The sequence below is a fragment of the Diospyros lotus genome, chromosome 12, assembly GCF_014633365.1.
Source record: "Diospyros lotus cultivar Yz01 chromosome 12, ASM1463336v1, whole genome shotgun sequence".
In the NCBI taxonomy this organism is placed as follows: domain Eukaryota; kingdom Viridiplantae; phylum Streptophyta; class Magnoliopsida; order Ericales; family Ebenaceae; genus Diospyros; species Diospyros lotus.
This window is the reverse complement of record NC_068349.1, coordinates 17,303,621-17,375,709: the sequence shown is the minus strand read 5'-3', so window position 1 is coordinate 17,375,709 and position 72,089 is coordinate 17,303,621. Positions and strand designations below refer to the sequence as shown.

At 35.9% G+C, this 72,089-nt stretch overlaps 1 long non-coding RNA gene across 1 annotated transcript; it reads right to left on the bottom strand.

The window, feature by feature from the left end:
- Positions 1–32,489: 32,489 nt before the first annotated feature.
- On the bottom strand, positions 32,490–64,067 carry LOC127814047 (uncharacterized). Its single transcript, XR_008026260.1, has 2 exons — positions 63,743–64,067; positions 32,490–32,763 (listed from the first exon to the last, which is right to left on the bottom strand). It is a non-coding gene; the product is annotated as an uncharacterized LOC127814047 (long non-coding RNA).
- Positions 64,068–72,089: the final 8,022 nt, after the last annotated feature.

Below are 72,089 nucleotides of genomic sequence, written 5' to 3'. Positions count from 1 at the left end.
AATAGAATATATAATTAATGAGGATGTGATGTGAAACAAATGTGGGATATCTAATAATGATGGTTGTTACGGACTGGCGTGGGACCAAGATCAGGTCGAGATTGGGTCATGGGCCGAGATGTGGCCAAAATTGGGCTTTGAGCCAAGATGGAGTTGGGTTGGGCTAGACTTAATTTGGGCTAGTACGATCCACTTTGTTTGTTTGTGTTGTAACGTGTGTGCATGAATCAGAAGCACCCAAAGTAAAGATGTGCAATTAGTTATAACCGATTTGAATCGATCAAAAATTACTAACCGAACCGAATCGACCGAATCATCTAAACTAACTGAAATAATCGAAATCGAACTAACCGAATTTTGAGTCATTGTAACCTAATCGAACTGAACCTAATAAAAGAGAGCTGATTTGTCGATTCGGTTCGATTTTTTGGTTAATAATACCAAAAAAATCGAACCGAATAATTGAAATTCTTGAAAAAAATAACTAAACCGAACCAAATAACCAAAATTCTTGAAAAAAAAATAATCGAATTGAACCGAGACTAATAACCGAACCGAATTAAATAATCGAAAATCTTGAAGGAAATAACCGAATCGAACCACTATCAGTAAAAAATTGAACCGAACCGACAAAACTTGTCGATTCAGCTCAATTAATTCAATTTATCCGAACTTTTGCTCACCCCTAACCCAGAGAGAGGCTCGTTCATTTAGGTTAGAGATCAGCATCGAGGGATGTATATTTTAAAAATAAATAGTGATATTAAATTGTAGTGATAAATTTTAAAAATATTAAAATATAAATTATTGTCATTCATTAATGTATATTTACATTTAATTATTTATTAATTTGTGACCAAATAAATCCCGTAAAACAATTGCTTTATAACTCTTCCTTGCATCACATGCAGCTTTTGTGTAAAACTAAAGGGTAAGAAGACTCCAAAGTTAAACCGGAAGGCATAGATTTGGAATATGCAAGCACTCAGAGAAGTCATTCACCCCTTTGGAATCAAAGAACACCCATATCTCAACGGTGAAGTCAGCAACCCTACACCAACAGAAGTGACATGAAATGTTGTTAAAAAAACAAACATGAATTGAATAGAGTGAAAAGAGAAAGTGACAGCTGAAGAATTATTAAAAAAAATTTGGAGAGTAAGAGTGAATCTTAATCATTAGAATATAATGAAGAAAAAGAGAACTCTTCCACTGAAGAATAAGAAGAAGAAGACCATTGGTCCAAATGAAATCAAAGACTACCCACATCTCAATGGTGAGGTCTACCACCATCCCTGCAAAACTCTCATTGAATATTTGGCAATAACAATCATGAATCGGAGATGGCCAAACAAAAAATGACGAATGAAGAATCATCAAAAGAATTCGAAAAATATAAAGAATCTGAATTATCAGTGTATAATGAAGAGCAAGGATACTCTGCAATTGAAGAAGAGGGAGCCACGAGACCAAAACCCACACCTAGTAAGCTACCGGACGAGATGAAATTTAAAACCACTATTATCTCTAAACGATAATTGAATATGGAAAGTTTGACGTGCAGTGGGCGAAGGCTCATTAACAATTCTCACCTAGGCCATGGTAGATAAGGAGAAGGCCAATTAAAAAAGGAAAAGCCCAATTAAGGGACCTAGAAGGCCGATTCCTCAGTTGATGAGACTCCAAAAGACCTCTCTGTGTCCGCCTCACAAACAAAGGAGTGCGATTTTGTTCACCCCAACGAGATGAACATAACCCCATCAAAAAAACTAATGGGCCTCTTCTCTTTTTTCTCTTCTTTTTTTTTTTTTTTTTCCCTTTTCTTCTTTTTTTCCAACAAGTCTCTTGTCGTTGCACTGCCTCTCATGCGCCAACCACTGCTGCATCCTTCCTTGCAGATCGGGCGTGAAAGGGAGGATGCAGTAGCGAGGCGAGACTATAGCAACGAGGATATAGTGGCATTGAGGTTGGCAAAAAAAAAGGCAGAGAGATCCAAGGAAGGGGAGAGAAAGAAACGAGATGGGTTTCTTGAGAGAGAGAGACCCCCCAAAATGACTTTTTTACCCTTCCCCAAACTAACGGGAGGTTAGTTCACCCTTGTTAGACGGGGGTGAACAAAATTGCACTCTAAACAAAGAGTCGGGGAACCTCTCGGTCTCCTGCAGAGACACATTCTTCGTTGTATTTTTGTATAAAAGCACAATACTATCTTTGTCTCTAATAAAACTTAAAAAGACCAAAATGCCACTCCTAAGTTGGCATGCCTCCCTATGAATTAGGGGACATTCCATTTTATAGTAAATACTCGAAGGTCTAACTTAACTGAAATTGATTGGAAGCAATTTCTTGAACTAATCATTTTTAGAAATCAAACAGAGAGAGAGAGAGAGAGAGAGAGAGGGAGAAATAGAAAAGAAAAAGAAAAAGAAGAAGAAACAACAATGAAGAAGACAAAGTAATAACAAAAAAGACAAAGACCATTCTCCCATAGGGTTTTTGGGAGTAGCTTCCAACCAACAATTTTTAATTTTAATTTAATTAGGATTTATTTTTACTTAATCAATGTTTAATTGCAATAATTTAGGTTAATTTAACAGGATTGTCTTCCCCAAAAAACTAAACTATAACGGCTTGACTTCTGGAGCCCCCGCTAACATAGAGGATCCATGAGAGGGTCATCAATAAGATGATATAAAACAATTCTCACCAACCACCCAGCAAAAAAAACAATAACACACGGCATTTCATAGCCATCCGTACATATAGCCAACCTCATAGTTACGCAAATTAGGTCCCTACGCAACCACATACAACATATATATGACAATCTGGGACTATATAACACCTATCATTCTCAAAGACAAAAGTTTATCAATCTGACAAAACAAAAACTACTCCCAAGACCTTATCTTCAGGAGAGCTCTGCATATAATACTAAGATCCAAAGGTCAAGTCCCAACACCACTGAGCAAACCTGCCAACTTAGGCATCCCCTTTACTTAGAATGATGGAAAGTAATGGTAAGTCACAAAACTCAACAAGTATATACAAGAAACAAAGGCTAGTAAGGCTTTGGGAGAATATCCTAGTACAAATTGTACACCACGTACCCAAGACATAAGCATCCACAACATGAATCACATAACAAAGAAAAATCGCTTAAATAAGCATGCACATAATGGTCCTTGGGGCCCACATAGAAGATACTGGCACCCAAGTCCCTAACAAACCTATCACTACCATGAACTGATAAGCATAAATACTCTATGCTACAGCACTAAATCCCTTACTATGAACACCAACCTCAATCAACACCACCTTCATCGTAGTCCTAAGCTTCTCTGAGTCAGTCTTCTTGCCCGTGAATTATATGCGCAGAACCTCATATCAAATCAAGTCTTTCCTTGGGCCCTTTCCCAAACTAATCTAAAATTAAGTCTTCCCTCGAGCTTCCCCCGAGCTAGTCTTAAAACCTAGCCAAAGCTCCCCCGGGTCGATACTCCCGTCACCTAGCCAGGTAAGGTTCTCCCGTTCGACGTAAAAGTATTAATAGCAATAATAGTAACCGCGCGCAATGGAACCATGCAATGCACAAATAAGAATGCAATGATATAGTAAACATAAATGTGATATGAAGGCCCCCATAAGCCATGCATCAGGCCATACTTCGCTCACATAGTAATAAACATTCAATACAATGCTCATGTAAGACACACCCTAAGATATCTGTGCCCAAGCACTCACAGAATATGGTCCCAATTGATGCAATTCCCAATTCCCGACACATACTGTCATCATTTGACTGTAATTAAATAAACATTAAATTCACATACAAGAGACCCAAGACCCACAACCATCAGCATTCATCCATCTGGAACCTAACCCAACCAAGTGCAACACCATTCCCAAGGAAACAGGGCAATACAAATCTCCATGATGGTTAGAAGTAAATATCGCAAGGAATCTTCTATTTAACTTAAGACCACCGTCAACAATTCAACCAACAACTCACAAATTTAATATTTAGAACTGAACTAAGGTAAGAGAAAGGATAAAGTAAACAAAACGACAAGGATTTGCACAGAGATTAAAGAGTATGCAAAGAGGGTTTGGAACTTGTCTCTAGATAGTCGATTCTTGTTTTTCTTGCATTCCTATTGCAAGGTATTATATTTACAAAAAATAGTGAGACTACGATCCAAAATAATTAAATCTAATCGTGTAAAATTTATAATTTAACCATACCGAATGTTTAATAATTTTTTCCACTTACTTGGTTGTCTTGAACTCCAAATAAACCAAAATTTCCTTCAATTTTTCCCAATTTTCTTACTGTTGCTCGAGCTTCCTTCTTCCCATCTTTCCAAATTTCTTCATTTTGTTTCACGCTCTGATTATGCCCGAATTGGTTTAAAATGGCCAAAAATGAACTATTAAAATGCGGCCACATGGCACCACTTGTGACCACGCATGGCTGCCATTGCCTTGGGCCTAAATGACGTCATTTTGGCTCTTTCTTGGTTGAATAAATTGGCCATTTTTCCTCTCGCGACCACCACCTTCATGCACGTGCACGACCACTTGCTCTAACCGCCTCATCACATATATAATGCTCACAATTAATTTTAAGGTGATCCCGAGCCCATTTTCAGAATTTACGCTTAGACCCTAGAATTTCTAGAATCTAGCACACACACCCCATTTAATAATTACATTTATATCCCAATTTTATCAAATATTTGTCAATTTTCTTAAAATAATATAAATTAATATATTTTCCTTAAATTTATAATTATTTGATAATCACCTCAAATACTGAAACTAATGATTATTATTTATTTTCAAAATTCTAAAATGTTACACTAAACCATAAGGATTTCTAAAAGTATTTTAAACCACAAAAAATGTCTCAATCAATAATCCAAACCACATAAGTTTGGGTGCATTTTACCCTTATTTTTTCTTATCTTGTCATGTTCTTTTTGCGTTCATTAGAATATTCAATCAATTTTCACTTTAATTTTTTTGTAAAGCTTTCTTCCCAAAATTAATTAATGACAACGCATCCCATGCCATCAAATATTATCCAATTTGAAGTTTTGCTACAATAAGCCTGGATACATGTATTTTTGTTGTTACGTTAATAATTTGTTCTTGTTTGTTAATATGAGTTTGATGTTTTGTTTAAGTATAGTGTGTTTTCAATTATTGGGGTTTTGCGACTTCAGCTTAACTAATTTCATATGGTGTAAATTAATAATGAATTTTAATTTATTTTTTTTTTTTTGTAATGGCTTTTCATTTAAACTTTCTTTTTGTTTATAACATAATCTCTAAATATTATTTAATCTAATTTTATATATAAAAAAATACAGTACAATTCAAGCATTTAACTGATCATACTGTATTTATTATTTATTTGCATTACACTACTAGATTAATTTATAATCAAATATATGCTATATAACTATTCCTTATTCTTGGTATATAACTTCTTCCTTTTGCCCTTGTAGCTTTTGGAATCTATCCACCGATCTTTGTCACCTCTGCCCTAGCTTGTAGGTAGGGGCAAATTTAGAAAACAGATGAGCAATGGGTTGCGTGGGGTGAGTAGAAGACTGAGACGATTGAGACCAACACGGGTTAAAGTCTAATCTAACTTCTCTCAAATTTCTCTTTACTTCTAGAGTGTTCAAGTACCAATTCATATCTAAAAATTAGATTGTACTGAATTAAAATTGTCAATCTAATTCAAGATCAAGTACACCCTCGTTTGATGTTTGATGTTTGATGTTTGATCTTTGATCGATGTAGAATTTGGAAGAATTTAATTTTCACCTCCATACTTGGTCCAAGGTTGAAAATCAAATTCTTCATATAATAATATATTATGTTTATAATATTATTAAACTCAAAATTTAAATTTATTTTGTGAAAATATATACATTAAAATTATAAAATTATGTTGATTTTACTTTTGGACCCTTGTATGTGTATGTTTATATATATATATATATATATATTCACAGTTTTTTTTAAATTCATTTTAAAAATAAAAGAAAAAATAGAATAAATCAATTAAGCATGAAGCGATTCAATCCCCTTTTAATCAATTTGGTTATAATCTCTTATTATTTGATCTCAATGTAGCCTAGTTTAGAGGCGATTGAGTTTGATCAGACCAATTGAATATCGTTGTTTGCTTGTTAGCTTGTAAAATTAAGAAAAAATAATGTATTGATGGGTTCAGGTCTAAGTTTTTAAATTTTATTATTTTTAAAAAATATAAAAAATTGATTCAGTTGCTTATTTCTAGTTTTAAAAATAAGAAAAATGCTTTTAAAATTTTATAATTTTTATTTTTAATCAAAAGGAAAATTTGGAAAATCATAACTAAAATAAGAATAAAAAAAAGTTGACAAGACGCGAGTTGTCCATTCTTCACGTTGTAGCCACGTGGCACCATATCTGATGTCACAACTTGCATTTAAATTGTGTAACGTCTGCGGAGGCTGCACAACCAACAGACAGAACGAGTGGGGCCCATCTTACCTGGTGTGACGAGTGATTTTATCGGGATATGTTATGCCTAAATACAAGTTTAACAAATAATTATCATAAATTAATATAATACATATAAATTTATAATAATTTTATATAAATGTATAATATTTTTTTTAAGTTTAATAATAATGAATAAATTATTATTAATTTTAACTAAGATTATTTTAAATTTGAATAAAATCATTATAAATTTGTATAACACATTAATTTATGAAAATTATTTATTAAATTTATTTTTATAATTAATTAATAAAAATAACTCTTATCATTTATTATTATTCTTGAGTTATTATGATATGAACTCAAGAATAATAATAGTCGATAGAGTTGTTTTTATAATTAATCAATAAAATTTTAAAAACTCATAATGGTAGGTACTCTTACCCAAACATACCATAAAAAGATAAATGTTATATCACAAATAAATTTGACAAATACCTCTACATTATACCATAAATATTCATACATTATACAATTGACATCTTTATCTTATACTATAAATACTAGTAAGTTATACCATGAATATTATTATATTATACTATAGGTACACTAATGTTATATTGTGGATACAGTTATGTTATATCATTAGTAAATTAATATTATACCACGAATATTCTTATATTATAGCACAAATATATATCAAAGTTATACCATAGATATTCTTACGATATACCATAAATACACCGATGTGATACCATGTTATACATTGAGTAGCCTTACATTTTGTATAGATGTCCTTATGTTATACCATGAATACTCAAATGTCAAACTATGGGTTCCCCTATGTTATACCATGAATATTCCTCATGTTATACTATAGATAACCTAATATTGTACCACAACTACCTCTATTTTATACCATTTGTTGTGGCATATCCCATTAGGAGAGTCTTCTCGAAGTAGCTAGTGCATATGCGTCACTCCAAAGGAAATACTTCATTCAGCAAAGAGACCTTCCTAGGGTCAAAGCTTATCTCTCTTAGGGAGTTATTTGTCACTCACCATTTACCTAGAACCAACTTCTTGAATTTGCATTCTAAAGTGTTGACTTCTTTTTTGAAAAGTCAAATGTTCTTTAAGTTTTGTTTGAATTTTTAAATGTTTCGAAAGAAACAGTCGACTTGTTTATGCATTTGTCAATAGTTTCTATTTTGACATTTTCAAAACGACTAGTTTTCTAGCATTTAATACAAGCAACGGTCATTTATTTCAAGTTTAATTGCTTTGACCAACCAAAAAACTAGCAAGAGGAGAGGCTAATGAACAAGTGCAAGTGCTCAAGCTAGTCTTTCCATTACTCAAGTGTTTTTAAGCTTTCATCTTTTATATATTCAAAGGCAAAGTGTAATATTTGTTTTAGCCTTCGAATCTTCATCTTTAAGTTTCATTGTAACTAAGAGAGCTATCCCTTAGATTCTTTATTGATTGTAAGTTACTATTTTATTACCTAACTTGTAAACTAAAGGGCGGGTTATTGGTAGGAGGACTTGTATTTCTTAGCATTAAACTTAGAGGGCCTATCAGTTTTGATAAGAAATTATAGTGGATACAAATCTCCAACAGATTAGTCGGAGAAGTAGATGTAGGATGGTGTCGAACCATTATACATTGTGAGCCTCATTTATTTTTATTGCTGTTTTATTCTGCATTCTTTATCGTCTCAAACTCTTAGCTATTTTGTTGCATTATACCCTCATTTAACTTTAAAGTTTCAAGAGTTCAAATTTTTAAAGACACCCAATTCTAAAGAGTTCAAATGTAACACCCCTTTCTCCTAGAACTGCCCGAGAAGAGGTGCTACGAGAAAATAAAATAAAACTAACTGATAAACTGAAATCTGATACCATAAATGAATATGTCAATCAACTAAAATAAAATTCTGAGTCAACATAAACTGAAAATCATAAATTTTGTCTAAGGGACAATCCCTCAACTAAAATATAAAATAACCCTAACTGAGAAGACACTATAAATTGACAATCTTTTAGACCTTGAACGGCTCCACGTACACATACTATTGACCACTACTGCTAGGCCCCACATTTGGTACTCCCCTGCTAGGACCTAGAATGGTAAAGAGAACAAGGTGAGCTACAAAGCTCAGCAAGTAATAAACTAGAAAGAATAACTGAAGCTGAATTGAGAAATATAGATACTCATAAAGATTATAACCATCCTTGTACTGAGAGATATAAGAATCATTGTAGGGTTGCACTTACAAAATGTAATGCACATAAACTGTAAAATAAATGCAGGTATGCAACTTTGGCTCATAGGCCCACATAACTATAGTACATACCTGACTGATCTGAAACTAGCCCTTTGGTCAACATCAGGCGAGCAACTTATATACTAAGTTATAACTAAAACTATTTACTAGTGGGATCCCCACGAACAAGCTGCCTGGCGCGCATAATGCAATGCTCATATAAATGTTAGCACACGATATGTAGTGCTCCATATAAAGTCATGCTCAATGCTCATACCATAATATATGCACATAATCTCACAGAAAAATGATGATCATGTCATAATTAATTGTTAACCATGGTATATGATTTTTATCAGCTATATTGAAATATAAAGATTCTACAATTTCTGAGTATGGGCATGGCATATTAGATTTTATTATATCTTGGCATAAAAATTCAATATTTGAAGAATTGAATATTTATATTAAATTAATGATTTGTATTAAAGATTTATTGGAAGTCATTCGGATGTCTCAAGAGAGTCATTCGAATGTAAGGAAGGTCATTTGAATATAAGGCATAACACTAGAGATGTATTCGAATGGAATATGGGTCATTTGGATGCCATATGATACTATTCAAATGTCAGCTGAAGCATAAGGGAGCAATTTGAATGAAGCAGCAGCCCATTCGAATGAAAAAAAATGGACTACACCAAGGTCATTCGAATGATAGATGATATATAACAAAGGCTATTCAGATCTTTCAAAGATTCATTCGAATGAATCACAAATTCATTCAAATGAATTTGACAATTTTTTAACATTTGAACGGGCAGAATGCAACTCATTCAAATGCAATAGTACCCCATTCGAATGAATGAATGGAATACACACAGGTCATTCAAATGACAGAGAAATTCATTCGAATGCTAGACTATACAAAGCAAAATCTTACTCAAATTTTCAAGGACTCATTCGAATGACAAAAAAACTCATTCGAATGACACACTCAAAACTTCAAAAACACATACGAATGATATGATAAAACTAAGAACTCATTCGGATACTACTGGATTCATTCGAATGACAAAGAGGCTCATTCTAATGACTGGAAACTCATACGAAACAAAGCTTACAATAACAGATACCGTATCTTGAATAAAAAACTTAACATTACTACACCATTCCAAAAGAAATCTTGGGAGAACAATCCCAATCGATATAGAATTACATCAGGATGGATCAATCAATAGTTTCTGAAAGAAAACCCTGAAAGAATTATGCATATTTTATCATCACTCACTGGATACTAATACCACATGAATATATATATACATATATATGTATGAACAAACTGTCTGATTAAACTGGGAACCAAAACAAAGAGTCTTGGTATTCTGATATCACTGAAAATATGGATCTTGAATTAAAAGATTACAAGAAGGCTACTTGCTCATGACTTTACTGAATACGTGTATATATATAAATATGAAAATGTATCTACTAACTGATATTGATAATACTTGAATACTAGTACAAAAATTTGGAATAAACTGAGAACGATTAATATCATACTCCTATAAGAAAGGATTACAAGGAGAAGAAACTTGCCTTATGATCGATCGGATCAAACGCTACTGTTGTGCCATAGAAAATAGGTTCAGAAAAAATAAAATTTTTAAAGAAAAAATAAAAACGCTCACGGTAGTGTGCCACAAGCCTATTTGCGGCAAGGGCTTTGCAATAGTGTGCCACGAGCCCCCTTTGCAGCAGTAGCTTTGCGGAAGTGTGCCGCGAGCCCTCTTGTGGTGAAGGCAAAACTTTACGGGGAGACCTTGTGGCGGAGGTAAAACCTTGCAGCGAGACCTTGTGGCAAAGGCAAAACCTCGCGGCGAGACCTTGTAGCAAAGGCAAAACCTTGAGGCGAGACCTTGTAGCGAAGGCAAAACCTCGCGGTGAGACCTTGTGGCGGAGGTAAAACCTTGAGGCGAGATCTTGTGGCGGAGGTAAAATCTTGCGGCGAGACTTTGTGGCAAAGGAAAAACCTTGCGGCGAGATCTTGTGGCGAAGGCAAAACCTTGTGGCGAAGCCAAGACCTTGCGGTGAGACCTTATGGCAAAGGCAAAACCTAACGACAAGTCTTGTGGCAAGACCTTGCATCAAAGACTTGATTGTAGTCACACGCCTCGAACATGGTTCATTCAACAAACGACACGTGTCAGCACCAAGCACGCTTGAGAATCGTGCCTTATAAATATCTAGCTATAGGACATTAATAGGGACTTTCAACTTCGGTAAAACTTGTCACTTTGAATATATTTTTACTATTTTCGTGAATAGTCATTGGGATTCGGGACTAACTTAGGCATCGGAGGGTCTTCGCGGGGGAGATTCCTACGAGCCTTTTAACCCATTTTCTCAGCATTAATAGGGTCAAATCCTCGCGGTGAACCTAGTGGCGAAGAAAAAGTCTTGCGGCGAAACTAGCGGCGAAGGAAAAGTCTTGCAGCGAACCTAGTGGCAAAACCTTGTGGCGAAACTAATGGCAAAACCTTGTGGCAAAGCTAGTGGAGAAGTCTTGTGGCAAACCTTGTGGCGAAGCTAGAGGTAAAACCTGTGGCGAAGCTAGAGGCAAAACCTGTGGCAAAGCTGGTGGCAAAACTTAGCGACGAATCTAGTGGTAAAACCTTGTGGCAAAGCTAGTGGCAAAACCTTGTGGCGAAGCTAGAGGCAAAGCTAGTGGCAAAACCTTGTGACGAATCCTTGCGGCGAGCACCCTAGTGGCAAATTCCCTTGAGGCGACATCTTTTACGGCAACCTAATCTCACCCGACAACAAGCTCGAGTGGACCCCACATCACAAATTTTAATCGTTGTATTTTGGCAACAACAGCTACTGATGAAAATCTAAGACTGCTACAACTGATGAACTCTCTGTTCTTGGCTTACTGCTCCTTCACGGGGTGAAGAGAAACTATGGCTAATGGATCTATATATACAATGGAGAGGCAGCCCTAAAGCCCACATCTCTTTGTCCTTATATAAATAGGAGACTTCTCAATCTTTCTCCTTCTCACGTATGAACTCCCAATCTCTTAATAATTCTAATTAAATAATTAAATTCTAATAACAAATTCTTAAATGACCATCATATCCTTGCATCTAATTCTCACAACAATTAACTATAATTAAATGCTATTCTTTTCCTTTAAAATCTAAATTATCATATTAAAATAATTAATTGGCAAAATCTCTTAAACACTAATTAAATAGGGAATTAAATAATTTCTAGACCCTCTAATGGGTCGTTACATCAAATTTTTAAAGACACCTAATTCACTCCCGTGGGGTGTGGGGTGATTCAAGTGTGCTTTAACTCAATACAAGTGTCTACCCAAAACATCTTTTCTACTCGAAACATTAGCTCTCTCATAGACTCGTTCCCTTTAGAGGACCGCCCTTTCTCCCATAGCAATCTCTTTCTTCTCGAAGGACCTTTCCTCTCGGAGCCATCCATTTGCTCTCGGTGGACCCATCCATCAAAGCTATACCTTCATCCTAGAAGACCTTTTCTCTTGGAGCCATCCGTTTTCTCTCGGTGGACCCATATACTCAGAGCCTTACCTTCCTCCCAGAGCAACGTTTTTCCTCCAGGATGGCCAATACTCCTGAAGCAGTTTCCTTCTCATGGGGTGTCCTTCCTCCTAGAGCAGTTTTGTTCCTCTCAAAGGACCTACCCTCCTGAAACCTAATTGTAAGCACTCCCGCCCAGATATCCCAACCACCCGAACTACCCAAACGGAAGCACCTACGGAAGAAGAAGGAATGGAACACAAGACATGAACTACCCTGGCATGCATACAAAAGAATTAGAACAACAGAAGCTAGGCTATACACATGCATGTATTACGGGTACTCCGCTAGCACAGCGGTCACACGATAACTAAATGAATACAGACTCCTGTGCTGCCATACATGAGACATGAGGAATGACCTGACACAGTAAAAAATAATAGAGAGTCAATCCCTCTCAAACATTAGAGTTGACTAGGGCTAACAAGGGAATGACAGGGACTGACGAAACTGCCTGTACACCATATCGACTCTGTCGCTAGATGCTGACTCCCTTGCCCTTGACCCACGCTGCCACTACCTGGAATGATGGAAAACAAGGTGAGTCGAGAGACTCAGCAAGCATAGTGAAAGGAAGGCTGAAGGCTGAACATATCCCGTCAACTCTCCCCAGAACACTAACCCCCAGGCACACACAAGCCATGAAACACCCAACACAGTATAAAAGAACAAATAAAAGCACGTATCGGTCATTGGGGCCAAGACAAGACACACGACACCCAAATCCCATACCAACATACCGCTGCCTTGAAAGGTAACATATATCTCCAACAAACTTGTGCGTGCCGCCCTAGGTCGGTGCTCTCTACACCTGTGTGCTCGCGTCGGTCCTCCCGACACCCGAGTTGTAGAATAACTGAGCCATAGGCTCATTCGGAATAGTCCTCCCGTCCGAGACCAGTGAACTGTTGGTAACCATGCACTGCACATAAAAATGTAATGGCGCAGTGAGCATCAACGTGATACACTGGTGTCCATACATCCAGGTATCAGGCCATGCTTCGCCCACACAGTAAACCGCACGCAATGCATATGCCCGTGCTAGATGCAATCTAACCACACTAGAATGTCCGTGCCCAAGCATACTCAATAAATGAATACCCCAACATGCATCCCGTACCCATGTGCATATCAAATTATGAATGGTAATATAACATATCAAATCATGTAGTAAATCACATAAACCACATAATGGTAGGGCTAGTTAGTAGTGTCCGACACCGATCAACGGTATGTGACTAGGAGTGTCCGCCCGACAGTCCACATCAGGGCCGTACGATAGTCTACTCCAATGTCACCCAACAGTCGACCCTTACCCCACTACTCAAAAGCTCTAGCCAACCCACACCCGAGAAATCCATAAATCAACTCGTACCTCTAAGAACCTAGTCCCCAAGTTGGGTTTGACATCATTCTGAAAGAAGTGAGGGCGGTACAAACCCCCATAGGCACACAACAAATAAAATCCCAACGAGTCTCATATTTAATTTAAATTAAATCATACTAATAAAACCTTCGTTTCGAATAATTAATATGCGTAACCAAAACGAATTAAAGAAAAGCATGGAGTTCACAAAATGGAAAGAGTTCACAAGGGTAAAAGTGAGCTTGCCTCTATTTAGCTGATTATAGCGTTTTCACGCTCGCACACCACCAAATTAATACACGTTGTAAATTAACATAAACTCCCCAAATTAACAAAATCGGACCCAAAATTAAATTCCAACCGTACAGAATGATTAATACATAATTTTATACTTACCTGACTAATTAAATTTGGATTAAACCTCATTTAATCTTGGATCCCCCCCCCCCAAATTCCCCATTTCTTCATCACGGCGTGCTGCTCCTTCTTTTTCAATTTTTCCTCTGATTTTGCTGCTTTAGAAACACTTGAAATGGGCTTAAAACGACAAAAAAATGGTGGCCAGAATGCGGCCACGTGGCAGCCTCTGGGCTGCGCTGGGAGGCCATCGCCTCAGGGTCGAAACGATGTCGTTTCGACCCTCCCCTGGCCAAATAAAATGGGCAAAAACCCCTAGCCTCGTGCTCGTCAATGCAAATTCGATCCCGCGTCCAGCCGCACACCGCCCTCGCGCGCGACCAACCAGCTCCAATTGCTCCCTCATACATATAATGCGCGCGATTATATTTAAGGGGACCCTCGATTCCTTTTTCAGAATTTGCATCAGCACCCATAACTTTTGAAATTCACACACACACCCCACGTTTAATTACACCAATACATCGAAACTTCTGGAAGTCCCACTTACACTCAAATTTATGAAAATTCACTAAATTAATTTATTTTTTTTATTTCCATAAATAATCTCAATTAAATTAAATAATTACCTTATTTATCCATTCTTTCTAAATAACATAAATAAACATTTTCTCTTAATTCCTCAAATATCCCATAATGACTTCAACCACCAAAATTAATAATCATTATTTATTTATCAAATTATCGAGATATTACAGTGATCATCCTTTTGAGGCACCTAACCTCCCATAGTGAGTGCGTGTCTCCAAGCACACGCAAAAAATAGGGATTGAAAGCCTAATTCTATGTTCTCATATTACAAATTTTAATTATTGTATTTTGATAACAACAATTAGATATCTCACAATTGTGTGTATTATGTGAATCTTATAGATGGTTATCAATTACAAATGTCTAATCTCAAGGGGTGGAGCACTAGATGCCTCGATGAGAATCCCTTAATTCTCGATCTTAATCGTTTTATTTAAAAAAATAAAAAAATAATGATTTACCAACTAATAACAAGTATGTAATTTTATTAACAATTACGTCAACAAAATCACAAAGTGAATTATAAATCACACGGTCAATTCTTTTAAGATAAAGAAAAGTTATTTTATATCCATTGTATATGTTTTTCCCATTAAATACTCATTGTATACCTAAATTTGAAAAAAAAATATTATATATTATTGTAAATGTATTTTGTTGCCCATGATGCAATAACAACAATGATCTTAATGACCTAAAGGTAAATGAGTTGAAGTTTGTATGTTAGTTATTAATTATTTATATTAATTCTTTTTCTTTCATTCTAGTTAATTTCGAACCCATTTTGAAAATAAATGACATTTAAAACACTACAAAAAAAACTTAATAAAACTACTGAACTCACAAACGAAGTTTCCAAACTTAGGACGAGAATTAGATGAAACTAGTCCTTAGATTGTTATATCATGTTATTTTGTTAATACGTTAGAATTAATTGATATTTAATAATATCACGATATGCTCATTATTTAAATTATTATTATGGGTGTGACTCATGACATGCGAGTGCAAGTTAAAAGATATATTTAACAATTAAAATTTAATTTTTATATGCAATATTTGTATAGAGATGAATTTGAATATAATAATATAATTGATTTCATATTAAATGTGAGTGATCATGAGTTTAATTAGATCTTATTCACACAATAAATTTTTATTTTATAAATAAAATATTAAAAATATCATTTTAATATAATTTAAAAGAAAATGTATTTATTAATATTGTTAATATTAATATTATTTCAATAAGTGAGTCAAAAACACATTTTATTAATATTATTTCATTAAACAAAAATTTAGTACTTATATATTAGATGTGCACTAAAATTAACTAAGCATATATATATATATATATATCAAATAAATACACAAAATATAACCGCAAACTTAGTAAAATGTTCAACTCATGCTCTATTTAAAAAAAAACAAAAAATTTTTGCTACAGACATCTCTTTTTGGGTCAAAACTCAATGTGTTAGTCATATATTATTCAATATTGTCTCCAAATCCCAAACATTAATAATAATAATAATAATAATAATAATAATAATAATAATAATAATAATAATAATAATAATAATAATAATTAGTGTTAAAAAATTAATTCAAATTTATAATAAAATATCTAATATCAAACATTTTTATTCCATAAAATTATGAAATTAAATTACTATTGTTTAATTTGATGGAAATAATTCTCAAAGAAGAAATCATTTTTGTCTTTGATTTCATTTATGACACAATAAAACTCAGAGACAAAAATTATTTTATGTCTCTAATTACGTGCAATAATTAGAGACAAAATAATATCCATCTTTAAAGACTTGCATAGTTAGAAACGAAAAGAATTATGTCTTTGATTTCATGTCTGACTCTTAGAGAGAGACTTGATTTGTCTTTGGAGTCAAAGATGAAATTAATTCCATTACTAAGTTCAGTGATAGAATCAGTTCCATCGCTGATTCCATCTTTGAACTCAGAGATGAAATATTTTCGTTGCTAATTCCGTCTTCGAATTGGAGGCAAAAAAATTTCTTCTCTAAATTCATCGCTAAATCTTTTTTTTGGTCATTATCAATTTCTATCTCAAAATTCGTCTTTATTATTGATGGAAATTAAGTCTGTTGATAATTTTTTTATTTTTATTTTTATAGTGTGCTAGAAAAGGGTGCGTATCATCTCTTGCTACTGGTACACCTCAATAGTCAAGTTAGAGATGGTCTGGAGCATATTATCAAGCTTATACTGAGACACAACTGCACTAAATGAATGAGCCATGTAATCAGGATAGGCTTTCCTTATCCCAAATATGCATCCCTTTTTATTCCGTTTTTTCAATCATATCCATATTGTGGGGTTATGGCAGTCCCGATTGACCCTAGTAGAGCCGGCCCAACAAAATTGGGAGCCTCAGGTGAAAGAATTTGTTAAGGTCTTCGAGTATTAATTGTTTTTATAAAAAATAAATAATATATTTTTTTACACAAATATTTTATTATTTTATTAAATAAAAAAAGAAAAAAATTAAAATTCAATCAACTACAAAATATAATAATCTCTTGATGATAATAAATTTTCAACTAAAATATAATGTCTCATAGACAAGAAAAAAAAGTCAAACAACTTACAACAATAAACAAAACTAATTTTTCTTGAAACTCTAAGAAGGTCAGTGCGAGTAAAAAATTATACATTCATGATTTTCTTATAGAAATAAGAAAAACAAACATTAAACTGATAACATTAAAAAGATAAAATTTATCAATAATGAGCAACTTTTTATTCTATAAATATGTGGGTTTTATGGGATATTGGGATTTGGGAACACTACAGCAACGGTTAAAAATTAAAAAAAGGTGAAGGAAAGTTAAAATTTTTTTATAATGTTTTGTATTTAATTTTTTTAATAAAATATTAATTATTAAAAAAATAAAAAAATATATACATAAATATTACAAAATTTTAAAATTTGGGGCCTTGTAATTTTGGGGGCCTAATGCCATGACATACATGGCTTAAGGGTTGGGTCGGCCCTGGACCCTGGTTTAGTTTGACCACCTAAAACTTGACCCATAATTGGTCTGAAGGGCTTAAGTTTTAGTGATGGCATTGCCCGTAATGCTTATAAGATTAAGTGGCTGCCTCGATTAAATGCCATGGCTTTTAGCTCGAGTGGTAAGCGCTTGGTTCATAGGGTTCTACTAGTATCATAATAGGTCGCGTGTTCGAGTCTGCGCGAATGCAATTCTAGGAGGGAGGGATTCTTGGGTTATGGCAATCCATGGTTGAGCTTGGTCTAGTTTAGCCAGCTAGAAATTGATCCAAAATTAGTTCAAAGGGCTCGAGCGCTGGTGATGGCACTGCCCGTAGCACTTATAGGTTTAAGTGGCTGCCTCGGTTTAAAGCCATGGCTTTTAGCTTGAGTAGTAAGCATTTGGGTTCTGGGGTTTTACTGGTATTAGAATGCTTGGGTCCTGGGGTACTTCATATAAGTGTTGTTCTTAGAGGTACTTCATAATTGACCTTGAGAACTCCCTTCTACACATGCATGGCTGCACTCTCACCCTGCAATTAAAACACAATAAAAAAAATCAGAATAAATTTTTTATATTTTTTTCTTTATTTTGGTGAGAGGTTTATACTTGCCAATGTATGAGTGCAGTTGTAGTCCAAATTTAAATTTATATTTTCTGGATGAGTCTAGGTCTTCCACTGAGAGATTTATTTATGGCAAAAGCAAAAGAATGTCACACACACGTTGGACGAATTGGCAACAAGATTTTTTTATGATTTTTTTAGATAACAGTTACTAGGAAATAAAGTAAGGCAGAAGTTGAAATAAATACTGAACGTGAGAATATGAAATTGAATATCATTTGAGTTAAGATAATTTCAGTACCAATCCGTTGATTCTCAAATTTTAGCATAAAAGATTAGCAACATTAATTTAATTTCAGATATGAGGGTTTATTATTAAATGCAATTAAAGATGATGATAGTTCTAATTTAAGCAATCCCCATACGTGATATGCGAGATTCTAGTTCAAGCACCATAAATCCGATTGCAATTAATACACGAAACAACTAAATTAATCATTCGAGTTTGGGTATGATAGCGTTTCCAGTTCTAATAACTCTCATACATGGCATGAAAGCTCTAAGTTAGGCTTACGCTCCAATCTAAACCTAGTGATTTCTCAATAATTAATACACACTCATACTGAAATTTAAATTAATATTACTCATTTAAAGCGCAACTTTCTTTGGGAATCATTGGCGTTGGACACTGTCCTTGCCTTAACCCAAGATTGGATTTAGCTACTTATATTCATTTGAAAGTTAATTGACAGGAATTTAAATGACGTAATTTAAATAACAGAATTTAAATGACAGGAATTAAAATAACAGAAACTAACCGGCCATTTAGGCGGTGGATAATAAAAAGATAAGAATTAAAATTGTAGAAATTTAAAGACAAAAATTAACCGGCCATTTAGGCGGTGGATAATAAAGTAACAATAAATGACATAAGAATTCAAGAGAAAAAAGTAAGATCACAAGAGAAAATAATAGAGAAAATAAGAGAGAACAAAAACAATTCTCAAAGAGAGAATTCTAAGAAAATAACTAAACTTTGATTCAAGAATAATAATCACTGTTGCAAATGCAATCAAGTGAGCTATTTATAGACCACAAGATGCAATACAAACCATATAATTTCAATTATTCAACTAAACATAATTATATCTAATGGGCACTCACACACTTAAAGTTAAATAGATTTTAGCTATAATACACACCTAAAGTTAAATGAATTTTAGTTAAAATACACACTTAATAAAGCACTCATAAAGTTAAATGGATTTTAGCTATAATACACACCTAATAAAGCACTCATAAAATAAATATTTAAAAATAAAAAATAAACTTTTACAATTGGGTTTTTGGTCTTCATTAGGATTAAAAAAATGATTGGGCTTTCTCCAAATGATGTCTTCCATAAGCTTGCTCAAGTTAGGCCTTAAACATGTGTTGGGCCTTGGGCCTTCAATTTAATGGGCATGTGTTGGGTTTTAATTCTTCATGGGTTGAGTTTGAATTCTTCATTCTTCAATCCAATTTGAGTCTCTAAGCCCACATTTTTCATGCCTACAAGCAATCAATTGAGTGTTATTAAATTATATATTATGTATATATTTATATGATATATTATATGGTATACTATATACTTATATATTATATAGATGCTCTATGCATGCATTCCATTGAATATATATATATTATGTTATAATATATATATATATATTACACATAACTATTCAATTAAACCAATTTAAAATCAAAATAGAGGTTATAATTATAACAAAATTTTACAAAATTAACCACTAATCAATGCACATGATGAGTCTCTCTTTTCTCGTCACTTATAAACTTATCCTAAAATAAGAAATTTAGATGCAAGTAAATCATGTGAAACAAAATTGAATTTCATATTATGATGACAATATAAATATTAAATTTTGTTTCAAGCTTTGTACTTACAACAATCTATGTAGCTTTTGAAGAGATCCAACCCTCCTTGTTCTTGTAATGTTTGATGTGTGTGAAAAGTTCAAAACTTTTTGGATCTCTATTCAACTCAACTCTCTACAAAAGACAAGAGCTGCACATTTCAATGGAGTTAAATATAGATATGCTCATGGGATGGAAATAAACTTAATACAATAATATGATTATTAATGATGAGTAAATAGCATGCCATTCTCTTTTTGTGCTTAGTCATAGATATGGAACCACATGTGTAGTGGGAAACCTTCTCTGAACATCTATTTTGGATATTCTAGTTACTCTTATGCAATCTTTTGAACTCTTTACTTTGATGCTTATTCCAAAACATATGCTTTAGAATAATAAAAACATAATCCAGTGAAATAAAACTAAAAGCAGGATATTAATCGAGTAATAGACTAAGTTAATCAATTAACATAAACATTATTTGAGTATAACTTTGTGTTAGTCAAATTATATCAAGAAAATTTAGTTTTAACTAACACTCAAACATTACTTGAGTACAACCTTGTGTTGATTGAGTAATTATATTAGAGAAAATCATTTTTAACTAATATTCAAACATTACTCAAGTAAATGAACATTCATTAATCGAGTAAAACACACATTACAAGAAAAATAATTTTTAGCGATGGAATTTAGTGACGGAATTATTTCGTCCCTAATTAGCGACAGATAGCAATAGATATTTCATCGCTAATATTTTTAAATATTTTTTTAATTTAGTGACCGAAAGACCCACCACTAAATAATTTTTAATATTTTTAATAAATTTAAAATTTTAGCGACAGAACAAATTCGTTGTTAAAAAAGAAAAAAAATTAAATTAAAAATGTAAAACTTTAGTAACACAACAAAATTCGTTGTTAAAAGTAAAAAAAATTAAATTAAAAATTTAAAACTGTAGCGACGGTACAAATCTATAGCTAAAGATGAAAAAAAATCAAATTAAAAATTTATTATTTAGCGACAGAACAAATCCTTCACTAAAAACTAAAAAAATTAAATTGAAAAATAAAAATTTAAATTTAAATTAAAAAGAAAATTAAATTAAAAAGAGAAAATTTAAAATTTTGACGACGAAACAAATTAGTCTCTAAAAAGAAAAAAATTAAATTAAAAATCAAAAGTTTAAATTAAAAAAATAATTTCACACTTAAAAAATTTAAAAAAATTAAATTAAATGGAGTTTATATTTAATGTGAAATTCACACTTTAATTTTACATTTTAACAACTAAATTTATATTTTTTACTCAATTTAACCAATCTAACCAAGAAGACCCATGGGCTATAGTAACCAACCAAAAGAAAATTCAAAACACGACAATGACAAAAAAATATTTAAATAATAACCCTAACGGGCTACAGGCTCCTGATAGATCGAACCCTTACATTAAAGGCTCGACTCAAAATAAAAGACTTTAAAATAACTAAAAGTTGTATTTAAACATAAAGAGAAAATTCAAATGGCAAAAAAATATAGTCAGTAGCAATAAAGCTGCTTGTTGCGACCGTCTTGTCGAGCTACCCTAAAAGCATATATTATAGGCTAAAATCAGAGCCCATACACAAATTCTATATTTGTTTCTTCAAACATAATTCATGCTATATTTGTTTCTTCAAACATAATTCAGGAGTTTACACATAAACTTAGTAATGTTACTGTAAATAATCTTTAACAAAATATTTATAAAAATTTAATGTGAAATTCATAAAATATTTAAATTAAATTTAAAATCTAATTTGATAACAAAAATTTTCATAGTTAAATGTAGAATTTATAAAAATTTCAATTAAATCTAAAATTAGTGACGAAAAAATTCATCGGTAAGTTGTAAAATTAATAAAATATGAAATTACAAATTAAAATCAAAATACGAATAGAATTTTTTGCTGCTAATATAATAATTTATAAACTTCTATTTGAATTAGTAATGAAATAAAATTAATAAAAATAAAAATAAAAATAAAAATAAAAATTAATATTCATTTCCCTCTACTAACATTAATATTAAAATTAATATTCATTAAATAAGTTTGAAAAATTTTAGAGTGTAAATATAATTTGTTAGAAAATACTATAAATATAATTTATGCACATTAAAAATCAATAAGGCTTCCAGAACAGCTAGCTTGCGCGCATATAAGTAATTGGCCTTTGGAGGTTAAGAGTTCAATTCTAAGGTGCATCGCTTGGGATTATCACTGGGATTATTATCCCTGCGTGGCCACACGACGCGTGAATGAGGGAAGGGCGGGCACATGTGAAGGTTGGCGCATGCGCAGGGAGCTTGGTATTTTGCAGGCATGCGTTAAATTCAGTGACAAAAATTCCATCGTTGAATTCAATGATGGGATTTTGACTGGTCGCTAATTTTGTAGGCGTGCACTAAATTCAGCGACATAATTGTTTTATGTCACTGAATTCTGTGACGAGATTTTGACCTGTCGCTAATTCAGCGATGGGGGTTATACCTATCGCTGACTCGGTCGCTAAAAATATCTATCGTTAAATACGTAGCTAAATTTTAGCGATGCCTTTTTTAAAGACAGAAATGTACTTGTCACTAAATTCGTCGCTAAAAAATTTAACGAAGGATTATGATGTTTTAGCGACTGAATTTTTTATTGCTAAAACGTTAATTTTTTGTTGTGACAGTACTAACAAACTTAATTGACTAAGAATCATTTAGTCAGGTATTATGTGTATCAGTCAAGTATCACTTCTCTATACCAAGAAGTTAATCGACTAAGATTTACTTCTCAATTGAGTAATATGTTTTTTAGTCAAGTAACATATTTGAATAATGGAGCAATATTCTTAAGTTGTAAAAGTACTCAAAAGTTAATCAACTAAGAGTTATTAAATTATATGAAACCCTTCTGCACTTAGGGTCATGTGCAACTTACCCCCCTGTGCTTTTGATTGTATCAAAAAACCCCCTTACACTTTCAAAATGTTGCAATCAGCCATAATTTGTTATTTTTTTACATAATTTTGTACAATAATCTACATACAAAATACATAATTCTACATATATAATTTCAATATATCAAAAAAATACAAAATTTTGCATTAATCCACCAATAAATTGCATAAAATTATGTAAAAAAATAATAAATTATGGCTGATTGCAACATTTTGAAAGTGCAGGGTTTTTTTTTGATACAATCGAAAGCACAGGGGGGTAAGTTGCACATGACCCTAAGTGCAAGGGGTTTCATATAATTTACCCTTCTTTAATTGAGTAACATATTGCTTAGTCGATTAACATATTTTTAATTAAGTAATTATTCTTAAACAAAAATGTGCTCAAAAGATTAATAGACTAAGAGTTATTCTTTAATCAAGTAATATCTTACTTAGTTGAGTAATATATTTTTAATCAAGTAATTATTGTTAAATAGAAATGTACTTAAGGAATTAATCGATTAAGAGTTATTATTTAATTGAGTTACATTTTGAATCAGAAAGGTAGTCAAAAAGTTAATCAAGTAAGAAATGTTTATAATTGAGTATTATTCTTTTCAGTTGAGTAACAAATCTAAATAGTCGAATGTATTTGATAATGTTAATCGAATAAGATTATTCAGTAATCGATTAATGAATCACTTAATTGACTAAATGTTAAAACCACTCGATTAACCTCTTATCTCACTTGAGAAATAGTCAATCTTACTCAACTAACACTTTCTGAAATTTGAAAAATATAGCTGTTAAGACTGCATTAAATGCAAACTATTCTACATTTTTAGACAATCTCATCTTTATTAAATGTTGTCTAAACATTCTTTCATTAAAATTGTATACATGTGAGCTTTAAATTAATTACTAACCATTGGGAAAGACAATAGAGGAATGTTCTTTGCAAGTTTACAAGTTAAAGGCCTTATCCCTGGGATAAATTGTCCAGAGCATTAAAGAAGGAAATGCATAAATACCTAGAGACTCAAGACACAAAAAAGAGAATGCTTATCTTAGAAAAAAAAACTAAAGTCTCAATCCAAAGAACTTCCTCAAGGTGTGAAAAAAAAAATTATTCTTTAAATCTAAATGAGAAGCCACATTCAGTCCAAAATTCCTTAGCTTTAGTTAGTGTTGTATTTGAAAAATCTCTTTGCTTACTTTGCTACAGGGTTAAGTACTTGATCCTCAAAAGCACAGATTGTAAAGATTCTAGTTCCATCCTATTAAAAGATGTGCAAGGGTTGTAGGTTAGTATGCTAAAAGCTACCTATAGTAAGTTGATTAAAATCCTTAACAAGGAGTTAAGGTAATGGAGTAGACAATTGGGGTTGAACCACTATAAATCACTATGTTCTGCATTCTTATTTTATTTACATTCAATTAAGTCTTGAATTTTGGGTGAGTTTAATTCACCCCCCTTTAAACTAGTTATCCTTTCACAACCACTTGGAATCTTGCCATTTTTCCTCCAATTTCTTCCTAATATCAATAGGAATAATCTCCTCTGTCATATCCATCTCTGACTTTTTTTATTGCATTTTTAAAGAATTACGAAATTGGATTGAATACAAAACACAATCAAACCATCAATCACAAATACGAACGCAAAATTTTACGTGAAAAACTCAAATCGAAAAAAGTCAAAGGCAGAAAGAACAAAATATGACTAAACAAATATTGTTAGTATAAAAGTGATATTGGCACCCTAAATTCCAATGAGTTGGGCATTTATTTATAGACATAAAATTATTTATAGATGTACACAAGAAATCATATCTTGATCAGGAGATGATTCATGAGAATATTACTCCATATGAGATAAATCCCAATCAAAATCGAATTTGGCAGCATCATAATTACAATCAAATTTGAAGTCATAATCACGGTCAAATTAGGAAACTAAATCACAGATGAATTAGGATTTTGAGTCACAATTATCACAAATCTCCTCCTTGACTCAAAATCCATAAACGAAATTATCTAGAATTCTTTTTTCCAACAAAATCATGGAGAATTAATCTCCTTGACGAATACCAACCAAATCTACACATTGCTCGAACTTTGCAATAGGTAGGGACTTGGCCAACATATTTGCAGGATTATCATGGGTGCTGATTTTTCTCATAGTAACTTCACCACGAGTAATAATATCCCGAATAAAATAATATTACACATGAATATGCTTCATTCTCTCGTGAAACATATGATCTTTAGTGAGGAAAATAACACTTTGACTGTCACAATATACTGTACTATCATGAAGATACTAATTTCACCAATCAACTATTTTTTCCAAATAACTTCTTTAACGGGTTTAGTAATTGCTATATATTTTGCTTGTGTAGTAGACATGGCAATGATGGACTGTAAGGTAGCCTTCCAACTAATAACACAACCACCAATAGTGAACATGTACCCAGTAAGCGATGTTCTCTTATTAGGATCACTTGCAAAATCAGAATCAACAAAACCTATAACTCAATTTCTAGAGTTTCCAAACTGTAAATAGGCATTAGCGATACCACACAAATATCAGAGAGTCCATTGGGTTTCCTTCCAATGTTCTTTATTAGGGTTAGCCGTATCTACTAAGCATGCTTACTGCTTGAGCCAAATTAGGGCGTGCACAAATTATAGCATACACGAGACAACCCACTGCATTAGAGTATGAAATTTTCTACATCTTGTCAATTTTAGCATCTGACTAAGGAGATAAACTCGATGAAAGCTTAAATTGTGCAGCTAACAGAGTACTTACAGGTTTAGCCTTTTTCATATTGAATGTTTCCATAACTTTTCTCAATGTATCCCTGTTAACTTAGATACAATTTACCTGCCTCATTGTCTCTTGAAATTTGCATTCCAAGTATCTTCTTTGTTGCTCCCAAATCTTTCATCTCAAATTCTTTATTGAGTTGAGCTTTCAATTTCATTATCTCATCTTTATCTTTTGATGTTACTAACATATCATCAACATATAGAAGCAGATATATAAAAGACATGTTCATGTTTCTTTTAAAATAAACACAATTGTTATAACTACATCTATTAGAACTGTGCTTAATCATAAAGGAATCAAACCTTTTATACCACTAGTGAGGAGACTGTTTTAGGCTATATAGAGACTTGTTTAATAAGCACACATGGTCTTCTTTTCCTAAAACTTCGAAACCCTCTGGTTGTTATATATAGATATCCTCATCAAGTTTCTCATGTAAGAACTTTGTCTTAACATCCAATTGTTCAAGTTCAAGATCTTGAATAGCCACAATACCAAGGAGTGCTAGAAGGAATCGTGTTTCACAATTTAGGAAAATACGTTTGTGAAGTCCACACCTAGAACTTGATAATACCCTTTCACTACAAGCCTAGCTTTGTACCTTGCTTTTTTAACTCATAGTGTACCTTCTTTCCTCCTAAATATCCATTTGCATTTAACTACTTTCTTATCCTTAGGTAGTTTCGTCAACTTTCAAGTATCTTTTTTATGTAAGGATTCCATCTATTCTTGTATTGCTGTAATCCATCTCTCAGATTCAACACAACTAACTATTTCAGAATAACTGGAAGGCTCTTCATTACAGTTAATATCTTCAGCCACACTCAAGGCATAGACAACAAGATCAGCTTCAACATACCTTTGAGGAGGTATGATATTTCTTCTGGGTTTATCCTTAGTAATACAATAAAATGATGGACCATCAATTTTTTCCCTAGCTTGACTTGGGGTTTGACTTAGTTTGAGATGATGACGATTCAAATATTTGACTCATATCGATTTCAAGCTCCACTTGAATATCAGAACACTAGTGACTTGTAGGGTTAGATACTTTTGTAGATGAACCATGAAACATAATAATTTCATCAAAAATAAAATTTCTGTTAATTACAACTTTAGACACTTCTAGATTCCATAACTTATAACCCTTAACACTAGATTGATAACCAAGGAATAGACACAATTTAGACCTTGGTTCTAATTTTTCATTATCAACATGAACAAATGCTGGACATTCAAAAATTTTCAAATCAGAATAATTTGCATGAGTACCTGACCATAACTATTTTGGAGTTTTCTTATCAGTAGCAAATGAAGGAGACTGATTAACTAGAAAGCATGTCATATTGGCAGCCTCGGTGCAAAAAGACTTAGATAAACTAGAATTAAACAGCATACATAGTACTTTTTCCATCAAGGTTCTGTTTATCCGCTCGATTACACCATTTTGTTGTGGCATACGTTGAACTGTTAAATACCTTAGAATTTATTTTTTCCTATAGAAATCACTAAATTCATGTGAACAAAATTTTAAACCATTATTAGTGCGGAGACGTTTAATCTGTCTTTCGGTTTGTTTCTCAATCATAGTCTTCCATTGCTTGAAAGTAGCAAAAACATCAGTTTTCTATTTCAAGAAGAACACCCAGACTTTCTTAGAAAAATCATCAATGAAAGTCAACATGTATCTGACATCACCTTCAGAAAGTACTTTGGTCGGACCCCAGAGATCCGAATAAACATAGTCCAGTATACCTTTGGTATTGTGAATGCCTTTATTAAATCTGACTCATTTTTGCTTATAATTGAAGAAGCAGTTCTCATATAACTCTAATTTTTCAGTACTTTACCCTTCAAGAAGTCATCTTTTACTCAATTTAGCCATACCTATTTCAGTCATATGTCTAAGACGCATATGCCATAATTGAGTGATATTGATATCTGATAAAGAAGAAGTAGAAACAAAAGCATCACTTATAACAGTAGAACCATGCAGGATATACTATTAACCATACTATTTTATACCTTTCATTACAACAAGAGCATCTTTACTGACCTTAATAACTCCACCTTCACCAATGAATTTGTACCCATTCAAATCAAGAGTACTCAATGAAATAAGATTTCTTTTGAGATCAGGAACATATTTGACATCAATTAAAGTTCGAACAATACCGCCAAACATCTTAATTTTAAATGTTCCAATTTTATAAGAAGATTTATTACCCATCAACACATCACCAGAAGTCAAAGTTTTATATGTCGAAAACGGATCCCTATTAGGAGACATATGAAATGTGCATGTTGTGTCGAGAATCTAATCTTCGCTAAGTGTAATCTCATTAGATACAACCATAAGTTCCCCATCATTACTGTTATCTTCAACATTGGTTTCATTGGAAGTTTCTAGTTGTTTCCCTTTCTAGTCAGATTCTTGTCTCTTAAGTTTATTCTATAGCTTGTAACATTTCTTGTTTATGTGTCATTTCTTTTTACAATAATTATAGGTTTTTTCTTTGTTTCTAGACTTGGATATACTTTTCCCTCTACTACCATAATTTTTATCATGTGTTCTCCATCTAATCAATGGACATTCCCCCTGATTTTCAGAATTCCCCAATAACTATTTATCATTTTTCTCTTTCAAGAACAAAGTATCATAAACTTCATCTAGGGTGAGAGTATCACGACTATAGAGTATGGTGTTTCTAATTTTCTAAATGTTGAATATGAGCTTGGTAGAAAACATAACAAAATTAAACTCAAATCCTTATCATCATACTTAACTTCCATACTTTCCAAATCTGAAACAACTTCTTTAAAAATTATTAAATGGATTTCAATAGACGTACCTTCATCCATTTGATGAGAATATAGCTTTTGCTTTAGATGTAATTTACTGGTTAAGCTCTTCATCATACACAACTATTCTAGTTTCAACCATAGAGCAACAATCATTTTTTTTTTCAAAACATCCTACAAAATTTGACTATATAAATGCAGATGTATTTGAGACAAGGCCTTACTATTCTTTGTTTTTCCTTAATGCTCCCTGATTTTTGGATTTTTTCAAAGCCCAAAAGTGCATCATCTAAATCCATTTGTGCCAAAATTGCATGCATCTTAACCCGCTATAGTGAAAATTTGATATTCTAATCCAACAAAAGAATAGCGTACTTCAACGAACCCATTAAATAACCCTAAATAATATCCAATAATTTAAATAAGAAAACCAATTAAAACGGACCAAAAATACTAGATTTAGGCCAAATCTAGGCAAAAAACCAAATTGGATTTGTCTGGTGGATCTAGCAGGTTGGATCTGGCATAATGGGTTAACCTTAGGTTGACAAAATCTGAAGAGGGTTTGGTCTTGGTGGGTTAGATCTAACCAGATTTGGATTTACTAAAATTGAGAAGCTTGGTTGCTTCAATCGTAGAAAGAGGCAGGGATGGGTCACGACAAAGAAACTGGAATGATGATAGCTGACATGACAAGGTAGAGGTCCAACAGAAAATCAAGGACAACAGGTAATCTACCGATTGCTGTAGAGCAAGGAGAGAAGCTGATGGTCACGGTGCAAGGGGAAGTCGTTCGTGACCACGGTGTCGGAGGGTTCGATGGTGGGGGATGGATGTCAACTAGGGAAAAAGGGCTGATGGCGGTTGATGACAAGGTGATGGACGGAGGCTAGTGGTCGAATGACGGTTGCTGGCAGTGGGGGTTGGAGGCATAAGGCTTAGGGAAAAACAAAACCTCTTGTTGTGAAGGTAACATTATTGGTGGCAAAGGACGCAGGGAACAACGGTGATAAGGGTGGTCGACGGTGGCTCATGACAGTGATGGCAGTGGTGGGAGTGGTTGACAACAACAACGATGGTAGCGGTGACGACGGCTAGGGTTGGGCAAGTTGAAACCAACTGATGAAAAAGATGATGATGATGTAGATCCAACTACTGAGATTTGGAAAATGTTAATGATTTGATCCAACAACTCTAATACCACTTTGTTACGAAATTGGATCGAATACAAATTATGATCAAATCATCAATCACACACACGAACACAAAATTTTACTTGAAAAACCCAAATCGAAAAAAACCATGGGCAGAAAGAACAAAATATCACTAAACAAATATTCTTAGTACAAAAGTGATATTGTGACACTAAATTTCAGTGAGCTAGGCATCTATTTATAGACTTAAATCATCTATAGATGTATACAGGGAATCATATCTTGATCAGAAGATGATTCATGAGAATATTTCTCCAGATAAGATAAATCCTAATCAAAATCAAATTTGACAATATTATAATCACAGTCAAATTTGAAGAGTACTGTATTTGAAAAATCTCAAATTCGATTTTTAACATAGTTGAGAGATGGCCTGAAGATCCCTTAGTTGGCTCAAAGTTGTAAATAAAAAAAAATGTTAGAACTAATATATAGAATAGTTTAAAGGTAGATGGTTGGAGTTATAAATGCTTACTCCAACACAATGATAGGTTGTATCCATATACATTTGTCTTCAAGATCCATCTGCCCAAATAGGTTGAGGAGACAGTTGTGTGGGAGTAGAAGATGACTGTGTGAAAGGAGACCGTTGTGTGGGAGTATAAGGCGACTGTAATTCTAGTGACACAAAGTGACTCGATCTTATAATTCTTTAAATATTAATAAAATGACAAGTTTATTTTTTTATTTAAAGTGCAATATGATTTAAATTAAAAATATATCCATTAGTATAATAAGGAGTTGATATGATCCTTAAGTGTTAAGGATATGAGTAATGATTAATCCACAGTTCGTTATGGTGTAAACAAGTTCCTAACTTGGATAATAGAAACCTGTGAAGGTTGGTGAGTCTCGTTTCATTCTATATGAGATATGGAAGGAAGATGAATGGGTGCTTGTTATAGGAACGAGTTAACTGAACAAGATTGTTAACATTGAATCACATGGGTTCTTTCTCACGGGTCAATGATTAAATGTTAGTTGCAAATGTGCAAGCAGTCCTTAGACCTAAGATGGCATAGATATATGTGCATTGGTGGATTAGCATATCAACAATACTATATACTTGTTCTAATCAGGAATGATTATACGTATTTATGTGCCTAATTCAGTGGTGCATGAGGTATGTGTACATCAAACATGGAATTTATCACCTCGAGGTTTGTGAGGAGGATATCTTATGCGATTCGATAATCACTTGACGATAAATCCTTGGTTGAGGTAATATGATGATGGAATATGTGTTCCATAAGTTGTGTTATATTAGTTAAGAATAGTTTTGGATTTGGTCATATGACGAAATTAAAAGATTTGACCTACTGTCCATGATCTCATATCTTGTTCGAATATAGGAAGATAGAGGAATCGTATTCCACATAATTGTAGTAAAAGGTTTACTATACCCACTTCACATTTAATTAGGTAGTCAAGACATATTGCTAGATATCACTTATGATTTACGAGAATTAATAATAGATTATTCTCATCGCCAATTTAATTGTAAAATCGGAATGTCCCACCCAATAAGAAATCACTTTTAAGAGAAGGATAAATTAGTAATTTTGGAAATTACTAATTTTGACACATTTATTTATTAGATAAATAAGAATAATTAAATAATTTTATTATGAATAAAATTATTAATATTATTCATAATTGGCATAGGTTTAATGTTAACACATTAAGCCTAACCCAATAACACTTAAGGTTTCATTACAGATTCCTATAAATAGGACCATAAACCCCTATATCAAGTAACCAGAAATTAAAAAGAAAATTTTAAATTTATAGTTCTTCTCCTTAGACGATCTTGGATTAAAGGTAGCTTCGGGTGGACCGACTCAGCATCTTACACATGGAGGATTTTACGGAAGGTGACTTTGTGGTGAAATCAGATTTTGTCAAAAGTATTCTTCCTTTTTTATTCTTCGTTTTGTAAAGAGTAAAAATATGAAAAATGTGATACCTGAAAAACAATTTTTATTGCGCTGCATATGATTAGATCTAAATCTAACAGTTTCAATTGAAATGCGGTAATTTGATAGAGTATAATACATAAACACTGGAAAATCGGTAGTTATAATAATATAGAAATAAAGTACACATTTAAACTAATTAGACTATGTGTTAGTAAATTCTTCATTAACAACATAAACAAGTTTTCATATGATTCTTCTAAGTTTGGTTGATTCAAATGTGCTCTATCCTTTTCCATTGCATCACCTTCTCTATCTGGAAGACTTTGGTCTAAAATATCATTTGAAACTATAAAATTCATTTGGGGTAACACATGTTAAAGAATTTTTGTGCAGTTGAAAATATCTCAAAAAAATTTGTGCATTTGGATTGGGATCTTCTATCACATTATGTTCATACTGTAACGCCTACCTTTCGAAAACCCACTACCAGGGAAAGTCAGGAAGGTGGGACGTTACATTAGATGATATAGATACAATGGAATCAAAACGACCTTCTTTATTGTTGCCCCAAAGGCAAGGCCACAAAATTTATTACAACTCCTACTCATAACATTAGCCTTCATGACCTATCTTCTCATACAACTCACAACACAGAGGGCACAATAAAAAGGTAAAACACACCTAAAGTCTATCTTCACGCCCTTAGCATGCCTACGGATCTTTCAGTTGAGGTATCGCTGTACATAAGCTACCCTAGACTCAGGCTCTACTGCACTTAACCCTTTCCCTTAGCCATCTTTCTCACCTGGAATGATGCAAAACAAAGGAGTGAGTCACAAAACTCAACAAGTATAATCAAGGTATGCTAGAAATAGTATAAATTATAATGTGAATAAAGCAACAAAAGTACAATAAGTCCAAACAGGTCACAACATCAAACCACCACTTTCCCATATCCCATTGTGATACGTGTCAACAGTATTAACACACTAAGTGAATATCAACAAAGTAATCGTATTTCTATGAGAGTTAACGAGATAGCTACCTCTTAGGTCCATAATTCAGTCGTAGTGTCCTGAAGGGTAATATAACAATACTCTGCCACATTTACATCATGATTAATGTCCTCCCACGTAATATTTGGCGTGTTAGGATGTTGATGTGCTAATATTTTTTATATTATTCTTACTTGATTTTATGCTTAATTCTTATTATTATATATGTTTTTCATATTAATTTTAGGTAATTTATCATGTTGATAGGATTTGAAGGAAAAGTAAGAAAAAAGAGCAAAAGTTATGGATTTTCGTTACTCAAGGGTCTGCTTAAAAATAAAATCTGTATCAATTGGAATGTTAAAAAATTCTGGAAAAAATATATGCGAGATCTCTATACATCTACTTTTCTACGCTTTAAACGGTGTATAAATTCGAATTTTTTTACAGAAAGTTATGGTTGTTGGAGTGATTGAAGGTCAAAACTGTCAAAAATTCAACATTACCTACGAATTTTGCATTCCATTTTCTCCAGGTTGGGCTGATTTGTAGATGGATTAACAGGAATTTTAAGGGTTATTTGGGTTGCCTATTTCATGAAGAATTAGGCCCCATTGGATCTAACAAGCCTAGCCCAAAAGTCTAATTAAATTAAGCCCATATCTTACAGAAATCCCTAAATTGTAATTCTTAATATTTTAAGGGATTATTTTGTATTGAGTATGGGACCTAAACTTTTGAGTGGACATGGATGACATGAAACATGGAGAGGAAAACATGGAAAAGAAAAACATGGAGAGAAAATCATGGAGGAGGAAAACATGGAGGTAGGGTATTCCATGTTTTAAGGAAAAAATTAAGGAAAAGAAGAAATGAATGAGTATAAATAGAGAAGAAAGGTTGAAAAATTGGAAGAGTTAGAGGTGAGAGAGCTTGAAGGATTGGAGAATTGGAGCACTCTTGGTGGAAGATTTCTTTAAGAAGTGGTGATAACATTTTTGAAGAAGGAAATCCTATACATCAAAAGAGTTTTATTCTCTTCTTCCATTTATTTTAAATTCTATATTTATGTTCATTTGTTTTGTTATGGATTCTATCATTTGTAATATGAACTAAACTCTATAACTATGGTGTCTTGATGTAGTCTAATTATGATAATTTGATTTTTATGGATTGATTTTCTTTATTCATGCAAGTGTTTATTATTATGCTTAATGCTATCAAATACTTGGCCATTATTCGATTGATATGTTAATATAGATTTAGACTGGAAGGAAAAATCTATAACTTGATCTAGATAATAAACACCACAAGAATATAATTGGAACATAAGTAAAAATTTGACTTGTGTGGTTAATTATCATTGAATGAATAATTAAATTTGGATTGTCAACCATTTAAATTAAATTGAATTTATTAAGTGAAATCGAAATATCCTAGTGCTCTCCAAATCTTGAAACTCTCCATATTTTCTTTATTTGTTATTATTTTATTTTCTTAAATTAATTCTCCTTAATCAATTATTTAAATAACATTTGGATTAATATAATTTTGATAATTATCACCCAATCCTCGTGGGAATGATATTCTACTCACTACTCTATTACTTGTGCGATCCGTACACTTACTAAAAATCGCCATTAGATATAACGTCCCATTTTTCCAAAGCGTGCATTAACTTGGGATTTCGGGGATATATTTCTTTTTTCCACAAATACATAATATAAGTCGATTCCCCAACAATCTCGTATCACCTTCTTAGCACATCAAACTTAGAATCATTAAGCTAAGATAGGTAATATCATCGTAAATGTGGAAGTTAGATCGAAATCTGATATGGTATATAACCGAAGCCATTTCATTCATAACCTCAAGATTGTACCATCGTTTAAGATTACATCATCAAAATAAAATACATCATAATCCAAAAGACATACTACGATCCACCTATAAGTTACCGTTAATCCTTGGCAATTCCCTTCCTTTTTAAACTACTGCTTTCACCTGGAACATTTGAATATTCCATAGACAAAGTCAAAAATAAGATGCTGAATCATCTAAGTGAGAGTTCAAAAACATTTTCATGAATATATGCAGACTATGAATAAAATCGACATATCTCAGCCCAAGAGAATCCCACACAACACTTAACCATAACCGGGGAAAATGCAATCTTTCTAAAGGAAATACGTCCACATCGACACAATGACATAACACAATCCTGCTTAAGAGGGACAACCTCAACGCATGAACCTGGATATCACCCCTATATCATGTTAGGCATTACGTTCCTACTAAAAAGCATTTTTGATCTCAACACAACCCTGGCCACAAGGTGATCAACACTATCCCCAGAATCAACATTCCCCTAGGCAATAATGCCATTTCTCAAAGGCACCTGGGGTGGTGTCCACTCTCAGCCCCTACTACTTGAGCCAACAACCGGGGTGGTGTCCACTCTCAGCCTCGCCACTTGAGTACCGTAGGATAAAGTTCGTCTCAACCCAGTCCTAAGTGGGTCACATAGCATTAATTCTTGGCACGCATCTCGAGTGCTATCACACAAGTGCCACACACATCCCACACAATCCTGCTTAAGAGGGACAACCTCAACGCATGAACCTGGGTATCACCCTTATATCATGTTTGGCATTACGCTCCCACTCAAAAGCATTTTGAATCTTAATAGAACCCTGGCCACAAGGTGATCAACACTATCCCCAGAATTAACATCCCCTTAGGCAATAATGCTATTTCTCAAAGGCACCTGGGGTGGTGTCCACTCTCAACCCTTGCCACTTGAGCCAACAATCGGGGTGGTGCCCACTCTCAGCCCTGCCACTTAAGTATTGTAGGGTGAAGTTCGTCTCAGTCCTGTCCCAAGTGGATTACATAGCATTAATCCTTGGCACGCATCCCGAGTGCTATCACTCAAGTGCCACACAGGTTGACAACCCACATCCCATATGGACAATCACATAACCATGCCAATGCTGCAACAAAACATGCATCACATAAAAACCACATTCATGTACATAATTTATCATACAAAATTCAATGCACATGCATAAAACATTTAGGGACGAATCGCCCTCATGAGAACAACCAACACAAGTTAAACCGTTCACATGTGATAAAACACCTTTTGCATGAATTCAATTCAAGTTTAGGGTAAAAACCCTCACAAAATCGGGTTTTTAGATTAGAACACTCACCTTCGACAAATTTCATATTACCTCAAAAAACGTGCACAACCTCGATTTTTCTACTCGACCTTGATTTTTGTGCCAAACTCTAAATTCGAACAAGTCACTTTACCTTAAGCCTTAAAGCACCCTAATCATCATATTTATTTAAATAAGCATTAAAACGTATTTTTCCTCAATTTCCTCACATTTTCTTTATTTTTCCTCCAATGTTTCCTCACTAATATTCTAAAATAAATATCTCTAAAACTATTTGATCAAATATTTTTACATAATAATTCCTAAAATAATTTTTCAAGCATTTTACAAAAAAAATCAGAAATTACATCATAGGCACGCACCTCCACGCGCCCTACGTGTAATAGCCAGCGTGTGATGCCATGCTTCGGCCTTTTTCTCCAATGACGACACATCGGCGATGTGTGGTTCCTCCACCACAATGCTCCCTTCCTCAAGTCGATCCAGATGGCACCTTGAATGGCTTGAAAAGACGGCCAGAAGGGGTCCAATCGGAGGCTTAAAGCCTCGGCCAATGCGTCCGCCTCGTTTTTTCGGCGAGCTTCGAAATCCACTCAAAACCACTCATTTGCTCACCAAATTTTCTAGAAATGAACCTCTCCAATCTAAGAACAAAAGCCCTCTATCACTTGCTCTCGATTCAACCTCTAACCCCTTCGATTTGAAGCTCAAATTTTCAAAAACCGTCGACCACTTTGCTTCTATTTATAGGAGAAATCGACCCTCGAAACACCCATGGCCGCTTGCACCGATGCCTTAAATGCCTAAAGCTCCCCTTGGATGATCCAAACGTAGTGACAACCACCTCAAAATCCAAGTTGTAGGGCTCTCGACATTCCAGCCAGGACTGGTCGGATTTCTTGAAATTCCGGCCACCCCGCTGTTGGATGTAGGTCAAGGCTTGGTCCTTGAGCTTTCCCGACCAGCTCCCTCGAGATCCCAATGGTCGGAAGCATCGATCGCAGTCGACAGAGGCTGGTCGACCATTGCAGCTTCCTACTTCTGGCTTATTACACTTTTACCCCTTCAATTTGACTTTTTACACTTTGCCCCTTTTCATTAAGCATCTTTCTATCATTTCCAATGAGACCCTCAAGTTCTAAAATCTCCATTTCATCACCAAAGATTCCGAAAAATCATCATTTTGACCTCCTCGGGTAATTTTAAGAAATTATACTTAGGCCCAAATTTATGTTTTGATCGAAGATCCTTTCGTTTCAACCCGAAATCACTCAAGGGTTTCTCCTTACGCAAAATCGAGCCCCCTCAGGCTTTCGTTCACTTCTAGGAAGTCCCCTACTACAATTTGATTTTTCAGCATGATCCGAAGCTATATTGAAAATTATTCTCGATCCAATTTCTTTCGATGCTATAAATCACTTCTCAAAATGCTCATTAATACCATATCATTATCCTTCGATATCTAAGCTCCCGAGCACTCTCTACAGTCGATTCGACGACTTATTTTACTATCAAACCCACTTTTCGGTATTTTATACTCATCTAAATTACATGCCAACCATATGCCGAAATGGGGTATTACATTCTCCCCCCCTTAAAGAAATTTCATCCTCAAAATTTTGCACTTGCCTAGTCAGATCACCAATATTGATAATAACTCTCAATTTGAAATGACCTAAATACCTCGATTACACATTATCTCTAATCTTTGGTAATTTTTCCAATTCGCATGATCTATACATACAAGGCATGCCGTGCCTTTCGCAAAATTTCCCATTGTAGGTCTTTAACCAACTGTGACAACTATACCAATATGGTCTATTCAACATTTCCATAAATTTTTTGCCAATTGACCATAATCATTTCCTAATTATTTCATCAAGAGATCCTTAAAACTCTTTGATAGATTCCATCTATCTCCCAATCTTCATTTCATAATTCAACCTTTAATATCAATTGAAATCTAACTAAAATCTTTACATCCCTCTCTTATAATATCCGATTTCTTTTTGTCACTACTGACCATTAGTAGATCCTTCAGTAGCAAAAACAAGGGGAGTTCTTTCTTCATCTGAAGTGTCTGTTGGTTTAGAATCTATGGAAAAATGGGAGATAGGGTTAGTCATCATTTGGAGAGGGTTATGAGAGGATGAGGGGAAGTTGTGAAGGGTAGGTGGAGGAGTTAGTTTGGGTTATTGAGGTTTTGGTGGGGTGAATTTGGTAGAATCTCCGTAAAGACCTTTGATGGCTTAATACGTCGGAGAAGGACCTTACACGAGGTATGACTGGGCGATAGGCTTTCGAAATGGCTCTTTGGCCGGCTAGCCTCTCTAAGCCCTATTCTTTTACGTGCAAGGCCACCCCCGATATATCGGATTGTAGCAGTATATACAGAGACGTTCTGATACAGAGGATCCTCCAAGGGGGCAACTGCAAAGCATACTAGCCATATGTACGCTGGCTCATGGACTGATCATCTTGGAGCAAGAGTACGAGCAAGAAACCAGAAACAGAAGGGTTTTTAGAAAATCATGGAGAAAACACAAGGGTTATATTATTTCTGAAGGGGATCTTCGATATCTTACAACAAGGAGAGGCTCTTCTTTTATAGAGGATGAGGAGCCTTACAGAGAGCATTGAATGCTCTTTAGTCATAATAATACATAAATCCAAATACAGGGAAAGATAATAAAAGAAAAGCCACTTTCGGTGAAAGGGGCCGACAGACAGATTAACAAATAGACAGGGGTCACATGTAACTTTTGACGAGAGTGTCATGTGATGACAATTACAGTAAAAGTAGAAATAATACAAACAATCGTCATGGGTGAGGGGAGCACAAACATTGGACTGTAGGGATCTTGGGCTTGGAAGCTGGGCTTGGTCTTAAGGAGTGTCAAGGTTGCATTCTGGGCTGGGTATATCTGAGTCATATGGGTTAGAGGGCATACCCATACATTTCCACCAGGGTTCTTTAGTGTGTGCTTGGGCTGGTTCTTCTGGTTGGGTCGAGCTGCTGCTTTGGGCTTGTTTTGGAATTGAGATGCTTTGGAGGTATTCAGTTTGGGCTTTGTTGATTTTTCTCATATATCGGGGTGGGAATTGTTCCCATGGAGCATGATCTTCAAGCTTGGGCCAGATTTGTGAAGGAATGAATTTGTTGAGGATGGAGAGTTATCTCTGGAGTTCTCTGAATTCTCAGGGGTAAGACATCTAATTAGAATGGAGGTTGAAGGGGAAGAAAGTATAATCCTGAAAAGTGGATGTGTATCTAGAAGATATTGCAGTTGGAGTATCTGTGGCATACCACTTAGTCTTTGTGAAGAGTAAGATGATGTACCACTTGTGGGGAGCAGTCTGGAGACTTTCATTTCGAAAAGAGATGCTGGCGAAGTACTGCTTCCAATAGGATAGTGGGTGGAACCTTTTTAGGAACTGGATGGCATGAGTAGGAAGTCGGGATGGTTTGAGCCATTGTTGCTAGGTGTGGATGTGGAACTAAACTGCAATGGTATGCTGGTCAAGTAGATACCATAGGAACCATAGAAGGGGTTCGGGGAAATCCATGTGAGGTAGAAAAGAGAACAAGGTGTAGAAGGGGTATTCAGGGTGGACTCCAAGGCTGCCAAAGTGCTGGGAACCATAGTGTCGGATGGTTTAGAGTTGGTAATGGAGCATGAGTTAGTGGATTTCATTTGGGAGGTTGAAAACTCGAGGCCACTCAGGAGGGTGTGCTGGTAATGGTTGGAACATGGCAATGATGGGGATCTGGAGAGGAAATGAGGGTTTGGGTGAGAAAGGTCTGGTGAGGAAGTTGACTAAGATATTCTTATTTCCAGGAATATGCTTGACTGTGAAAGAGTAGCGAGAGATCCATTCTTGCCAACGGGTAAAGAAGGGGGAAGGTCTTTTTGTTTGAACTAGAGCATTCGGGGGAATGGGTTATATCCATTTGGATATGAAAATGGTGGTTAACAAGATGGGTTTGAAACTTCTGGATTCCTCTTTTAACAGCAAGGATTTCTTTAAATGTAGAGTGGTAATGGAGTTCACTGTCTTTGAATGCACCACTCTTGTATCCACAGATGACAGTTTTTTCATCTTTTTCTTCAAGAAGAATGGCAAACCAATAAAGATCACTGGCATCTGTTTGGAGGATGTGGGTACCATCAGAAGGAATATGGAGAGGGGGAAGGGTTGAGATCAATTGTTTGAGGGCTTGAATAGCTTTCGTATGGGAAATGTTCCAGGGGGGAGGGTTTTTCTTAAGAAGGTGTTAAAGCGGTCAGACCAAAGGGGTGAGTTGGGTGACAAAGTCAGCAATATAGTTGACTATGCCTAGGAATTGTTGGATCTGGGTACGGGTTAAATTTGAATCCAAAAATTTCTGGAGTTCTTGGATAATGTGGGGTTGTAGAGAGATTTGTCCATCTGAAATAGTGAGGCCAAGAAAATCAATGGTAGAGACAACTAAAGACATTTTCTTTGCATAGAGTATGATGCCATACTACTTAAGGATAAAATGAAACTGATGAAGGAGGGATAAATGGTGTTGGATGGTAGGGGAGAAAATGAGTATGTCGTCAACGTAGGTGAAAGCATTAGGAACGTTGGGTTGGAAAATACGGGTCATGGCTTTTTGAAATAAGAAGGGGGCTGTTTTGAGACCGAATGGCATCACTGTCCATTGGTAATGGGAGTTGGGAATGCAAAAAGTAGTCTTAAAGCGTTCTTTAGGATGGATTCCTAATTGCCAAAATGTTGCTTTAAGATCAAATTTGGAGAAGACTTTTGCATGGGCTAGGTGAGCAAAGAGGTCAGGTTTGGTAGGGAGAGGGAACTTATTGTCAGCAAGAAAATGGTTAAGAGGCTGGTAGTTGATGACAAGACGGAGTTTTTCTCTAGTTTGCTATGCTCTTTTGATGACATAGAAAGCTTGGCATGCCCACTAGGAAGTGGCGTCTTCAATGAGGTTTTTTGGTTTGAGTTGGGTCATTTCTTGAACAGCAAGGGTATAGTGATCAAGGTTCATACTAGAATGGGTGGCTTTGATAGGGTTGATATCTTTATTCTTTTTAAAGGGGGGAGAAATGAAGAAATCGGGGTTTTGCCAAAAAGGAGATGAACACTTTGTAAGGAATTCAGAATGGGTCTCAGCACAATAGTCTGTAAGAAGATGAGTTTGTATTTCTGATAGTTCAGTGAAACTGAAAAGGTTTCCGAAAGGAACAAAAAGGAGAAAGGAACCTTTGTACAGGATGCCTTTTTCCAATGGTTTGATTCAGGTTTTCCATAGTTGGCTTATGATATCCCATCCAAGGATGAGATCTTTTCCAGGAAGGGTTGAGCCAAGAAACTTTTTCTTTATTTGGAGACCAGGGAAAAATTGGAGGTAGACAGGCTTGCTTTTGTGCTTTATGGCAAAAACTTCACCATTAGCAGCTTGGAAATACTAGTTATGGGGTTTCCAGAAAGAAGGAGGCTAGGATGGATGTAGCAACACCGGTATCAAAAAGATCAATTACAACAATGGGTTTAGAGTATTTATTAGGGTAGATATGTAATTTTAGGAAAGGGGTTGGGAGCACAGCCTGTAGGGGAGAGACCTCAAATTGAAGGGAATCAGTATCGAAGGTTTCAGAAGAATCTTCATCTAAGGCATAGGAGATTCCAAACAAGACTTGAGGATTATCTTCTTTTATTTATGAGAATAGAGACTCAAGATCATCATCTTGTAACGAGATCTTTGTTACCATTTGAACATGGAAAAGGACCTTTTTTGCTTTGTTTTGAGGACAATTTTTTGCAAAATGTCTTGGCTTGCGGCAGATGAAACATTTGTCTCCTTTATTTTGGCCTTTATGAAACTTTCTTTTGAAAAATCTCTTCCTAACCGAGAATTTGGTTTTGTGGAAAGACTTAGGCCTATGTCAGAAATGAGGCTTTTGGTGAGAACGGACCTTTCGGTAATGATGAGATCGGTGTCCACTACAATCACACGATATTTCTTTGCATTTGATTTGTAAGTCTGTGCGGGTGTAATACCCGGAAAATTATTAAAAGTATAAATGATATTTAATGAAGGGTATAATTGGAATTATTGAAAGAATAAGGCTATATGACACACTAACGTAGTTTTAGATGATTAAATCAGTCGGAGGGAGTAACCCGGACCTTAGATAGCCAAAGAAAATTGTACAGTATCAACAAGTGATTAGAATTATGATTTTTAGTGATGAGAGAAGAGGAATCGGGGATAGTTTTCGGTACAGCTGTCGACCGGGCTAAGAAAATCGAATCGACGTAGGAAACGTCCGAAAGGTCAACGGAGCGTGTCAAGGACTAGTATTTAATGTGCAGAACAACCCTTAAGCGATTTCGGGTTGAATCAAATCGATTTAAGGTCAATTTGACCAATCGGGCCTAAGTGCAATTTTCTAATTTTGCCCGAGGGAGGTCAAAATGGTAATTTTTCAGGAGTTTCGAGGGTCAAATGAGATGTACTAAACTTATGGGACTTAGTGGTATGTTTGGATAGTTTAGGGGCACAAGAAAAAGGGCTGAAATGACAAAGGAAGAAGCAAGGGGGTTAAACTACAATTTATCAAAAGTGGCATAGTGTGAACACAATTGGATTTCGGCCACCGCACTGCCACCGCACGTGGAGGCCGTTTTCGGCGATGAGATGGCCGAGGCTTGCTTGGGGAAGGTTGTATACAACTGTGGGATTCTTGGGGAGCAAGGGTGGTCGGTGATTGGCCGGATTTTGGTCGGTTTTCGGGTATAAAAAGAGGCCGAGGGTTTCGACTTTTTGGAGCTCAAATCGATCGTGTTAGAGGATGAATCGATGAGAATGGATAAGAGGCTTTCGATCCTTATGAAACGGAGAAGATTTTGTGAGTAGTTTGAGGGATTTTGGTGTTCGCTTAAGGCCGTTTGGGGTTTGGCCGATCGAAGGTGGCGGACCGCCTTCCGCCACATGCAACTGGCCGTTTGGGCCCTTTTTCGATGTCCTTTCGGCCAGAAAATGGTGCCATTTGGATCGACTAATCGAAGGCTTGAAGGCGGTGTGATCAGATCGGTCATCGGAGGGGTCGTCGCCGGCCAGTCTTGAGGAAGCAGACGACGCGCGTGGCTGCACGCGCCAGCTTTCACGCGCAGCCACGCGCTAGGCGCGTGAGAGCGCATGCGAAGGGATATTTTGGTAATTTTAATTCCAATATTTATCTTTAATTATTCTAGGAATTATTGTGTTGAAATATTTTGGAAAATAGTTGAAGAAATAATTATTTTGGAATTATTGAGGTGAAAATTGGGAGAAAATAGAGGAAATTATGAAAAAATTGAGGAAAATAGATTTTAATGCTTCCTTAATTAAATATGATGTTTAGGAAGTATCTTGGCTTGAGGTTGGGCACAAGTTCAAGTATTTGGGGTTTGGCACGCAAATCGAGGCCGTGCACGAGGATCGAGGCAATCCAAATTCGTTCGAAGTGAGTGGTCTAATCCTATCTTTACCTTATCTTGAATATGTGTTGGAAGGTGTGTAGTGGGTTCAGGTGGGCGGTGTTACCCTCCCAAACTTAGGTTACACGCAAATGGGGCCAGTTCTAGTGAGCGGTTTTACCCTCCGGAACTTGGGTTGTTCTGCGAAAGCGTTCCACTTATTTATTCATCTCATCATTTGCATATTATACATGTGATATATTGCATCAACTGTTTTTACTTACAAAAGAGTCTGTGCATGGCGTGTGATTCTCATATCATCGGGGTATTGATATTTGTGTCAATGTTGTTTTCTGTGTGGGACGGGATGGGGTTTTCTTGAGAATGGGACACGGTTAGTCCTGGCGATCGGGTGACACGGTAGGGCATCCGGGACTGGTAACCGAGTGACACGGTAGGGCACCCGGGGATTAAGTATGTCAGGGTGATTTCTCAAGTTAGACGTGTCTTGCATATTTACGTTTGTCTGAGTATGCCATGCTCGTGTGTCTCTCATGCATTGTATAAACTGTTTTATGCCGTCACTTAGATGTTTATCATCTAACTTGGGCTATGCCCCTGGAACGTTTAATGTTCCAGCCAGGGACTGCTGCGAGGGCAAGGATGTGGCCGGTTGAGGGCCAATGGTGCTTAGTTTGTTAAGTCGTAACGTTTGGAGACTTTAATATGCATTTCAGGTTGTAAATGAACAGTTGTATAATAGCGATTTTATCATTTGATCTGTATTACGTATTTTGCTATGGAAATACAATGTAAGAACTATGGTGTTTTGGTATTAATGTATCCGTTGCGTTGTATTAAGACTCGTTTAGTTTAAGATTATTGATCTTGATAGTTAAACGGGCAAGGCTGGGGTTCGCGGGGTTTTGTATCTGCATGTGAAGACTGTTCTTGATATACCGCGCGTGTTGAACTTGAAGAAAAAGAAAAGAAATCCCGAGAATACCCTTATAGTGACACGCCTGGCTAGACGGGGTGTTACAGCGGGTACAAGCTTTTGCTAGCTTGGTGCTGATGTCTTTGATACTAGCATGTGCTTGTTGGTGTGAACAAAACTGTTGGATAGTTTTTAAGACCATTTGGTGCAGTTTGCCAAGTGAGGTTGTTGACAGAGAGAGCTCTTTGGTTTCCAAATGTCGGGAAACTTCCTATCCGATGGAGGATGGGATGGAGTTAAGGAACTGTTGCTTGAGATTAGGATCACTCATACCGCCAAGGGCATAGAAGCATTTTGCGACTTCTCGAAAATGTTTGTTTAGATCCTTGGGATGAAGTGGAATGGGCAGTATCAATAGTGTGACGAGAAGGGGAGTCAGGGACGTCACTAGGATGAAGAGAAGGCTCATAGGCTCCTAAATTAAGGTTGGTTTAGTAGCCAAAGGTATTTGGGCTTAGGGTCAGAGGGGTAGTAGATCTTTCAGTAGCAAAAACAAAGGGAGTTCTTTCTTCATCTGAAGTGTCTGTTGGTTCAGAATCTGTGGAAAAATGGGAGATAGGGTTAGTTATCATTTGGGGAGAGGATGAGGGGAAGTTGTGAAGGGTAGGTGGAGGAGTTGGTTTGGGTCATTGAGGTTTTCGTGGGGTGAATTTGGTAGAATCTCCGTAAAGACCTTTGATAGCTTGTATATCAGCTTCATAGTGAGTTTTATCATGCCAATAGTTGAAATATCCTTTTGGAGGACCAATTGTGGATGATCCTTGATATCTATTTTTCCATTTCAACAGCTCGAGGATAATTTTGGCGAAGCCGTTTGAGTTCTTGCTCCTGTTGATAGAAGTTTTGCCTGTCAAGCTTCATGTGATTGATTTCTAACTGTAGATCATTCATCCGTTTCTCCATTTGTTGTAACGGATTAATGACAGCATGAATGACCTTATCAATCTTAGTCTCAAGACGGTTTTGAGATTGGGTAATGCGAGTAATCATGGTATTCTAAGAAACAACATTCAGAGATTACCAGTTTAAAACTTGTTCAGTTGGGGAGGCCTTAGTAGGAGTTCCATCAGATCTGACTATGTTCGGATTTTTGTCCTTCATATGTTGGGTGGAGTCTTCTATGGATTCAAGGAGAGGGATATCCTATTGGTATGTGGAAGGGGTCGTTGTGGGTTGGACCATAGCAAGTATGGGATGGGTAAGGGGTAAGATGGGAATAGAGGAGGTTTTGGGTGGAGGAGGGGGTTCATATTCTTCAATAATAGTATCCCAGCCAGTAGGGATAATCGGGCTTTGGATTTTAGTGGAGGTGTAAACTTGACATGATAGTCGAATTTACCTAAGGGTTCTCCTAGAAGACCAATAGTTGGATCACCTCTGTTATAGCAATCTTGAAAAGATGTCCTGGAGGGACGACAATCAGATTTTGATCTAGAGATGGTAAGAGATATCTTCATCTGGTCAGATCGATAGAGATCCTTGAGAAATGCCGTAGTGAGATTTGCAGGAGAGATATTGTCTAAATCAACAAGACAATCATCACAACCACATTCTTCTGGGTCGATTTGAAGACCATTTGGGAGAATGATGTGGGACCGTTGTTTAACCCATTTAGGAACTGGGGTGCCATTAGCATGAAATTCTCAGATCTCATTAGATCCGGTCTGGTCCTGTTGATAATTTTCAACGGGCTGTATGGCAAACTGGGTAGAGAAACAAGAAGGAGGGGCTACTTCTTTGTTTCGTTGAAAGGTAATTTCAACAGATCCATCGAGTTTAGTTTGATAGATCGGATCAGAGGATTGGATAGGCTCTGAGGTTCTTCCTCCTTGATGGTATTTTTCATAATCGGTGACCCATGCATCGGGAAGGAGCTTAATAAGCTCATCTCGTGAGAGTTGTCGAGGAACATGGATGCAACTAGGAACTTCGTTGGAGTCAACCTGGAGGAGAAGGACATCAGATTGGTTGTGGGGGAGAGCTAGATCTAGAGTATGATTCTGGACTCGGTAGGCCGTCTGGTATTGAAGGGTGGCATCATATGTAGGAACGCTGGGTTTTGCTCTAGCGATTTGGACTTAAACCTTGAAAGTGTTGAGTAGATGGGGATCACAAAGAGGCATGTTGAAGTTAGGAAATAGCGTGACAAATAGTGTGCCTGAGTTGAGAGTGGTCTCAACTGTACCAATACAAGCATGCTGGTAATTTGCAAACCGTGAATCAAGAAGAACGATTCTGAAAGTAGTTTCCAAACCTTTTCGGCCATGGAATGTGAGAGACAATCGGATACAACCAAAATGGATGTGAGTGTATCCTTCGCGGACCCATGTAGGAGGTAGGTGAGCTGGGAGCTCAAGTGTGACAAAGTGTTCCTTCTGCTGGGAAGGAATTAAGCACTGGTCAAACTTGGTAGCCTGGATGTATTCTTTAACTTGAGATTTTAGGGCGGAGGGATAGATGAGAGTTTTCATCTTTCGGACCAAGGACGTAGAAGGGGTTTTGGTAAAGGTAGAATATGGATTTACAAGGGGAATCTCAGTTGGGTGAACACGAGATTCATCTGGCAGATAGTTAATCTCATAAAGAGAGTTTATCTGAGAGGATGATGATGTGCGAGATGTAGAGGCTATAGAATCAGATTTGGATAGGGGGGGGGGGAGGTAGTAAGTGGTTCATACTGAGGATGGAGTTTCTGATTTCACGTTTTTCCTCTTGCCGTAAAATGATTAGTCATGAGACGATAGAAGAACAAAGCAGAGATAAGGGTTGTACGAGGCGTTGTATCTAGATCCACTGTGCAAGGAGCATACACTCCACAAACACACTTTGGGCCAGTAGCTGTAGGTTCTAGTTTCCAGCCAATATACTTCTCTTCCTCTGGGTAGACTCTAATACCATAATATGCCGGAGAACGACCCTACATAAAGTATGACTGGGCAATAGGATCCTAAGTCATCATTACCTGAATATCCTCAAGATTGATATAAGAATTCCATGAACTAGACGTACCTCGACTCCGCAATCATTGATTCCACATTCAAAAACCCCTAGAATCCTTGAGATTTCCAATGTATCTGGTGTCTGCAAAATAATCGTTAATACGAGATTCTAACGAACCATTTATGAAAGCAACTCCAAATTCAGCTAGTCTCCCAAAACAGTCATATGACCCATCCTGTTACAAAGCCTGCCGTGATATGTTTCCCGAGTATTCACTATCTGAAAAAGAACATTTCCTTAATTGTTGCCAACTTACTTCAGAGGCGACCTTAATCTTGCTAACGATTTTTGGCTTCTACGCGATCGTCTTAGGGGTAACCTACTGATATGATAAACTGTTAAAATTTCTAACTCTAAAGACCTCTACGAAGTTCTGGACTATACCTCGACCATATTATCCTTTAAGTCGATACTAAACCCAACATACTTGACCCGTCTCCAGGAGTCATTTTCCTCGAGGTAACTTTACCTCAATTCCTTATCTCACTATCCATCATCAAAATCAAACTTCGAAATTTCCAAATTCTATTCTCAAAAACACTAACCGAATTATCCTAAGTTTCTCATTTCCCTAGGATCCTCGATTAATACCAAATCACTCCTATACTCGAACCTCAATGATTCATATCACCTATTCACAAACCTAACTTGACAGCTAGATTATGTCACATCGAACTAACCATCCATGACTCGATCATTCTCAATTCCCAATAATACCCCTGAGTCTCCAAATCAAGGTTTTTTGCTAGTTCGCTCTGAATTCACAAACTGAAACAACAGTTAATCTCTAATGTTACATGCAGATTTCTCCTAGTAATGTCTCATACTCAAAGTTTTATAGCTCAAATCCTTGTCATTCTCCAAGATTTGTCCTAAATCACCAATTTCTATGTTATCAATAATCCATAAAACTCCGTCCAACAATCCACAAATTTCAAGTAGGGATTTCTATTCAGTTCGCTCTAGTACCAACTATAACATAGCAACTTAAATCTCCAAATTGCTATTCCCCAAATCTCCAAATCAGACTTCTCCTAAGTCTCCAAAAAAATTATGCTCTGATACCAACTATAACACCCTGTTTTTCCCAAGCATGCGTTAACTCGGGATTTTGGGGATATATTCTTTTTTCCACAAATACATAATATAAGTCATTTCCCCAACAATCCCATATCACCTTTTCAGCACATCAAACTTAGAACCATTAAGCTAAGACGGTAATATCATCATAAATGCAGAAGCTATATCGAAACCTGATATGGTACATAACCGAAGCCATTTCATTCATAACCTTAAGATTATACCATCGTTTAAAATTACATCATCAAAATAAAATACATCATAATCCAAAAGACATACTATGATGCACCTACATGTTACTGTCAATTCTCGGCTATTCTCTTCCCTTTCGCACTGCTGCTTTCACTTGGAACATTTGAATATTTTAGGGACAAAGTCCAAAATAAGATGCTGAATCATCTAAGTGAGAGTTCAAAAACATTTCGTGAATATATGCAGACCGTGAATAAAATCGACATATCTCAGCTCAAGAGAATCCCACATAGAACTTAACCATAACTGGAGAAAATACAATCTCTCTAAAGGTAACATGACCACATCGACACAATGGCATAACACAATCCTGCTTAAGAGGGAAAACCTCAACGCATGAACCCGGGTATCACCCCTATATCATGTTAGGCATTGCGCTCCCACTCAAAAGCATTTCTGATTTCAACACAACCCTGGCCACAAGGTGAGCAACACTATCCTCGAAATCAATGTCCACCTAGGCAATACTACTATTTCTCAAAGGCACCTAGGGTGGTGTCCACTCTCTGCCCCTGCCACTTGAGCCAACAACTGGGGCGGTGTCAACTCTTAGCCCCAACACTTGAGTACCGTAGGGTGAAGTCCGTCTCAACCCCGTCCCAAGTGGGTCACATAGCATTAATCCTTGGCATGCATCCCGAGTGCTACCACATAAGTGTCGCACACATCCCACATAATCTTGCTTAAGAGGGATAACCTCAATGCATGAACCTGGGTATCACTCCTATATCATGTTAGGCATTACGCTCCCACTCAAAAGCATTTCGAATCTCAACACAACCGTGGCCACAAGGTGATCAACATGATCCTCGGAATCAACGTCCACCTAGGCAATAATGTTATTTCTCAAAGGCACCTGGGGTGGTGTCCACTCTCAGCCCCTGCCACTTGAGCGAACAATCAGGGTTGTGTCCATTCTCAGCCCCGCCACTTGAGTACTATAGGGTGAAGTCCGTCTCAGCCCTGTTCCAAGTGGGTCACATAGCATTAATCATTAGCACGCATTGCGAGTGCTATCACACAAGTGTTGCACACATCCCACACAATCCTGCTTAAGAGGGATAACCTCAATGCTTGAACTCGGGTATCACTCCTATATCATGTTAGGCAATACGCTCCCACTCAAAAGCATTTCAAATCTCAACACAACCGTGGCCACAAGGTGATCAATATTATCCCCGGAATCAACGTCCACCTAGGCAATAATGTTATTTCTCAAAGGCACCTGGGGTGGTGTCCACTCTCAGCCCCTGCCACTTGAGACAACAACCGGGGTTGTGTCCATTCTCAGCCCAGCCACTTGAGTACTATAGGGTGAAGTCAATCTCAGCCCTGTTCCAAGTGGGTCACATAGCATTAATCCTTGGCATGCATCACAAGTGCTATCACACAAGTGTTGCACACATCCCACACAATCCTGCTTAAGAGGGATAACCTCAATGCTTGAACTCAGGTATCACTCCTATATCATGTTAGGCAATACGCTCCCACTCAAAAGCATTTCAAATCTCAATACAATCGTGGCCACAAGGTGATCAACATTATCCCCGGAATCAATGTCCACCTAGGCAATAATGTTATTTCTCAAAGGCACTTGGGGTGGTGTCCACTCTCAGCCCCTGCCACTTGAGCCAACAACCAGGGTTGTGTCCACTCTCAGCCTTGCCACTTGAGTATTGTAGGGTGAAGTCCGTCTCAGCTCTATTCCAAGTGGGTCACATAACATTAATCCTTGGCACGCATTTCGAGTGCTATCACTCAAGTGCCACACACAAGTTGACAACCCACATCCCATATGGACAATCACATAACCATGCCAATGCTGCAACAAAACATTCATCAGATAAAAACCACATTCATGTACATAATTTATGGCACAAAATTCAATGCACATGCATAAAACATTTAGGGACGAATCGCCCTCATGAGAACAACCAACACAAGTTAAACCGTTCACATGCGGTAAAACACCTTTTGCACGAATAGGCACAACCCCTCATACCTCACCTCTAGGCACGACCTCGCCTTTATGCATGGGATTTCCCCCCCAATCATTGTGATGTTCCACCAACAAGTTGCCAATCATCACGTTCAATCCTATCAACTAGACACAATATACAAACACCGAGATGCGTATAAAATGGGCAAGATATGCTCAAAGTAAGGAAACATGAGATGTAAGCCATCAACCATGACTTGTTGTATGACAAAGCAGGAGTAATATGACATATAAGCCACAAGTCATGCATGAAAGCCATCGTGTTCAAACCCGATGCAACTAAGTAGAATGAATATGTTGGAAACAAAGGAAACATAACACACTCACCTTAGCTTTTCACCTTTCGAAGTTACTGTTCATAGGGTTTGGGTTTAGGTTTTGCTGCAGTTACACAAAATTCGAGGCATCATCTTAAGATATTTTTATACAGAATTGTAGGAAATTAAAAGATCTTGGAAACTGGAAAAATTTAGCAAGTGAGGGCCCTGCACACGTCGCCACGTGCCACCAGAAGGGTGGCCACGCGCAACCACTTGCAGCAGTCCAGGGTGCGTGTGTTACACGCGCCGTTGCTCCTTCTGTTGAACTTTTGGGCTGCCGTTTAAATCGGCCATATCTCCCTCATCCGAGCTCCGTTTTGCCTCCCGTTTGAACCTACAGACTCTTTTTCAGTGCTTTACAAGATTATGCAGAGAAATTGGGTTTGCCTTTTGATTTTTCTAGCAGTTGTGGGAATTTTTTTGGCGGATGTCCATTTTCTAGCGAACCTCTCATTCTCCTTCATTTCTTTACTGATTGCACTCATTTTTCTTGTAGAACCTCCCCCTCTTCCTCAAGATCTCATTCCCTACCTCATGACCTCTCAACCCAACCCAACTTCCCCTCAAAGTTTTTCTTGATTTTCTTTTGGACTTCTTGAGCAACTTGGGTTTAATTTATAGAGATTTTAGCCAATTAAATTGTACCACTTGGAGGGACACTTGGCCATTTGCTGATTTTTTGTTAGCCTTCATGATAGCTAAGTTTTTAATTTTATAGTTTTGGCCCATAATTTTCATAAATTGCACTTTCACCCGCCGTAACTTTGAGATTCTCATTTTGGCCCTCAAAACGCCATCCCTCCATTTCCGAGGATTCTTTGTAATGCTCCTTGCACTTTTGGGTACCATTCTTGGCTCCAAAATGATCTCCTAATATTTTTGAGGAATTACCCTTTTGCTTGGAACCTCCTAAAACGTACTATATTTTGCCCGAAATCCACTCGTTCCTTCTTGAATCCATCTTATCTTCTTTAAAAAGGACCACTTCTATAAAATTCCTGGGTGTTACACAAACTTCCATAAAAGATATGCGGATTCACCGCCAACGAACAAACCGCCATAGATGATATGCGGATTCACAACCAATGGACAGACCGCCATGGAAGATATGTGGATATCCAACGGACCCACCACCATTATAAGAATGTGTGGGCACACCGCCTTGGAAATATGCAGGCTGACCACCAACGGACTCACTGCCATGATAGAAGTATACGGGCTTGCAGCCAATGGATGTGTTGCTATTATAGAATGATGGGTGTTTATACATATACTCACAACAACAACCACCGACATACATGATTATGAATTTAATTCCATTATCTCCTTAGGGAACATTTTCTAAAGATATTATTCTTTTTCATGCTTCCCTACAGCCACAACATCCAATGCCTACTCTTATAGCATATTTGTATAGGTGCATACATGTAATTAAACAACCATATCCCCTTTCATGCGATGGTTTGGGAGCATATTAGAAACATGTTAAGAGCAGTTACATACTCTTTTAAGGTTTTTTTTATATTAGCATGCTATAACACCCTCCTGTATAGGCCCCTTATGGCCATGTTCCTGTTCTTGCTAACACTACCTAAACTAGAATATAGTAGGTGCCCAATCGCTTGGGCACTATTTTCCCCGCTGGGAAAACACACGTAGGCAACCACTAGCATATTTATGGGATTAAGCCATGGATATACAAGCATGAAGACTAGGGTGCAAAACCTTCTTAACATTGCCATGCACATGCCCAAATGTTATGCATTCCAAACCATGCATTTGTTTGCTTATAAACACCATGTATAACACCACTTACCAACTTAATGCACAATGCCAAACCTAATGTCATGTTCATGTTTAAAAAGCATAGAACATGCCCCAGAGTGGAAAACATGATTTAAGTGGGAGAAGAGGGGCATCATAGCTTCAAGGAACCATATGAGTAGGAATTACCCAGCTTTAGTCGATAATTCCCTAGCACCGATCGACAGAAGCCCCCAATCTGTCGTCCAAGGGTAGCATCTGTCGACCAAGGGCAACATCTGTCAACAGATTGTCCCTATCTGTCGACAGACAAAAACCCACAACACCTCAAAACTCAGCTTCTTGAAACTGTGGTAGGATGAACCAAAACCTTGCCAACTCTTCACCCTACCAACTAAACATCATTCGCAACAAAAGAAGAGAGAACAAATCCCTTCGGAAGCACTCACAAGGACATTAAACAAGAAAATGGAAGTATTTTACAATCCTATAACTATTTGTTCTCAAGACAAAGGGTTTTGTAAAACCATTTTAAGGGCTGAAACCTTTGACTTATTAACCGTTAATAAGGATGAGAACTTGCCTCTTAAAGCTTCACTCTCTATCCAAGCTCGAGAGATGCTTCCAAAAAACTCTAACTTGGAGGAACCCACTCAAAAGAAGAAAGAATATGATGGAGATCAACCATCACTCCCCAAAACCTCTTCTTGAAACATCAAAACTAAAGAAGAAAGAGAGAAGAAGAAATAGCAAGAAGGAGAAGAACTCACCCCCTCTCAGCTCTCTCCCTTCTTCCTCAAACTTCTACAACCACAATTGATCGACAGATTCAAAGGCATCTATTGATTACCCGAGATCGACCTTCCCAATCTGTCGACTAACCTCTCCAATCTGTCGACAGATTCCTTCCTCCTCTTATAATCGGTCGACAAATCCTGCACCATCTATCAATTAACTCTTCCTTTACACCAATTTGTCGATAACCTTTCCCCATCTGTCGATTACCATAAGCCATTTCTTCCTTGATTTTAGCTCCCACAATCCTATTTAACCTCTTCAACCATCAAATACCTATGTGGCCCTCCAACTATCCCACATATGGCCGATAAGACACACTTAAATCGTCATAGAATTAATTGGCTTATTCCTTCCCATTCATTCTTCTCTTTTCCAAAATGTCGGTCGTTACAATACCCAAAATCCTATTGCTTAATATTCTAACTAATACTTGGTCCTACAACATCCATAACCATATGCTTATAAGCATTGAATTCTTCTCTTTGTCCACCATGCTTGTAGTATGAATTTTCTACTACTACTACTAGCTGAATGAGAGGCATTAGTTCTCCATGATTAGTCCAATAATAATAATTCTCCATAAACCTCTTCCTACATAAGTCTTCCATCACCTCGTCAACCAATTTGAATTTCTTACATTTGCATTTTAAAAAGGACATTGTAACTTCCCTAACCTTTGAAACTGATCTTGAACACATGCAAAGTCTATGAATTCTCTAACCTTATTTCAAATTCATCAATCAAATGTCGGTTCAGACTTAACCTATTATCCATTCACTTCCAAAGTGTAGGAATTTCCATTAAAAGAAAATAGACAAAAAAAAAAAAAAAATAGTGTCAACAACCATAATTGGATCCTAAGAATGTAACCGCAAAGGAACATCCATCAAATTAATCATAGAGATACATACATTCTTAAACATACTCACAACTATGCATATAAATATCTCAAACCTATATATGCGCAACTATATATATACATAAAATCATAAATATACTCTCAACTATATATATATATACATACATTCATAAATATGCATAAATATACACTACAAAACTTAGCAAATAATAAAAATACTAACTTAGCAAAAAATTATATGCATACAAATATCTCAAACCTATATGCACACAGCTATATATATACATACATTCACAAATATGCACTACATATATACACACACATTCATATTCAACAATACCAAAATGAAGAATGAAGAAGAAAGAATCTGCATATAAATGTTTATAAATATGTATATAAGTATACATATATATATACATACACTACATACATACACATACATAAATATTCATGTACATATATATACGTGTAGTACATATATATACATACACTACATACATACACATACATAAATATTCATGTACATATATATACATGTAGTACATATATATACATACATTCAGATTGGTGTAATGGGATGATGGCAACGACGAAATGAGGGCAATGATGATGATGACGATATAACAATAGCGATGGTGGCAGTGGATGATGATAGCGATGGCAACAGTGGATGACGACAATGATGACAAGATGACAAGTAACGTATGAGTTGTTGACAACTGGTGATAACAACTGTTGGGTTGACGACGATGACAGTGGTGATGACAATAGTGGGATAAGGTAACCCTAAAATTCAAACACTTTACCAAAATGAAAAAGGAAGGAGGATTGGGCTAAAACCACTTTTTATTTAGAGGGAAAAAATTATCTATCTCTAAATCTATCTCAAATAAGGATAGAGACGAAAAAATTTCATCTCTAAATTTGTTGCTATTTAAAAAATAACATTAAAAGAGAAGACAACAGTTTTCTTTTTAGGGATAAAACAATTTTGTCTCTACTTCTGTCTCAAATAAGGATAGAGACGAAATATTTTTGTGTTTAAAGCTATTTCTATTCAAAAAATAATAATATTAATGAAGATAATAGTTTTTCTTTAGAGTCTTTAATTCCGTCTTTGATATAGAATTGTATTTTAGAGATGGAGCTAATCTATCTCTGAAATCATCTCTGTGCAAATATTACTATTTTGCATGTTAGAGATTGAATTATTGTATCTCTAACACCGTCTCGGTTCAGAAAATATTATTTTACAGGCACAAAAGAGTTTATTTTAGAGATAAATAACATATTAGAGACAAAATTGCATATTACAACTATTCGTAATAGTATTGAAGAAAGTAATTCACGATCATAAAACTAAAAACAAGTAAATCTTAGAGAAAACAACATAATGTTTCATTAATCACTATAAACCACCAACACTAAAAGATTTCAAGAGATCATAATTTTTGAGAAAATAACTTCTTGTACTTATCTCGCTCTCTATAATTTTTGAGTTGAAATCTTCCAAAAGGTGAAGCATTCCTCACGACATACACAATGCTCTTCCTCTTTCTCTCTCTCACACTAATATGGAAAATGGGAGAGATTGCCTACCTCCTTTGTAGAATTTGGATATGTTAGTATTCTAAAGACCAATTTACCCTTACTTGTGGCTCATTTTCTCGCTTTAAAAGGAGTTATTTTGTAATTTAATAAATATGCACATATATGCATATATATATTTGCAAACTCTATCAAGTTTGTACCCTTGCTTCATCTTTGAGAGAAAATTAACTTGTACACCTCTCATTTTTACCTCACTTAGCCATTGTTCCCTCCACAAGCATATATATGCCACACTCCCTCAGGAACTTGCCACGCTCCTTTGGCCAATGAAATTAATATATTTCAACCAATTCCTCTCTTGCTTAGGTGTTCCCTTAGTTGGTAGACACATATTTATATTCATATATTTTTCTCATACAACCATAAATGTATGCATATTACAACTATTCGTAATAGTATTGAAGAAAGTAATTCATGATCTTAAAACTAAAAATGGGTAAATCTTAGAGAAAACAACAAAATGTTTCGTCAATCACTATAAACCACCAACACTACAAGATTTCAAAAGCTCATAATTTTAGAGAAAATAACTTGTGCTTTTCTCGCTCTCTATAAGTTCTTCAATTGAAATCTTCCGAAAGGTGAAGCATTCCTCACAACATACACAATGCTCTTCCTCTTTCTCTCTCTCACACCAATATGAAAAATGGGAGAGATTGCCTACCTCCTTTGTAGAATTTGGATATTTTAGTATTCTAAAGACCAATTTACCCTTACTTGTGGCTCATTTTCTTGCTTTAAAAGGAGTCATTTTGTCATTTAATAAATATGCACATATATGCATATAAATTTGCAAACTCTATCAAGTTTGTACCCTTGCTTCATCTTTTGAGGGAAAATTAACTTGTACACCTCTCAATTTTACCTCACTTAGCCTTTGTTCCCTCTGCAAGCATATATATGCCACACTCCCTCATGAACTTGACATGCTCCTTTGGCCAATGAAGTTATTATATTTCAACCAATTCCTCTCTTGCCTAGGTGTTCCCTTAGTTGGTAGACACATATTCACTTTCATATATTTTTCTCATACAACCATAAATGTATGTATAAACTACCTTGCTTATACTAAATCTCCCATATTTAGAAGATATTTTATTTGCATTAAATCTCCATTTTAGTCTCTAAAATTGTTTTATTTTATTCTAGATATTGCACAAAAAATGTTATATAGATAATCAATCTATATACTCCTCAATATGCATAACAACATACCAAAATTATGTGTTTAATTTAATTCTCAAAGATGATAAAAAAAAGTCTCCAAAATTAGTTTAGGAAAAATCTTGAAGATCTTTCTTGAAAGAGCCTTAACAATCTATCCAATTATTAGTTGACAATCAACATTCAATATGCTACTAATTGTAGAGTGATAGTCGATCACCACAATCAACTTTAGCTTCATGATAATTACTCTTAATACTAAATTAATTAAGAAATATCCTCACTAATTTCGCTTAATGACTCCTTGAAGTTAGTGGATGAAATTACGTATCATTACAATGCACAATTTGTTGTAACTTGAGTAAGCATTCAAAAAACTCATCAGTTCATTACCTATTGCAGCATTAACTAGCTAGTAGATCATTTGCAAAGTAAACATGTTTTGAGGTTGGTGAAGTCCACAAAATGCAACAATCCTTCTCTAGCCTCCTAACCATCACCACATTCACAATCTAGGTAAGTGTAGCACCCAAATGAACCTACTTGCCAACAACTTATCACCTTCCCAATTAAAGGCATGTTACTTTTGTGTCAAGAAACTTCCTCTCTTTTGCATGACTTTCTTTACTTGAGGATTAATTTCAATCCATGGACAACAATTTGGGGTTTAATCCATGGCATGTTAGATGGTTCCCAAGTGAACACATCTGCTTAATCTTATAAGAACTTAGGTAATTTGATGGTGATGCAAGTGTTTCCTAATAGTGAAACACCCATCTTAATAGTCTTTTGGGTCTTATTAGGGTGCATTATCACAAAGACAAGGTCATTGATAGGAGCCAAGGGGGTTTAGCTATAATCTATTGAGATTTCCAACAATTAGGAGGCCTTGATGTTTTCCTCATTGAGGCCTACAATGCAACATTCATGAGAAATATTATTTTCCCCTTTCATTTGCTTTATCATGTTTGGAAGGGGGAACTTCATCTTCAAGTGTAGGGTGGAGACCACCACTCCTAAAGCATTAAGGATTTCCCTTCCTAGTATGACATTGTGGGGGTTAAAGGATCAAACCACAATAGACTCAAGCATCCCTATCCTTTGAAGCACACTATCAGTAGAATTTCCAATATACACTAAGATCATCCTTACCATAAAGTTTGCCAATGTCATTGTTTAGACCATGACATCTTTGTTCAACACTCTTATTCTTTCAAAGTCATCTTTAGTGAACTTTATTATGTCATTTGGCTCTTGACAAGGTTTCTTTGAAATTCGATAGACCTTTCCTCAATAAATGTACACTTTGTGCTTGTTTTGGGAGGTCCCTTAAGAGGTCACCCCGTCAAAGTTGGTGAACACGATGTTATTTGTCAAGGGATGCTCCTATTGAAGTAGTGGTCTTACCCTTGAGGCATGCATTGTGCTTGCTCCATTCATTTTTGTAGGCTTTACCTACCACATACTTGCATAGGTGTTGTCTACTTGATTAGACCCTTGATCTCCTTTAGGAGGTCTTGACACTTGCCTATGTTGTGCTTTGATTACCTATGGAACTCATAATACTCTCCTCACTTGTCATCATTTTGCATAGGTTGAGCCCATCGAAGATAATTCTCACCACTAATTTCAATAAGGATTTGAGAGAGTGTGTTAAGGGACTTATAATAGTGGTGCCTTAGTGTAATACCCCGAGAGCCCATCAGGGTAAGTTATTCCGGTTCTTCCTATCGCTCGAACGGGATGTTACACTTAGCTCTAGGGACAACTCTATACCTTGCAACGTTACCATTTTTGCCTTTAATTGCATAAGTTGTCCTTATGCCTTCCTTTAGGAAGAGGTTTAACCTCTTAGTTTAGCTTCCTTGTGACTTCATTTACATGACAAGTGATTCCTTTGTGTTTATGTACCTCTTTATGTTTTGAATAGGTATTTCAAGGACTTAAGCAACCTTTTGAGCAAGGAAAAACAAAAGTGTTCATCTTTGGTGCTTGTGTGAAAGTAGTGATAATCAAACTATCCTCTGTTCTTTCCATTATCATTTGATTGACTAAGAAATGGGTAATATAGTTTATAACGAACTTATCTTTCCTCGACTTGTTATTACTGATGAAGTGAGCCATAGAAGAATCGACTAGCTCACCAAAGTTATGGATGCCTTTTGTTAGAAGGAATTTAGGTTAAAACCTATATAACATGGCGTCCAAAGCCCCATGGAATTACAAGACCCCTTTTCTTATGATCTAGATGGTCCTTGGGATCACCTCACAAATTATTCTATTCCAATGGTGGCATTTAAAATTGCAAATTGGCCTTACTATTGATAATTCATTAATGCCCTTTTGTTTGACTTTACACTACACTCCCCACAGCTTGATGACCTTCCAAATCATCATCGATTGACTTTTGTCCTCTCACCATCTGTGACATCATCTTCACACCCTTCTCTACTCTTCATTCTATGTAATTCTATCACTCTCCCTTTTAAGGTAAAGTTAGTTCATTTCTCATTTTCATTGTGATTTTGGTCTCTATTGGTGTTCCCCCCCATTGACTCCTCCATTGTTAGCGATGGCAATTGAAAAGGTCCTCTACATCTCCATGCTAATGGCAGATACCCACACCTTGTTATATTGATTTAGAATGAGAATTCTACTACCTCATTTAAATCAAATAGGATCAACTTTCTTTAGATCCTATAAATAACACTATTTAATGATGTTGAATCACTCTCAAGAAAACTGTTGCATGAGTTCGATGGGGTCTTCAATTGGAGGTTGATCTTACAACCATCAGAGTCAAAATCAAGTTAGCTTGGAATGAAAAAGAATACAAATGAAGGAAAACTATGGTTAGAATGTTCATATCATTCTTAGATGAGGTTTATTACCTTATATGCCTTCACTCTTATGATTTCTTGCCAATTGGGTGATTGTATTACCAAATTTGCATAGGGTAACTTTTCTAGGTAAAGCGTGATCGTCTACTTTGTTGTTAGCTGATTTTCTAGGCTAATCATGCCTAAAAGGATCATTCGACTAGTGATTAGTGACAACCACTTTTTAGAGTGAGCAATCTCCTTTGAAAGAATTGGTAATTGAAGGTGATATAAAGAATGGAACCATCTTGCCAGGGGTTAATAGGGTGTTTTTGGATGAAGGTGCACCCATTAAAGATCCTACTTCATAATACCTTGTGTTGGGCCCCAATATTAACTACCACACCACTTGGCTTTGTGTTTTTAAACAAAAAATAAAAGCAACTATAAAACAAATACATAAAAACTAAAAGCAAAATCAAACATGCTATTTATATTTTTTGCTAATAAGCTATTATTAATGTTTGAATACATAGAATATGTGGTCAGGTAACAAGGTGCAAGCCCATAAGTTATTTCAAAATGCAAACTCTTAGTAAATCAACCTTCAACAATTCCAACTATCACTATTCAAGACGCAAAACTATAAATATGAAGCAAATTCAACATCAAGTTTACAAATTTCTCCAAATGATCACAAACTTTTATGTTTTCCTACTCATAAGAAGTTGTAACATGACAAAGGCTATAAAACTTTTATATCGATTATAATTGTAAATTTGTAACCAAAGATGCATAAAATGGAAGGATCTCCATAGAGAGAATGACATGAAAAACACCAATATTTCATTCTAAATAGAACACCAGTTAAGAAGTTCAATCCCTCTTAACAATTTAGTTTGTCCTTTGTTGAATGTTTAAGATGCAGATGACCATTTACCATCGATTTTATAATTCATCTAGCCACGAAAGTTGCTTGTGGTAAATTGGTCCAACAAAGCATAACTTCCCCCAGAAATTCTTGTAGCTTCACCCTTCATCCTTGGACTAAAATTGATATTCCCTCGAGATAACTTCTCCAGATTGGCTTGACTTGCCATGCTCAAATTGCTACTCTTCCCTTGGTGCTGCGGCATTAAAAAAATCCATTCCTAAAGTTGAAGTTTGAGCATGTTGATTGAGGTGATCCACATTTTGAGAACCCATTTTAGAAAAACTTCCAAGTTGTTCTGCTTGTTGGAGGCCCGAGAAGAATCCTCCTTGATCACTTGCATCAATGCACACACTTGTTCTTTCAGAATTCAAGCCAGTTTTACTCCCATCTGGTCCAGGATGAATATAGTTCAAAGATGAATGGAGCTTATGGTTTTCAGCACATGCCTCAGATGAACCCAAACATAGAGAAGTAATTATCGGGTTGGAGAAACTAGACGAATACACTTGTGTTACTGCAGATGATCTCGATCTTTTTTCTCTTTCCTTTTCATTTGAGGTAATGGCTCCAGTTGCTTGTTCTTGGTTAGCTAGCGCTTTGAGAACTACATGGCAGTTGCTCGAATCAGTTTTCTTATCACTTCTCATAGATATCTCTAAGGATTCATCATTGTGATTGGGAGCTTTTATGCCTGATTGAACATTGTTTTTACAACTCATTGTACCAATTTTCTTCTTATTATTGCCTTTTTTCTTTTTTGACCTTGAATCTAACTCAGCAGCCACCAACTTTTGCATCTCTTCCCTCAGCCAAGTAAACATTTTTTCTCTTGCCACCTTTAACTCCTCCATTATGGAATTCATAAAGATCTTAAAACCATCCATTGAAACAGGCTTGTGCTTTCTACAATTATTCTTCTTTCTTTTTCCTTTTCCCACATAAACCCTTTTCATCTTGTCCTTGATTGTACTACTTTTCGCACTTGGTTGAACTTGCTTTTTCTTGGCTTTCCCAAATTCAAAAGGGAAACCACTATCATAATTTACCTGACTCTCTTGTGGAGTCAATCGATTAGCATTACCTATATCATTTTTGTGCAAAATAAAGCCTTCCGGTGAAATAGGCTCATGCTTCCTACAAATATTCTTCTTTTGTTTGCTTTTTCCCATAGAAACCCTCTCCTTCTTGTTCTTGATCACATTGCGTTTTGCACTTGGTTCAACTTGCATTTTCTCAGCTTTCCCTAATTCAAAATGGATACCACTATCATGATTTACTTGACTCTTTTGTTGAGTTAATGGAGTATCACTACCGTCATCATTTCTGAGCAAAATCAAACTCGAAGACATCTTTTGCTTCTTGAAATTTGGTTGACCATTGGAACTTGATTCGGTGTCAGTTCTTGAAGAATCAAGGTCATCATCCCTCCTCTTAAACTCCCATCGTTGTGGGAACTTCTGGTCTCGACTCATATTGAAGCTAAGGAATATTACCAGAACAAGCACTTAGCCAACTAGACACGATATATAGAAAAAACTTCACAAGAACAAAACATGCTTGCAACCCTGCTTCCTTACATAGAAGATGCAACAATGGCCAAATTAAGCTTCAAGAAAGATACTCGATGACACAATCTTATTCGAATATGATATTAAACTCAATTTAGATGCAAAGCAACAACTTCAACCGGAGCTTTCCTCCTCATAAACTAATATCACAAATGAGGTCATGTTAATAGAACAATTTTGGCCTTTCATCATGATTCAATCTTTATTCCATCTTTCCTAGTAGATAATAATAAGAAATTGATCAAAAAGTAGTAAAGGAAATGGTAAGTCAACAATGCTACCAACTATCTTTCTATATAAATTGACAAGAAATGAAAAATCAGGCAAGGGAAATAGAAGAGAACATGTAACCAAAATCCGGAAAAACCGATAAAATCAACTTCAAACTGGAAACGAACAGAACATAGATTTAAACGGGTCACAAAGGGTTTCAATTTCTGAATCAAATTAGTAATACAATATAGACGATCAGGGAAAAAGGAGAAATTGAAATTGGCAACAAAAAGGCAAAATCATTGATACCTATGTTCACTGAAAATAAACCAAGTACCAAACAATTAAAAGAAACCCCATTCACAAACTGGCCTAAAAAGCGAGCAACTGAGACACACTCAAACCCTAAACTCTCAAATTTCTAACCAGTTTCAGCAAAAGAATCAGAGAAACTTCTATATGAACTAACAATACTAAGAAATGATCACAAAAATTATCAGACCCAGAAAGGAAACTACAAATTCCAAAAAGACGGTCGCATGTACTGGTGAAAAAGGGATTTTCTTATATCTCTGTTCTTCGAGCGTGTATTAAGCGATTTCACTAGATACGCATAATAATCTACAAATCAAGTATATAATCTCTGTGTCTCGACCCTAAAAATGTTTGATCCCAAAAAGGGCACTGTAACCCCGGCCAACCCTTGGTATCATCTCTCTTTCTCTCTCTATGGAATATATATATATATATATATTTTAAATGAGGGTAAAGTATGCGTACCATTCAGCGGCTGAAGAGAAGTGGAATCAACCAGACATTTCTTCTCCGCGTAGCCTGCTCCGTACCTCCCTGGATAAGAAGAAGAAGAAGAAGAAGAAGAAGAAGAAGAAGACGGCGAAGCTTTCTTTACGCCTGTTTTCTTTCTCTCTACCTGGGCCTATATATGGAAGAGAAAGATACGGTGGTGATGGATTTGTGTTGGAGTTAGCATAGCTGTAAGGATTGTTTTCGTAGAAGGGTGGGAACTGAGTAATTGAGTTGGCCGGTGAGGATTTGGCAGAGAGCCAGTAAGGGTTACCAGTTATGGGTTTGGCGGAGAAATCATCTTGTGAGTGGGACCCACCCAGGTTATCACAATTTTTTCGTGTTTTAAATCGATCAGTTACTGTCACGTGTTATTGATGGTGATAAATTAATAAATATATTTAAATTATTATTTTTTATAAAATATAATTCTCTGACAACAATTGATTGATTTAATATACCCAAAAATTGTGATAATGCATTCCTAGTGGAGGGATTTGATTAACATTTTCATTATTTTAGCCAAAAAGAAAAGAAGATTTTTGGAGGGATTTATTTATTACCCTATTAAATCTTTCACAAACCATTATGTTGTAACATATTCTTCAGGATAGTTCCTCTCGAAAAAGTTTTCAGAGAAATCCTCAAAATGCGTACCCATGCCAAACAATCGTTTGCCGAGGTATTGCCTTCTGGAAGGCACGTAGGAAAAGACCCAAATTAATAATTATAATCACAAATATCAATAATTATAATAAGTAAATAAATAATAATTAAATAAATAAATAAATAAGGAATGAAGAGAAGGCATGGCGACCAACCCTATAAATAGGGTAGCCAAGGCCTTGTTGAAGGTCTTTTGGCTAAGCAAGGAAGCCTTGCACCAGCGGAAGAGCCTTTTGCGGAAGACTCCAAGAGTCATCAGGAGACTCTAAGACTTATTTGAAGAAGTCATCAGAAGACTCATCGAATGAGAGTCATCGGAAGACCCTAGACCAATCGGAAGACTTGAAAAGTCTTCAAAAGAGATGTAGCAGAAGAAGCTGAAGACTGGCCGTGGAAGACTCCCAGTCGTGCTTGCCATGCCCACTCAAGCCTCGACAGCGCATGTGTGCGGGCCTTTCGCTCGCGTAGCCCCTCAGCCTTGGTTACACGTGGGCATCCGCATCTCATAGGCATCTGTGCCTAGCCGCGCACGGGTTATCTAGAGACCCACGCATAGCCTTGAAAACCCGATCGCGCGCCTCATGTGCATAGCAACCGCACCTCAGCCCGCCCTAGCTATCGCATACCCTTCAGCTAACGCACCCATGTGTGTCCTCATGCTGTGTTGCGTGCCTTGCCATGCCCCACACTATGCCACGAGCATCTCATTAACAAGTATCCACTGGTATCTCACCCTCATTGCCTCATAGCGATAAGGGCCAGCCTCACAAGGCTCTCCTTCCTCTCGGGACCCTTCTCGGGGGAGTGGGGTTTCTTACCTAGGCCCTCCATGCATGCCTAACCCTAAGACCATCGAGTGTAGTGGACGAATCATGCATTCCCTACATCCGCATGTCCCATTCACTACTAACCTTTGTAAATACCCGTCACCTTATCGACTTCAGGCAAGCCATCTCAGTTGCATAATCTCTCTCTCTCTATCCTTCTGTATCACTCACCTAAGGAGTCCATTTACACAATTCACTCATATCGCTCACCTGTGCACCTCTTCATAGTGCGTCGATATGTCTTATTCATGTGATATGCATGAGCATACTGTATAATACTATATCTTACTCTTTCATAATCTATACTGACTTAGGCATCAGAGGGTCCACGTGAGAGAAATCCTCGCGTGCCTTTTGACTACCTTCTATATGCCTTCGGTGATGACAAAAATTTTGTCATCTTTCCTCTATGCATTTGGGATGAAATATAAAAAATGTTGCTAATTACTTTTCCCTACGGACCTAACGTAACGATGGCTGTGATGCCATAACCCTGAGACCACTGAGTGTAGTGGATGAATCATGCACTCCCTACATCCGCATGTCCCATTCATGACCAACCTCTGTAAATACTCATCACCTTATCGACTTCAGGCAAGCCATCCCAGTTGCATAATCTCTCTCTCTCTATCCTTCTGTATCACTCACCTAAGGAGTCCATTTACACAATTCACTCATATCGCTCACCCGTGCACCTTTTCATAGTGCGTCGATATGTCTTATCCGCATGATATGCATGAGCATATTGTATCATACTATATCTTACTCCTTCATAATCTATACTGACTTAAGCATCAGAGGGCCCACACGAGAGAAATCCTCGCGTTCCTTTTGACCACCTTCTATATATCTTCTAGATCCTCCAGAAGACTTATCCGCAGACCTTTCGGGCATCTTTCGGAGACCCATCCGAGGCACCCATGCCTTTCTCCGATGCCCATTCCTCCTGTTTCTCTAGTGCTCCACCCTTCTGCTCCCTAGGCCAGCGAGTCAAGCCCCCAGTTGTTAATCTCATCTAGTGGTTTTTTGCCTCTTCCTTCTCGTCAGGGCCCTACCGACTGTTTTCTAAGGTTCCTAGATAAATAAATGTTAATTGTTGTACCCCTACAACAACACATTCATTTCCCAATTATCCACCAAACCCACTTTCTCAAGTTTAGAAATGGAAATCGCAAGTTGACTCATCAAAAATATTTTAAAAATATATCAATTTATTATAAAAATGTACATCAGTGTGTATTTTCATTTCTCCCTCTCTCAATTTTTTATTTGGCATTTTTATTTAAATATTATTGTTGCTAAAATACAATAAGTAGAATTTTTACCAGGATGTTCAAGTTAAGGCGTAGCTAGGCAAAGAACAAGCACTACAAAAAAATTGATTTTTTACGGCGGTTTTTTTGCGGCAGTTCCAAAAACCGCCGCAAAACATGGTATTTTGCGGCGGTTTTGAAACCGTCGCAAAATATGATTTTTGCGGCGATTTCTTTAAAATTTTGCGGCGATTTCAAAAAATCGCAGCAAAATTCAGAAAAACATGTTTTTTTGCGGCGATTTTTAAAAATCCGTTGCTAAATTTTAAAAATAATTAAATAATAAAAAATTAAAAAAATAATAATAATTTAAAATTAAAATTAAATTAACATTTGCTGCGGTTTTCAAAAATCGCCACAAAATTCAAAAGAAAATAAATTTAGAGGCGGTTTTTAAAAAATCGCCGCTAAATTTAAAAAAAAATTAAATAATTTAAAATTAAAATTAAATTAACATTTGCGGCGATTTTCAAAAATCGCCGCAAAATTCAAAAGAAAATAAATTTCATGGCGATTTTTGAAAATCGCAGCTAAATTTAAAAAAAATTAAATAATTTAAAATTAAAATTAAATTAACATTTGCTGCAGTTTTCAAAAATCGCCGCTAAATTTAAAAAAAAAATTAAAAATAAAATAAAATAATTCATTAACAAAAATTGAAAAATTAAAAAAAATTAAAATTAAAATTAAATAAAAATCTAAAATATTAAAATTCATTATTTTCATTAAAAAAATTAAATTTTGCTTAAGAAAATAATTAAAAATTAAATAAATATAAAATCTTAAAAATAAATATAAAATTGCATTTAAATTAATAGCAAAATTCATTAAAAATATAATTTAAAAAAATAAAAATAAAATTAAAAACATTTTAATATATAAAATTTTAATAATTTTTAAAAAATATATAAAATCTTCTTTTTTATTTTTAATCAATTAATTTATTTAATTTAACTCAATTAATTTATTTTTAATTTATTCTATTATTATTTTAAAAATAATCAATTAATAAATATTTTTAATATATATTAAAAAATATAAAATATAATTCTGAAAATTAGTTGTTAGATTAGTATATAATATATATATATATGCATATAAGTTAAGGATTTCTTCGCAGATCATGTGGTTTGCGCGCGTGCGGGCGCATAAGCAGTCTTGGGTTTGAAACTTGGGGAGAGCATGGTTGGATTTAATTTCCAGCATTGCCACGTGGCGCGTGGGGCGGGCGAGTCGCGCGTGGGGCAGGCTGGCTTGTGCGGGTCGTAAAAAAATAATATTTTAATTCTAGCTACGGTTTCAAAATCGCCGCTAAAATTAATATTTAATTTATTTTATTAATTTTTGTGGCGGTTTTGAAACCGTCGCTAAAATTAAAATATTATTATTTTTTTAAATTTTAAAAAAAATAAAAAAAATAAATTTTAATTTTAGCGACGGTTTTGAAACCACCGCTAAATATTACAGAAACCGCCGCAAAATTTAAAATTAGCTGTGGTTATTCCAGCGGTTGTTGAAAACCGCCGCTAAACGCTCCGCGATGGTTGACTTAGCGGCAGTTTTCAAAACCACCGCTAAATGCAAAAAAAATCGCCGCTAAATGCTGATTTTTTTGTAGTGAAGGTGATTGGGCCAGCTACTTGTTTGGGGGGAAGTTCAACGTTATATGGGGGAACTTACGCTTATGTCCAAGAAGAATAAGCAGCTATCAAGCTTGAAAAGGCAGCTTAAGAGGCGAAAAGGAAGAGTGTTGCAGTTGTCTACGAGAAACTCCGCTAGAGAAAAGTCATATGCAAGGCAGTAAATAGTCAGAAGCCACACGGAGATCTCTCTGTCGTGAATCTTCCAATGTTTAAGTCAGATTTAGTTTACATGATGCTTTGAAAAAGTAAGTAAAATGTAGGAAGATGTCGCTTGAGTTGTCTTGGAGAAGCATAACACACATCTATGAGAGAACAAGCGGCATAAGTATGCAGGTGTGTTTGAAAGTTGAAAGGTCAGAAAAAAAAAAAAAAGGTTTATAGAATGACGGGCTAGGGGCTATTTATACCTCCTTAATGTTGATGGAAAGGATACATGGCACAGGTGCACAGGGTACATGGTGTTGTCCCAAGTTAAGCAAAAAATAAGCTTTGTGAGAAACCCTACTCCTCTGGAAGAAGGAATACCTTTGTGAGATGAAGTGTCATTGTGAGAGATAATGACAAGGTACAGTTTTTCGGGAGAAAAATCTCCCCTGTTGTTCCTCAGGAGAATGGCACAATATGTTTTTCATGCAATTTATGAATGTGGAAGGTGAAAGACATGTTTTGGAAGAGTTGACTGTCAAGGAAGATTTTCTCCTTAAGTTCCCCAATAGAACTTCTTCTCCTAGGAGAATGCACGTTTTCTGAGAGAACTTCACTCCTCTCATAGGGTATGCTACAATAATGGCTCTCAACTCTTGTCTTTGACTGAAAGTCAAAGGCAAGAGTAATTTCTGAGTGTTGGAGTTGTCCTGGAGAAGCACTTACTTACTCCAATAATGTACTTTATTCGTCCAGGAGAAGAATGCATATTTGTAGTGAAGTGAAACATCAAAATCTTTGGAGAGAAACGTGTTTTCATAGTGAGGTAGACCATCAGAACCTCTAGGAGAGGGTTGTGTTTCCATGGTGAGGCGAATTGTCAAGGGCTACAACCATCAGAAAGTGCAATGATTGTGAAGATTGACCTTCGAGGAACAGAGTATAAATAGGAGAGGGTCCACCACACGGATCCCACTTTCACTTCTATACATTAAGACAAAAAGAGGAATCTAGAAAATACCTCGTTCATTACTTGAATAGAAGAGAAGTTATCTCTTAAATACACATTGCCCCTATTTATATGTCATGTTCTAACATACTAACTGTACACACAAAATATATCAAAAAATACACTCATTACATTTAATACTCCCCTTCAAGATAGACTATGAATATCCAAAATAGCCATCTTGTCTAATAAATGGAACAATCTAGCCACCGTCAGAGGCTTAGTAAATGCATCAGCAAGCTGCTGTTGAGTATGAATAGGAAGAAACTTGAGAATACCGATAGTTAGCTTGTCTCGAACAAAATGACAATCTAGTTCAATATGCTTCGTACGCTCATGAAAAACAGGATTATTAACAATGTGTATAGCAGCATGGTTATCACAAAATAGAATAGCAGAAGCAGTAGAATTTACATGAAAATCAGACAAAAGTTGAGTTAACCAAACCAATTCACTGGCAGTAGAGGCAAGTGCTTTGCACTCAGTCAGTAAATGACTTGGAAACAATAGTTTTCTTCTTAGCCTTCTATGATATTAACGAATCCCCAAGAAATACACAAAAAACAGTTATAGACTTCCGAGTATCTAAACAAGATCCCCAATCGGCATAAGAAAAAGCTCAAAGTTGAAGAGATGAAGATGCTGAAAAGAACAATCCTTAACTTGGAGTAGATTTCAAATATTGGAGAAGATGGTAAGCAGCATCAAGATGAGGGTATCATGGCTGGGAAACATATTGGTTGAGTTTGTGTACAACAAAAGTGATATAAGGACATGAGACAGTAAAATACAATAACCGGCCAACAAGTCTTCTATACATAGTAGGATGTAGAAGCAAATCTCCCTCAAATGAACAAAGTTTAGAATTAGGAACCGTAGGGACAGAAGCAGGCTTAGATGTAAAAATCCAGTATCTTCAAGAAGTTGTAGGGTATATTGTCTTTGAGAGAAGGAGATACCCTTATCAGATTTTGCTATTTCCAGCCCAAGAAAGTATCTCAAATGGACAAGGTCCTTAAGCTTAAACTAAGTACAAAGAAATCATTTAAGGGAATCAATGACAGCAAAATTTGGGCCTATTATGATGATATCATCGACATAAACTAGGAGAGACACAAAAGAAGAACCAAGACCCTTAGTAAATAAAGAATAATCTAATTTGGACTGAGCAAAACCATGCTGAACAAGGACAGTGGAGAACTTGGAAAACCATTGCCTTGAGGCTTGTTTTAAGCCATAGATGGACTTCTGTAGTTGGCATACTAATCTCTCTGCCTGAGAATGAACCGAATTCTCAAGCTTATAGCTAAGTGGAATATCCATATATACCTCCTCAAAAAGACCCACATTCAAAAAAGCATTGTTAACATCTAGTTGTACAAGAGACCACTTGTTAATAGTAGCAAGAGCTAGGAGTACCTTGACAGTGACCAGCTTAGTCAAAGGAGAAAAGGTGTCAAGAAAGTCTAGTCCCTCTTATTGAGTATACCCTTTTGCAACTAATCAGGCTTTGTATCTTTCTATGGTACCATCAGAATTGTAATTGATCTTATATACCCATCAAGAACCAATAAAATGTTTGTCACGAGGTAGGGGAACAATAGACCATGTCCGATTTTGCTGCATAGCCTCTAATTTTGCATCCATGGCATCCCTCCAATGAGGAAATTTAACAGCTTGGTTATAATGTTGGGGCTCAAAAGAAGAGGATACGGTAAGAAGAAAAAATCTATGGGAAGGAGAAAGTAAGAAAGATGATCTTGCAAAGGATACAAAGGTTGAATACAAGAATGAGGCCTCCCAATCAAAAGGTTACAATGGAAATCACGTAGATAAGAAGGAGGTTTGAAATGTCTAGTAGACCTTCGAATATGAGGAGGATTATGATCATGATGAATAGGATGATCAGCATCTAGAACTGTTGTATATATGAGAGTATTTCAAAAGGTTTTAACTCTTGAAATTAAATTTCTCCAACAGCTAGAATATTTATTAAGGCCTAACAACTATCAGTTTTATCTTTAAACACTAATAACTCCTATATTTATTTTCCTCCAATAGCTACCAGTTACAAAGGCCTTTATTATTCTCTCATTTAATCAAAAACTACCTGTTGGAAGATATGATATTTGCCTATAAATACCTTCTTGTATTCCCTATTTTGCAGAGAACAAACTAAGCTTCTTCTCCTTGTTATTTCTATCTTCTCCTTGCTGGGTTTAACATTTTTTGTTGTTTCTGTATCCCTGCCCAAGAGGACGAACCCGTTGAATCCTGGGGGGATACCCTACTATAGGGAAATATCCTTAAGGATAGTGTCCTCACGCCTCGGGTGTTTTAATTTTGTTTAGGTCTCCATTCTATTCATTTTTCCTACAATCTTAAGGATATTATCAATGGACGGTGACTCAACTTCCGCTGTTGCTGCTGCTCCTAACGCCAATACTGTTGATACAACCATTGTTCCTGCTGCTCCTAACGCTTCTGCTGCTGTTACAGTCCAACCAGCTGTTGTCCCTACAATTCCTTATGCCAAGCCTTTTCCTGACATCTCTAAAATTTAAGTTTTTGGTGGTGAGAATTTTAAGAGATGGCAAGAAAGAATGTTTATAGTACTTGACATGCATGGAGTTGCATGGGTTTTGTCCGAACCCAAAACTGACGCAAATGCTGAAGCGTGGATGTATGGAAATAAGGTTTGTCATCACTCTATACTTAGTA